Source organism: Convolutriloba macropyga, chromosome 2 (assembly GCF_964194025.1).
Source record: "Convolutriloba macropyga chromosome 2, txConMacr16.3, whole genome shotgun sequence".
Classification (NCBI taxonomy): domain Eukaryota; kingdom Metazoa; phylum Xenacoelomorpha; order Acoela; family Convolutidae; genus Convolutriloba; species Convolutriloba macropyga.
Genome location: NC_134469.1, coordinates 6,419,155 through 6,482,263, shown reverse-complemented (window position 1 = coordinate 6,482,263; position 63,109 = coordinate 6,419,155). Strand labels below are relative to the sequence as shown.

The 63,109-nt window shown below is 35.1% G+C and overlaps 1 protein-coding gene across 5 annotated transcripts; it reads right to left on the bottom strand.

Annotated features, from left to right (window-relative positions):
- Positions 1–2,396: 2,396 nt before the first annotated feature.
- LOC142335093 (uncharacterized) lies at positions 2,397–36,403 on the bottom strand. Of its 5 annotated transcripts, none has more exons than XM_075383438.1 (9): positions 36,190–36,403; positions 35,266–35,554; positions 32,249–32,445; positions 31,450–31,689; positions 28,882–29,257; positions 23,945–24,139; positions 11,411–11,559; positions 3,513–3,725; positions 2,399–2,537 (listed from the first exon to the last, which is right to left on the bottom strand). In XM_075383438.1, the coding sequence occupies exons 2-8, from the start codon at positions 35,294–35,296 to the stop codon at positions 3,627–3,629; spliced, it is 1,287 nt and encodes a 428-aa protein (XP_075239553.1). In that variant the 5' UTR covers positions 35,297–35,554; positions 36,190–36,403; the 3' UTR covers positions 2,399–2,537; positions 3,513–3,626. The 5 variants fall into 5 exon arrangements, with proteins under 5 accessions (XP_075239552.1, XP_075239553.1, XP_075239554.1 ...); XM_075383439.1 differs by having other exon boundaries at positions 36,211–36,403; XM_075383441.1 differs by having other exon boundaries at positions 36,222–36,403.
- Positions 36,404–63,109: the final 26,706 nt, after the last annotated feature.

Sequence of the window (63,109 nt, the reverse complement as noted above, 5' to 3'; positions counted from 1 at the left end):
ATTTTTAAAAAAAACTTGAAAAAAATTGCAAACTCTATCAAAAAGTTTCTAAAAGTCGAAAGGTTGAATTGTTGAAAACAAATCCATGGAAACTAAAAACTAAGCAATAATTTTTTATCAGAACTTGGAATTGGTTTTCTTGCAAATGAGAATGAACGAATATCAAAAACTGACAAAAACTTTAGGAAACATTAAAAAAATTGCAGATCTTATCAAAAAATGCTAAAATTCGAGACATTAAAAAGTGAAAAAGCATTCCCTTGTTACTAGAAACTATGCAGTGCCCTATTAACAAACCTAAAAGGAGATTGCACCGTCCCTGAAACTGGAAAAACTGAAAAAAAATGATGAAAATTTTCAAAAACCTGAAAAAAAATGCAAATTTGTTCAAAAAATTTGTTAAAATTTGTGATATTCAAAAGTTGAAAACTATTCCATGGCAAATAAAAATTTTTCAGTACTTATTATGAAACCCCTAATGAGGTTTTCTTGCCCCTGGGACTCAAATAACTTGAATGATGACAGTAAATACGTCAAAAAAAAAATTGAAAAATTTGCAACTTTTGTTAAAAAATTCTAAAATTCATGATGTCAAAAAGTTGAAAACCTTTCAATTACCTCTACAAACTGTGCAGTAATCTGTCATCAAATTGTTTATCAAACCCTAGAGGAGGTTTCGTGACACCTAGGGCTAAAAAACTCCAAAAATGTCAAAAATTTTCAAAAAACCTGAAAAAAATTGCAAAAATTAGTATCATTTTGTGTTTGTGTTTGTAGTACCACGACATATAGCTCATAAAATGGTCATAACAAGCAATTTTGTCTCGCAAAAGGCCTTCATCAGCTTTTAAAAACTTCAACCTAAGACTAATCAAACAAAAATCTCAAAAAGTCACAAAAAACATGAAAAATTGCACCATTTTGAGACGAAACACTCCTAAAAATGACCTTTTAACCTTAAATTAAGGCCATCCCAGCAGCTGCACCACTATAAGCACTTGAAGGACTACTAAAGTCCACTTTGTGCCTCTAATGAAACTTAATGCCCGCTGGGTTGTACTTGTTTATCCCGTTTTGAAAGATCAAAGTCATTGAAAAATGTGTGAACACATCTTAAAAAAAAAAAACACAGCGCACCAATACAATTCAAATTCTTTGAATTGTAAAAAAAATAGGAGCGCTATAATAGCCGGCTGAGAAGATGAGGGTGGCTATTAATTATAGTAAATCTAAGTTAAGCTGATCTAAATTAAGCTCAGACAAATTAAGTTGAGAGAAACAATCGAATTAGTAGTAGAGTATTCATAAAATGCAACTTGAGAGAAAAATTTTCTGAAGAACGCCTATAAAGAAATTCTGCATTATTAAAGAAAAAAACACTTGAATTCCATGAACAGATTTAATTACCATGCCAATGGGAGTTTAGAGTAAATGTAGAATTTAAAATCATTTAGATGTAGAAAAAACGTATCAATTATATCAATATAAATTGAATTTAAAGTCTCTCATACCATAGGTTATGAGAAATTCGAAATTGCTTAACGAAATCTGCTCTAATTTTGTTTTCACAGTTTGAAACCTAAGATCATTACTAATTTGATTAGATATGATGAAGTCATTCCAAGATTCTATAGCTCTGGCTCTTAAAGTAACGTGATTTGCATTTGACGTCGAAATGAGGAAATTTTTTTGTGTTTTTTTTGGACCTGCAGTATAGGAGTCACTAATTTTTTTTAAAAAGCTGGAGCTCTATTCGATAAAACTTTGTGCAAGTAAAGGCTTCTTTAATTCTCAAAAGGGTTTTGAAATGGAAGTATGGGCAAAAACTCTGTGAGGAATGACATTAATCAATAAAGTAAACAGATTGCAATAAAAACTGTTCAACAATTATTTAAATTAAGAAAAGAAAATCAACTAATTTCATGTAAATCCAAATAGAGAATAAGTTTTCTTGCTGCCCAAACTAGAAAGCATAAATGAAAAAACTAACATAATGATGAATTAATTTGTATAAGAAAAATTCAGAACCTGCAACTTTTGAAGAAATTGGAAGAAAATTTTTGATTTTCCCGTCATACATCTCCTTTCTATTGTCGTGACAATAATTTGTCGTCGGTGGTTTGTTCTTTTACGATTCGTGTTATTTTTCAGACATAAACTCATTTTTACGATTTTTCAGATAAAATTTTGAGAAAATTTTTAAGTTAGAAAATTTAAGTCCCGTGAAAAGTGCAAAATAGCCCATTGATTAAAAAGACACACGACTAAAATAATTTAAAATAATTGCTTTAAACTTCGTTTGAGAACAATTATAGAAAATTAGCCCTGCAGAATATTGTGTTAATTGAAGACAGCATGCTTATTTTTGGTGTCGTGTTTAACTTTTCTGTGCCCTTTTCTCTTTCGATGGTGGTTATGGTTGTTGTTGTTTCCATCATTTTCATCATCTTTTTGTTCCGTTGTGGTCTGTTGATTACTTGGGAAAGGGTTGATGTCTCCAACAGCAGTAGATTCATTAAGCCTTCTGTCATTCCTTTCTAACCATATAACTTATAACTTATTAGTTGTAACTTATTAACAGGTACCTTTCATGTTTATTAGTTTCTACACCTTATGTCCTCAGGGATTCCCAGAAAGACACAGATTATGTTATTAAGATTTGACACAATGGGAAAAGATTATTACGGTCAAGGTCTGCAAAAATTTCAGAAATTTCTACCATCAGAATATAATCTGTTTGAATAGTGATAGTTCTGTCTAATCTTTCAATAAGATATTTGTCATTACAAATGCACACAAACAGATCATAATTCCCGATGCCACTGGAAAAGATTTTTTTGTTCACTATTTGAGTGGGGTTGAGGGCCCACCCGCTTGGTGAAACTTGTTCCGGGGTATTAACAAAAACCAGTTTTCGTCTTAGAGATATATTTAATAAAGTATCTCTTCTTATTTAATGATGCTTGATAACTTTCTAATAAAAAATGGTCTCATGATTAATTTTCATACTTTGCTCAATTTTAAAGGATACTCCATTGCTAAATTGATCGACCAAACTCAGGGTCAAAAAATTTTGAGTGAGATCACCTATAACCGATTATTTAATGTTTTCTTTAGTTGTTATCACTAACACAAGTTGTTATCAAAATTTTCAAAAGAGTTCAGACCAAATCTGTTTAAATTTGGTGTAAAAACAAGCTGACATTTTTCAACAAATTAGTCTTTCGATCTATTCTGCCCCCCCCCCCCCCCCCCCCCCAGTGTTTTTTGTGACCCCCATTTACAAATTATATGTTGTTATATAGCACGTTACTATGTAAGAAAATAGCACGTGTGCCTGGGGGTCTTAAAAGATTTATGCTCACTAAGCTGGGGGGGGGGGAGGGGGGCAAACAGAATAGATCCTAGTCTTTTTTTTTGTCAAATTTACATAAAAGTGTTCACGTTTTTTTCATGATTGCGGAACAAAATTGTGTTCAATTGATTGCCTGTTATATAGTTAAGACCATAACCAAAGTTAATAGGCAGAGTATTGTCAGTTGTTTCGTTAATAATGCTTATATTAATGTCGTCTCCAATTTCTTCCCCCTCCCCCTCCTCCCCACCAGGGTTGGGCACTCTTGCTGCTATCTCATTGGTGTCCCTGATGACCTGCGACCTCCTTTTCCTTTGCTGTTTTCTACTGTCTTGTCGAAGTTGGCGCAGCTCTTCTTTTTCTTCACGCCCTGAGAGTAAAAACAAACATATTAAATAATGGATGGGCTTTCCCACTTTACCCCATCCACCCATCTTACCCGGGCAGATGTATTTTGGAAAAAAAAACATGTAAAATAAGCAGTAACTAGCGTTGAAAAGCTAGAAAATTTTCCACAATTTTCTTACGTAGTTTTTCGGTGAAAACGTTGAATTTTGTCCTTATCTTACATAATATGTGCGTTTCTTAGTGAAGATATGTCATCCTTTTAGCGTTTCAAAGCGTAGATTTAAAATAATTTTGGCGTTTCTCAGCAAAGATCTTACATAAGAATAGCGTTTCTGCGCGTTGCCGTTAGATAGTTTCAACGCTTAGACGTCTCATTGTGAGACTCGAAGCACTGACATCCTGCAAGCTTGTAACCCGTTCTACCAAAAAAGTACTACCATACCTTAGTTTTCTCAAGAAATGTATTCTTTACAACTCGGTCTCACGCTTTCTTTAACACGAACCAATTTTAATATTACGTATTTTACATGGCTGTGATTGCGTTGAATACTTCGCCATTTCTATGCGTTTTTAAGCATAGATTTGGCATAGTTTAAGCATTTTTAGGCGTAGATCTGATATAAAATTAACTTTGCACAGTTCAGTGATTAGGCCTCTGTGTATGAAATCTGAACCATTGACATCCTGATTGCTCTCTTCATCTACCATTATATGACCATGTTTTAGTTTTTTTAAGATATAAGATGTTTTTCAATGGGACTCTAAAATTGCGTATCTTAAATAGAAAATTTACTTCCTAATTTTGTTAGGATGCCACCATGGACCATGGTTTCACCAAACCCCTTCTTTTCTAGCTCTTATTTGTCTGTCCCTTAAGCAAATTTATGACCTACATGGAGCATTTTTTATCGCTACACTATGCAAAAAATAAGCAAGTTTAATATAACCACAAAATACAGCTTACTTACGCAAGATAAACGCTAAGTAACACATAATTTTATAATTAGGTTAGATCAAAGTAAAAAAAAACCCAGCAGGATAAACTTTGAAGAAGTTTGGATTAACTTACTGTTTAGCGCGGACCACTGTGCAATTTTTTGTCAATTTTATTTCAAAAAATTTCAAAATTTGCGTTCTTTCTTTAACGACTGCCTCCAGGGCTGACTATTGACCTCCGTAAGCTATACCCTATGCTTGAAACCAGATAAATTAAGCATTTCCAAGCGTAGATCTTTAATAAAAATAACGCTGCACTGTTTCATCAATTAGGCCTCTGTGCGTGAAACCTGAACCACTGACATCCTGATTGCTCTCTTCGGTTACCCATATATCACCATACATTAAATTTTTCAAGAAATAACAATGGGACTCTATATAAAAAATTTTGTTTTCTAATTTAGTTAGGATGCCGCCATGGATGATAGCTTCACAATTTTGGATTATCTTACTCTTTAGCGCGGACCACTGTGTAATTTTTCGTCAGTTTCATTTCGAAAATTTCAAAATTTGCATTCTTTCTTTCACGATTGACTTCAAGGCTGAATATTGGTCTCCATCAGCTAAGAACTATGCTTGAAACCAGAAAAGATAAAATAATGCACAATTTAGGGCTCAAAATTAAAAAAAGACATTTTAAATTGAAGGTAGTCCTTTTTTTCATAGTTTTCATGCAAATAAAGACCTCTTTGACCATCCATTAGCCGAAACAGCCTAGTTAAAACTTAAACTTTTGGCTGATACATAATTTATGCACAATGAAAAGATACTATAAAAATATACCGACTAACGTTGGAAAAACTGCTCTCGAATGACAAGCGTGGCAATTTAATTCAGGGGCTGTAGCCCCTAAATAAATGTTTCTTTATGGAAGCAAAAACAGCACACAAAAGTCCGGTTCCGTAGCCTCGACCGACGAATTATCCACTCGGCTAGCAGGGCCTTGTCATCGTCTCTCTAACAATAGTTTTTGAGTGAATAACAAAATATGTTTCGGAGTGAAAGCAACTGAAATCACTCAAAACTCAAGAAAAAGTGCGTAACTTGAGAAGTCAAAGATTATTCTAGAGCAAAAGCGCAAAAACGGTCGAGCAAAAATTTTTGCTTAAAAAAGACACAAGTTTACATTAATTTCTTCGATAGCAATTAAACATTTTTCTGGTTTGTACAACTACTGACCCAGTTAATGTTAATACTTCTTCGAAAACACTTCCCCATTTATTGAAAAAGAAAACATTAGATATGCTATTTTCTAAGGAAAACACTACATCAAATGTTGTTCCTGTTTGAAAAACAGTATTATCAGCAGATATTCACTCTTTGGTGAGGGTTTCTAGTTTAGTTTGTTTTGAACAACACTTTGCATTTGGACCCAATTAACATAGCTGATTTCGAATTTTTTTGTTCGCAAATTAGCATGAAATGAAACAAAATTTTTAAAACAGTTCAGTTTTTTTCTGGCTTATCTTGACCAAAATTTCTATGTGATGCAAGCTCTTTATTTATTGAGGAACAATTTATCAAAACTTCACGCCATTCACTCTATACTCTATCAAGAAACTTTTGGTCAAAGCAACAAAACATTGACCTGACAACGATGTGTAGACCTAAAATGATCCACAAAATCATTTCTCTTTCAGAAATTTTCACTATATGAAAATTGAATTTTTAAAAAATTTAGTAATTGTCTTGAAGGAGGATGACATCTTGCTTCTAACTTATAAACGGTTTTGTACTTTTTTGATAGGAACAAGTAAAATTAATGCTTAAAATTTTGTAAAAATGAAGCTCAAAAGCTCATTTTTGTAAAATTCGCATAAAAATTGAGACTCAGCATCTGCCTTCAACTTTTAGCTGTTGAATGTATGTAAGATCAGATTTAAAAGTTGAGAACTTAATTACTTTGCATAACATCAGTCTTTGACTTGAAAATTTTTACTCTAAAATCAGCACAAAATTTTCTTTTTTAGAAATCTTGGAAAAGAGAATGTAAAAAAAGCTCAAAAGATGATTTCAGTTCTTAAAATTCGCTAATGTTTGAGGTTGTGAATCATGTAACGCCAACTTTTAGAGTCAAGAACTTAATTTATGTGGTACCGACTTTAAATTGAACGCTAAATGTGAACGCTGTAATGTCAACGCTAGAATTTATCAGTACGTACGACCTACGCTTATTTAAACAAGTTCTTTTTTGCTTGAAAACGCCAAATCTTCAAGATCTGTGCCTTGAAACCGTTAATTTACGTAAGATCTATTTTAAATAATGCGAAACTTATATATGACTTACGCTTGGAAACGTCAAATTATGTAAGATCGGCACTAAAAATGGCGATATTCTCTTTTCAACGCATCTCGCATAGATCTTACATAAATTGAACGCTTTCACTGCCATTTTTATAATTTTGCGTTTTTAGAGCCGACACGTTGGCCATAGTATTAGTAACAAAACATGCAGCCCCCTAACCTGCCTATACTCCATCATGAAACCTTGGGCCAAAACAACCAAATTTTGACCTGACAACAACGTGTAGACACTAAAATGATCCACAAAATCATTTCTTTTTCAGAAATTTCCAGTATATGAACTTTGAATTTTTGAAAATTTTAATATTTTTCTGGAAGGAGGATGAAATCTTGCTTCTAAATTATAAACTGTTTTTTACTTTATTTATCGGAACAAGTAAAACTAATTCTTAAAATTTTGTAAAAGTTAAGCTCAAAAACTCATTTTTTAAAAAAAAAATCGCATAAAGAAATGAGACACAGCGTCTGCCTTCAACATTTAGCTGTTGAATTTATGTAAGATCAGATTAAAAAGTTGAGAACTTAATTACTTTGCATAACATCAGTCTTTGACTTGAAATTTTTTACTCTAAAATCAGCACAAAATTTTCCTTTTTAGAAATCTTGGAAATGAGAATGTAAAAAAAGGTCAAAAGATGATTTCAGTTCTTAAAATTCGCTAACGTTTAAGGATGTCAATCATGTAACACCGACTTTTAGAGTCAAAAACTTAATTTATGTAGGACGGACTTTAAATTGAACGCTAAAATATGTAATGTCAACGCTACAATTTATCAGTACGTAAGATCTACGCTTATTTAAACAAGATCTTTGCTTAAAAACGCCAAATGTTCAAGATCTGTGCCTATAAAGCGTTAATTTACGTAAGATCTATTTTTAATAATGCGAAACTTATATATGACCTACGCTTGGAAACGTCAAATTATGTAAGATCGGTGCTAAAAATGGCGCATCTCTTTTCAACGCATCTAGCGTAGATCTTACATAAATTGAACGCTTTCATTGCCAATCTTATAATTTTGCGTTTTTAGAGCCGACACGTGGGCCAGAGTAGTAGTAACAAAACATGCAGCCCCCTCAGCTGCCTATGTACCGTGAAAATACCACAAGGGAGGCTATAATTTTGTGGGGTGAAGATATGATGCAATAGATTCAACTCTACTGCTGATCAGCGCGAACTAGAATGGATTGGACCTCATCGGGTGGAGGCATCAGCGTCGATGCAGACTTACTTCTTTTAAAAAGAGAAATGCGAAGCGATCAAAACAGCTCAATAGCGCCCACAAACAATAAATACAGAAAAATGGGACATTATAATAAAAAAGCGCTTTCTTGCAACTTTGTCAGCGCTTTTCAGTGCTTCCTTTTTTCGTGTGCTTAGCGCTTGCTTATTAAACACATCTATTTCTTCAACGCTAATCAGAAAATCAGCGCTTTGTTTTTCGGGTTTTTTCAATAATGTGCAATTTTTCCGGTTATTTTTCAAAAATGTTCGGTCATCATGGTAAAAATTAATGTGCCCGAATCAACGTGCTTAAAAATTGATATCTCTATAATGTAAGTTTTTGTTTGAATTAGTTGCAGAAGCACCCAAAAAACAGCAAGAACTTTGACTCGCTGTGTTTTTTTACAAAATGTTCATAATTGATCAAAATTGTCAACTCTGTAGAGTTTTTACGGCCACTTTGCTTTTTGCGTCCGAGTTTTTTTTTCAAAAATATAATTTTCGAAAAGAATAATGCAAATATGGGCGTTACAACTGGCTTCTACGAACAGAAGCTTAAATTCTAATTTTTTGCGCACTCAAAGTTTATATAATATAATTGTAGCAGACAACAAAATAGTTTTCTAGAAAAAATGGTTAATGAGACCCTAAATTTGGGCAATCTTAAATTTTAAAGATCTTGTATGATCCTTGGCCACGATCTAGCTAAATTTTATAAACTTTGATTTGCAAGTAAGAAATACAAGTCTTTTAAGACCGTACTATTTAGGTGACGTCTGGTATAAAAAATGACTTTCGATTTTTTTAAAAAAAGATAAGACGCATCAAAAAGTACGGGGAAAAGATAAGACGCATTAAAAAGACGCATTAAATTCGAAACAATTATCTTATTTTTGTGAGATACTTTTTTCGAATAATTCTATAAATCAAGACGAATACTGAAGAAAAATGGTACAATTTATTTTAAGAGACGACTTTAGCTAGCATGTATTTTTTAATGCTTTTTTCGAGAACTAGTTAAAAAATTCAATAAAAGTTGCAATATTTCGTAGCTTCAAATCTCAGTAGAAAGCGATCATAATTTTGATAACCTAATTCTAACGGCTTATTTCAGTATAGAAAGCTATAACCTGCAAACAAAACCAATGATTGCACTCTGATTAATAAAAAAATTTTGATGAAAATTCTTGCCAAGTTAACGGAGCGTATTCCGTGCCTTCATTTTGTAAGTCATTACATGGAGCACGTAAATTGAACTAGACAAGATTAAATTCATTTTTTTTCTTTTCAGAGATATTTTTTTCAGCATGAAAACCAATCGTCATGAAACAATTCAACATAAAAATTGGTAGGTTATAGGCGTGAGACGATGCTTAGACAACAGGTTTAAACGCATTACACCCAAAGGGCAGTCTTGAATTGAGTAAGGCTGATTTTACGCTCGTAGAATCTGGTTAAGTTTAATATCACTAGCCCCGCTTTTGAAGGTAATCCAATTCCGCTAAGTATTTGTTAGTCTCATGTGTTATCATAACAAATCGGAATTTAGTTACTCGTTTGTTCAAATTTGATTGAGACAATTCAAGTCTGCCTTTAAAGTGTAATGAGGAACGGAGCACGAGGGCCAAAACTCATCATAGAATGTATTAAAAATTGATAAAATTTTACGTTTTTTTAAAATTTCCATATTCAAACTTATCGGTTCAGTCGTAAATTGTTTTATAATTTTTGAAAAAAATTGATGACGTTTATTTTAAAAAATAGAGCTGCGTAATAACTGGAACATGTCAATCTGGGAAACAAATGGCAGGGTACATAAATGATTGATTTTGAAAACGCATGAGCTCTTTTTCCGGTAGCATTGATAGAAGCAAAACAGGCCTCTGTGCTTGACTGCTGACCTGATGCGTCAAAAAATAAATCAAATAACTTAAAAAAATTGTGGCAGCTAAACGTGATAACTCAATATATTTAAGCTGACAAAAAAACTGGCATTGAGAAAAAGTAGGTTGATAGTGCAACCCTTATTTAGGTGTCAGGAACTTTTTGCACTGAACAAGCGCATTTGAATTGTAAATTTTAATGAAGTACGTAATGAAGGTATTGCACTTTATTTTTCTCAAGCTTTCTAAAGGTATATTTGTTGAATGTATATTTTGCTGGATGTATATTTTGAGCTGAATGGGATTTTTGTGCCCTTTCAAACTGGCTTTACTATACGAAGGCTAACAATATTTTGATACAAAAATTTAAGCAATCTTTTTTTTCCTTATCTTTACAGCTTATAACTTCCTTCCAACTTAGATATCAGTTTAAAGGCGTTTAACTCAGGCTAGCAAGTAGGTAATTATACCAAAATCCGTTTAGTTGAGTGGTTAAGGATTAGTACAAAATTGACCAAAAAAAGTTATTTCCTCGCAAAACTTCAGCAGAAAGTTATTTTCTCAACTGTATGAAGCACTCACTCAATTTGTAATTTTCGTTTTTGCACTTTAGATTAAATGAAAACGGAAGTCTACCCATTAATAAGGTCTTTAAACTCCTAAATGGATTTGAAATATTCGATCTTTTCAGTTTGTGCCCCCCCCCCCCCCCCCCCAGTACGTTATGCTCCCCACGCTTACAGAGCTCGTGGAATTACACAATTTGCAAGTGTTGGGGGGGATGCAAATAGCATGCACCCACTAAGTGGGGGGGGGGGTATGGGACATCCGAAATATTGTAAAATTTGCGGATTTGCCGCAAACTATTTGTATAATTATAATTAAAGTGGTGTGAGTGGAATTGGTAGCAGGAGAAAATAGCAGTCGTTAAATGATTTTTCTCTCGACGTATGAATCGATTGTTGCTCTTATGTTGTGAGAAATTTGACCAAAATGTTTTGGTTCCACCCATGCATGGGGGGTTAGTGATCATAAAACTTATAACCGCTATCCCGTAAATACCTTAACACCTTAAGGGGGGTATAATTTCGTTAGGCGCGGCCAGTAATGGGAAAAAAACCTCATTTTAGTTGATTCAAAATTAAGATCATTCGATTGCGATTGCGCCGAGCCAATGATGGGTACTGAATTATACTAAATTTGGGTAGAGTGCACTGTCTTTTCGTACCCAAATTGGGTCGGATTCTGTCTTTTTATGGGTCAAACTCTCAACTAGGGAGTCTACTGTTTGAGTGATACCTGTGTCTTTGCCATTAGGTGTGGTGCCTCCTGGAGGATAACGAGCATCAGTTTCTCCCTGTGTTTCATTGACTCGTACAGGTGTGCTTGTTGCCCCTTGGCACCCCCTATCAACTCCTTCATTCCCTGTCTTACTTCGTCTTCGTCTCCTGCAACCAACAAACAACCTCACACACTGCAATCACCAACAAGTAGCTGGTTAACATTGTGTGAAGAGGGGGAGGGGAACTCTGGCTCTGTAATAACTAGACTCACCCCTCAAAGACCAATATTTCAAAACAGATACTTTGATAATCTTAATAACTTTGGTAGTCAATCAAATTTGTCCGTGCGCGAAAGTGCTATTAGCGAGCCTATGTTTATTTATTTCTTTCAAAAAGTAAACTTAATTTATAACTTTTTGGTTAAATTTCACAATTCAAATCGCATAGAATTTGCAAATACTCTTTAACATCAAAACTCAAAGGTTCCGTGAGCTCTGAAATGTCAAAATAACTTTGAAACCACCAACATTTTCTCAAATGAAATGAATTTAAACTGTTGTAATACATGCTGTTTTAGAGTTTGTTTGAAATTTGATAAAGATTTAAATGATCCTCTTCCATTTTTTTCCGCGAGTCTTTGCTAGATTTCAGAAAATTTATTTGCTCAATTCGACAGTTTTTTCGAGATAAAACGTTTCCCTTCAGAACAATTTTACCTTTACATAGTGTTGATTTGAAAATCTTGTTTCTAATCTTAGCAATATTTATTTAAGCGACTAGAAGGCGAATTTGAAATATCTATATCTAAAAGAAGATCATGTGAGCTACCAGACTTTTTTCGCATGAAGCAAACATTTATTCTCCAATTTATTTGTCGGTTCAACCGTATAATTGAACTGCAACTGTTTTTCTGAACAAATGCCAGTTAAAGTAAGATGAGATTAAAGTTAGTGATCTAAATAGCATCAAACTAGCTTCGAGAGCTACTTGATGTTGCATTAGATATATTCAACTAATCATTGTAGCCTTTTTTGCAAAAGTGTTTGCAGCTGAGAATCAAATTTCAATTTAGAAAAAAATGATTTATTTATTTCCTCACAGTTAAAAGTGCCCTTTTACAAAACTTGTGCTGCCTTTGGAAAGTACGTTAGATAGTTAGATCTGTTGTTCTGCACTCATTGACAAATCATTTTGTTTAAATAAAAATACGTGTTATCTAAGACTTCTATTACGTTTATTTTCCAATTCCCTGACTTCATTTCTTCAATGAAAACTTGTATCATATAAGAGGAGCTGATTCATGTTAAAATTTCCGGGCCCAAACCATTATAGCTCTCCAGCACAGTTTTCATATAACTTATATATGGAATTAGTTTATAGTTACTTAACCACATTAAAATTCAATTGGGGAACACACTGTTGAAAAGATAGAAACTTGTTTACGGCATTCTGAGAGAGTCCGTAAAATTTTTCTTGAATAAATTGCATGTTAAATTTAAAGGCAAACGCAAAGGAAGCCGAAGTAAAAGCAAGACGACAGAAAAGCAAGCCGAAAGTTATGTAAGAGTTATGTAACCTATCAGAAATAATACATTGTTAGCCGTTATAAATTATACTGCGCGTAGTATTATAGTGCATAAATTATTCCAGTGCACCAGAGAAACAAAAATACGTCAAATTTTAGACATCTAGTGGGTACGGGCCTTGGCGGACCGCTGTCCCTGGCCATGCCTCCCATCCGCTGTGGGATGCCAGAAACCACATGGCCTTTTATCGCGGCGAAGGCCCACCGGCCCGCTAGGGGCAACTTAAAATACGGGTATGCCAAAATTTTTCGGCGTACTTGGCCTCAGTTTCAAAATTCGGCTTGCTTGCCTATCGGCTCGCTTCACCACCACCAAATTTAGTTTGAAGATTTAGCCAATGATTTACCCAATGAGTTTAGACATTTAGCCAATGAATACGGCTAGCATATTTTCATGATTATCATTGTAGTTTTTTTTCAGAATTTCAACCAAATGTAAAACAAGATTAAGTGATTATTCACTTTTTTAAACCCAAATTGTGTCTAATTGAGGATTTTTGCATCTAACAGAGGCCCCCCGCAGTCTTTTTGTGCCTACTAGAGACAATTTATGTATAGTTATATAGCAAGTTGCTATGTAAAAAATAATACGTGAGCCTGGGGGCGTAAATGTTTTATGCCCACTAAGCTAGGCAGCCGAAACCGGAAAAAATCCAAATGTTTTTGTAAAGTTTGACGTGACTGTAATAGTTTGATATAGCTATTTATTAATTTCAAGTCTCCTCCATTGGCGATTGGGCTTATTAAAAATTTGTTTTAAGTTTTCTGGAAACTTATGCTGAACGCTACAAGTGGCGTTAAGAATGAAATTGTGCATCTTTTCCGTTTGTGCCCCCCAGTACGTTATGCGCCCCCAGTTACAGAGCACTTGCCATTACATAGTAAATCATCATAGTGAAAATATGGCACGTGCGTCTGGGGGTTGCAATTAATATGCGACCACTAAGCTGGGGGGGCACAAACGGAAAAGATCCTGTAAATAAAAGCCTATTGGCTTTTTTTGCAGCTTTTATACATTGATATTAGCAAAAGCAGGCGCTTTACGATTGTTTTGAGAGTCAGTGGCAATATTGTGTTCTTTTCGTGTGTTACTGGTCAGAAACTGTACTCTTTTTTAGGATCTATTCCGTTTCGCCCCCCCCCAGTGTTTTTTATGACCCCCAGTTACAAATTTTATGTTATTATATAGCACGTTACTATGTAAGAAATAGCACGTGTGCTTGGGGGTCATAAAAATTTATGCTCACTAAATATGGGGCGAAACAGAATAGATCCCTTTTTTAATTCAACGTGAGACATAGCTTCCAAAGGAGGCTTTTCACTTAGATAAACTTCCAGTTTTAGACAGCTTTTTTAAAGAAATTGTGGATGATTTCAAGGATTCTAGTAAAAAAAAGTGGAATTTAAGGAACGGGTAAGTAATGTTCACTAAAGACCGGCCCAACTTTGATCACAATTGACCATGACCACAACAAAAACGTACAAAGCAAATTGAACAAGTCAAAAATTCATTTGAAAACCATGAGTTTTTGGGTCTTTTTTAGGGACATATATTGTAATAGAGGGTCAAGATTGACAATTGTTACAAAATAAATCATATTCGAGATGTTCGCTCACGGTGAATTCTGCGAAGTATTTATCTCTTGCTGATTTCAATTAGTGTGGTCTAGATTCTGACACTAGTAGAATCAATTGTGATCAGATTCAGGCCCACTCTTGCCGCCAGACTCTCACTTAATCAATGAAAAAAATGGATATATTCTGACCCCCCCCCCCCCCCATTTTTACGCCCCCCCCCCCGTTACAAATTATATGTTATTATTTAGCACGTTACTATGTAAAATGTAAAAAATATAGCACGTGCGCCTTGGGGGGCGTAAAAACTATAAGCCCACTAAGCTGAGGGGGGGGGGGGCAAAGCAGAATAGATCCGAAAAAATGATCATATTCTCGCTAGTTTATTTTAATTTTTATTCCACGCGTAATTTCGCGTGTAATTTTTTGTGACTTCCAACTGTTACACCTGGATCCCCCCCCCCCCTATTCTAAAAAATTCTACCCGGGGATTGGAATTGGTACTAGGTCCGTTTATAATGAAATAATAATAAAAAAGAAAACAAAACCGACTTTGGCATCTGATTGTGAGGTAAGTTTGTTTTTGTTGATTCTGTTTGTGTTCATTTGCTTGGTTACGAGGTACATCATTGTTCAGCATTGACCCCAGGGGCCATAAATTCATAACTGGCTGGCTAGAGTTCTACAGCACAAAGCCAGTCGAAGTTATTGTGACTTTTGTAAATTCGAATAGGCGTTGACTCCGTAAACCTAGCATGTTCTATCTCCGCCTTGTGCATCATTTTTAATTCTTCAGAAAAACTGTGCGTGACTCTAAGTAAGTACAGATATACTTAAATATTCGATTAGAGAACACTGGGACAAAATTAGTGGTCGCTAGGTGCCTAGATTGAGGATCAGACTAAAATCACCTCCGATCAGATCATCCCAGACAAAACTTGATGTCTGGTCAGACCATCCTAGACCGAAGTGTCCTGTGATCAGACAAGTTCAAGACCATTATCTAGACTTGAAATCTGCGACTGAATTTTTTCCAGACCATCTAATTCGAGCGCAACATGCACACGTGTGATCTCGAATACGGTCTTATCAAAGGTCACTTGGGTCTGGACACCTCGACCTTGGTGCACTTAAGAATCTCTGGTCTGTTCAGTCTGGCCATGGTTGAGTAAAGTATTTCGGTTAACACCCCCTCTGTCTTCAGCCTGCGTTGGTCTGGCTTAAGTTTTTCGTGGGTCCAGACCTCATCTTGGTTGAGCAACTTAGAAAGCTCTAATTGCTCATTTCTATAGCTTGAGCTATACATGGCCCTATTTTAGCAGCGTTATTTTACAGTGCAAATTATGACACATTAGCAACAACAAATGTCTATGTGTTTGTTGAAACTTTATAATGTCTTGTTGAGAAAATCTCGCTTAATACCAAACAGCTTCGAAAAGATTTGCTGTAAAAGGACTGAGACAGTATAAAGATGAATAAAATGATTGAAATAGCCAAAGGAGAAAAAAACATAACAGGACAAGTATCGAAAGGCAATCCGATTAACTAAATGAAAAATCTGGAAAACAATTACTTGACCAGCAAACTAATTGACAATTACCAGCCAAACAGAGAAAAAATTATAAATCTAATAAAAAAACAGAAAAGCATTCAAAATATTGATATTTCTGGAGTTAACAATTTGAAAAATAATATCTCGAAAACGCAAAAACTCATGTCTAGATAACTGAATCGGCAACCGAGATCTGGCTTGAAACATAAAGAAACGGAAAAGAATAATAACAGTTAAAAAAAACAAAACTGTCAGAACAAATTACAAACTTAGCACCTTTCCAAGAATTTAGCTAATTTTTTTTGAAGCTAAAGTCTTGAGAAGCAATATTTTTTTGGTAAGAACGTGCACGAAATAACATCCAAAATAAAAAAATAGTTTTCGTCCCTTGAGCACAATGAATACAAAAATGATAAAAATTTTCCAAGAAAAATTGGGAAAATTTGTAAAATCCAATTAAAAAATGTGGATCTTTTCCGTTTGTGCCCCCAGTTTAGTGGGCGCACATTTTTTGCACCCCACAGATGCAAGTGTCATCTTTTTACATAATGGTTTACTATGTAATGGCACGTGGTTTGTAACTGGGGGGGGGCATAACGTACATGGTGGGGGGCACAAACAAAAAAGACTTTTAAAAGCTTCTTCGAAAGCAACTCCTTATCACTGAAATCTAATAAACAAATAATTTTAAGGCTTACAAAAGCATAGCTGGAAATAAAAGTGACGAAAAGAGTCCAAAAAGCCAAAAACAATTGAAACATTAGAAAATTGAGCAAACAATGCCCAAAATTTGATGAATCCTTGATGTTAGCGTCTTAATGATTTTTGTATTACTAAAAGCGACCTGTTAGCCCATTTTCAAGCTTCGAATGGTTTCCTTAAAAGACCAAAAATGAGAGCTTTAAAGAAAAATTACACACAAAATTAATTTTTCGGGGTTAAAGTTGGTGTGAACAATAGATAAACAAAAAAAACTATTGTTAAAGAACATATCTTTTTAGTGTGGCCCCTCAATGAACTATAACCAATTTCGACGATAACATGAAAAAATTGCTTCAATCTTTACTCATAACGTGCGATTTTCACCTCGAATTAAGTTTTTCCAGCAACTTCATTACAATAAGTACTTGAAAAGTTGCTAAAATTAAGTAACGGACTTTAATGAAACCTAATGCATCTTGGTTTCACACTGCTTGTTTCATTTTGAAAACTTAAAGTCATCGATGAATGTTTCAAGATTTTGTAAAATAGTTGCGCTTTTAGTTAAATTTTGAAAGAATTTTTTATTATTTGTACCCGTTGGTTCTCTAGATAAGTAAGGACTCTAAAAAACCTAAGGCCATTGTACCCTAGGATCGTTTGTAGGCATCCTCTTGTTGGGGCACTAATTTTGCTGAGCCGCTAAGAATTATTTTCCAACATGCTTATTTCATCCACCAAGCTTTATAAACATATTCCACGTCACTATGTGCAAAACAATTGTCACGCGATCTCGTACAAGTGACCAAAAAACCGATAGAACTAAAAAATTTAATATTAAAAACATTGATTATTTTTGTCAACTGAAGTCCCGATAAAGCATTTCAGCTGACGAAGGGTTCCATATTAGCAGGGTATACCCGTTTTTGCCTCCAGCTGACTCATGATAGAGGAAACAAAAATTGGGCTCATGGACAACAATTAAACTCAATTGTATTTGCGCCTCCACTGTTTAGACCTTCACTCATAAAAAACGCAACTCTAGTAGGGGTTCTTTATTGACTTATAGCATGGTTTTCTAAATTGTGGAAAAATTGCATATAAATAGACCCAATTATGTCAACTTTTCGTTCGAGCGTGTCAACTTTTCGTTTTCATGGATCGAGCAAAAGCCTTTTCTTAATTGTGCCTTTTCAAATTTTACGCTTATACGTTTCTAAAATTGTTTTTCCACCCCGTTGAGGATTCAGACAAACAGTAATCAGGACCAGCTAGGTAAGCTTAAAAAACAACCCTTCAATCGGAATTACTGATTAGCGGGACAGTTGAAAACAGTCTTAAGCGAAGATTGGTCACTTGACAAATTGATCTAAGAGGCCTAATGCAAGATCATTTATATCTGGGACACCAAGCTGGGATGCAAAATTTTGTTATGAGCCTCTGTAAATTCTGAACAAAAGAAATTACTATTAAAAGTTCACTCTGATATCTTAAATTAGGCCTGCAAAAAATTATAGGTTATGTGACTCAGCTTCGAGAACTTTTGGCGTTTATTGAGAACCGGAAAACGGTTCAAGAATATCCATCAGATTATCAAAGTGACTTCTGCAGAAGACCTTGACAAAGATGAATGGCATGTGTTAATACATTTTTTCGCGTATGCTTGTGTGTGTTTGTGTGCTTCTGCGTGTGTGCTGATGTTTGTGTGTAAGTGTGTGTGTGTGTGTGTGTGTGTGTGTGTATGTGTGTGAGGGTAATTTTGTGGTTGTGAGTGTGTGTGTGTGTGTGACTTTGTTTGTGTGTGTGTTTGTTTGTGTGTGTGTGCGTGTGTGCGTTTATATGTGAGAAAATATTCAATCAAATACACAAGAATGAGAAATTTTATTTAAATGCTGAAAAAGATTAAGTGAGTGCAGCTCTTTTTTAGCGTTAATTTTGTTTTCATGAGTAAAAAGAGTTTGAATTTTATTGGGGTTTTGAAGATATGTTCATACGTTTTTTTTAGTTTTCAGGGTCAGCAAAAAACTCAAAGATGAACGGCCGTTTTCATCAAAGGTGTGAATTTGTGTCCAAATTGCTAACGTGAACGCAGAAAAGGGCGTCTGATAAAATTTCAAGTTCTCCCGTTTTTGCTTCTAAACATCCTTTTGTATGAATTTTACATGATTCACGTTTTGTGTTTTGTTGCCGTTGTTTGCTCTGGTTGGGAAAATTTCGGTTTTTATACATAGGAAGTCGTCGGTATTGTCATTTTTGTTCGACATTAAACCTAAAAAAGATTTGTTATCATCGTTTTTAAAAGTAAAAGATTCAGTATAGTCATTTTTCATTTTAAGTGAGATTAGATATCTTGTAGAGAAGCTCCTGGATTTTTTAAACTCCAGATCTGAAAAGCAAATTAGTCCAGCAGACGGAACAATGAAAACGATCGGCACTGCGCGTTTAGACACGCAACCAAACGTCAAAAACTTCGCTAGCAAACTACAAGAAAGTATGTCAAAACTCAGTGAATGCGAATTAATCGACAGAATTCTCATCAATGTTCAATAATCATGTTACATTAACCAGGACACTTATTCTCATTCATTTATTCTTGTGAATGAGCTAAAAAAAGAATTTTAAACAAGTTTGCCTATTCTTTCAGAATTTTGTTCTACGAAGAATGTTTTTAAATTCCTGCAAAAAACAGTATCATAACGTTTGACTACATTGTATAGAGAAAAAACTAATTTTTCAATGGAAGAAATCAACCATTTTGTACGACTAAAACCAAACATACCGATGATCTCTTATGTTTAGGTACCCAACAAACAGAATGCTCAAAAACCGCACATACCGAATCTCTCTTGCGTCCTGAAACAACCATACCGAATCTTTCTTACGTTTGAAACCGAAGATACCGAAGATTTCTTATATGTTTTTTGTTGTTTTTGTTCGTCTTCTCAACTAGGGTGGTCTTGAAGACAGAAACTAATAAATAAACTACTAAATTTCAATAAAATTTCATTGATTGTCATTAGTTTTTTTGCCCATTTGTGGCCTTTTTGCTTTTAGGGTTCTCGAAAAAAATGCCTTTTGTTGTTCAATCGTATTGCTCATTATGGGCGCTAAACCTTTATTGCTAGCGCCTTAACGAGAAGAAATTTTGAGAAGAAGGGAAACTTAAGTTACTTCTCGGACGATGTGTCTCATTTGCTTTTATTTCTTCACGGTTCATTAAGTTCTTGAATTCAACGTTATGAGCGCCAAAATTGACACCAAAATTGGATTAATTTAAAAAATTTCTGTTTTTTTTCATCTTGAGGTTTTGTTATTATACCTCCACTCATAAAAAACGCAACTCTAGTAGGGGTTCTTTATTGACTTCTAGCATGGTTTTCTAAATTGTGGAAAAATGGCATATAAATAGACCCAATTATGTCAACTTTTCGTTCGAGCGTGTCAACTTTTCGTTTTCATGGATCGAGCAAAAGCCTTTTCTTAATTGTGCCTTTTGAAATTTTACGCTTATACGTTTCTAAAATTGTTTTTCCACCCCGTTGAGGATTCAGACAAACAGTAATCAGGACCAGCTAGGTAGGCTTAAAAAACAACCCTTCAATCGGAATTACTGATTAGCGGGACAGTTGAAAACAGTCTTAAGCGAAGATTGGTCACTTGACAAATTGATCTAAGAGGCCTAATGCAAGATCATTTATATCTGGGACACCAAGCTGGGATGCAAAATTTTGTTATGAGCCTCTGTAAATTCTGAACAAAACAAATGACTATTAAAAGTTCACTCTGATATCTTAAATTAGGCCTGCAAAAAATTATAGGTTATGTGACTCAGCTTCGAGAACTTTTGGCGTTTATTGAGAACCGGAAAACGGTTCAAGAATATCCATCAGATTATCAAAGTGACTTCTGCAGAAGACCTTGACAAAGATGAATGGCATGTGTTAATACATTTTTTCGCGTATGCTTGTGTGTGTTTGTGTGCTTCTGCGTGTGTGCTGATGTTTGTGTGTAAGTGTGTGTGTGTGTATGTGTGTGAGGGTAATTTTGTGGTTGTGAGTGTGTGTGTGTGTGTGTGACTTTGTTTGTATGTGTGTTTGTTTGTGTGTGTATGTGTGTGTTTGTGCGTGCGTGTGTGTGTGTGTGTGTGTGTGTGCGTTTATATGTGAGAAAATATTCAATCAAATACACAAGAATGGGAAATTTTATTTAAATGCTGAAAAAGATTAAGTGAGTGCAGCTCTTTTTTAGCGTTAATTTTGTTTTCATGAGTAAAAAGAGTTTGAATTTTATTGGGGTTTTGAAGATATGTTCATACGTTTTTTTTAGTTTTCAGGGTCAGCAAAAAACTCAAAGATGAACGGCCGTTTTCATCAAAGGTGTGAATTTGTGTCCAAATTGCTAACGTGAACGCAGAAAAGGGCGTCTGATAAAATTTCAAGTTCTCCCGTTTTTGCTTCTAAACATCCTTTTGTATGAATTTTACATGATTCACGTTTTGTGTTTTGTTGCCGTTGTTTGCTCTGGTTGGGAAAATTTCGGTTTTTATACATAGGAAGTCGTCGGTATTGTCATTTTTGTTCGACATTAAACCTAAAAAAGATTTGTTATCATCGTTTTTAAAAGTAAAAGATTCAGTATAGTCATTTTTCATTTTAAGTGAGATTAGATATCTTGTAGAGAAGCTCCTGGATTTTTTAAACTCCAGATCTGAAAAGCAAATTAGTCCAGCAGACGGAACAATGAAAACGATCGGCACTGCGCGTTTAGACACGCAACCAAACGTCAAAAACTTTGCTAGCAAACTACAAGAAAGTATGTCAAAACTCAGTGAATGCGAATTAATCGACAGAATTCTCATCAATGTTCAATAATCATGTTACATTAACCAAGACACTTATTCTCATTCATTTATTCTTGTGAATGAGCTAAAAAAGAATTTTAAACAAGTTTGCCTATTCTTTCAGAATTTTGTTCTACGAAGAATGTTTTTAAATTCCTGCAAAAAACAGTATCATAACGTTTGACTACATTGTATAGAGAAAAAACTAATTTTTCAATGGAAGAAATCGACCATTTTGTACGTCTAAAACCGAACATACCGATGATCTCTTATGTTTAGGTACCGAACAAACAGAATGCTCAAAAACCGCACATACCGAATCTCTCTTGCGTCCTGAAACAACCATACCGAATCTTTCTTACGTTTGAAACCGAAGATACCGAAGATTTCTTATATGTTTTTTGTTGTTTTTGTTCGTCTTCTCAACTAGGGCTGTCTTCAAGACAGAAACTAATAAATAAACTACTAAATTTCAATAAAATTTCATTGATTGTCATTAGTTTTTTTGCCCATTTGTGGCCTTTTTGCTTTTAGGGTTCTCGAAAAAAATGCCTTTTGTTGTTCAATCGTATTGCTCATTATGGGCGCTAAACCTTTATTGCTAGCGCCTTAACGAGAAGAAATTTTGAGAAGAAGGGAAACTTAAGTTACTTCTCGGACGATGTGTCTCATTTGCTTTTATTCCTTCACGGTTCATTAAGTTCTTGAATTCAACGTTATGAGCGCCAAGATTGACACCAAAATTGGATTAATTTAAAAAATTTCTGTTTTTTTTTCATCTTGAGGTTTTGTTATTATACCTCCACTCATAAAAAACGCAACTCTAGTAGGGGTTCTTTATTGACTTCTAGCATGGTTTTCTAAATTGTGGAAAAATGGCATATAAATAGACCCAATTATGTCAACTTTTCGTTCGAGCGTGGTCTTTTCATGGATCGAGCAAAAGCTTTTTCTTAATTGTGCCTTTTCAAATTTTACGCTTATACGTTTCTAAAATTGTTTTTCCACCCCGTTGAGGATTCAGACAAACAGTAATCAGGACCAGCTAGGTAAGCTTAAAAAACAACCCTTCAATCGGAATTACTGATTAGCGGGACAGTTGAAAACAGTCTTAAGCGAAGATTGGTCACTTGACAAATTGATCTAAGAGGCCTAATGCAAGATCATTTATATCTGGGACACCAAGCTGGGATGCAAAATTTTGTTATGAGCCTCTGTAAATTCTGAACAAAAGAAATTACTATTAAAAGTTCACTCTGATATCTTAATTTAGGCCTGCAAAAAATTATAGGTTATGTGACTCAGCTTCGAGAACTTTTGGCGTTTATTGAGAACCGGAAAACGGTTCAAGAATATCCATCAGATTATCAAAGTGACTTCTGCAGAAGACCTTGACAAAGATGAATGGCATGTGTTAATACATTTTTTCGCGTATGCTTGTGTGTGTTTGTGTGCTTCTGCGTGTGTGCTGATGTTTGTGTGTAAGTGTGTGTGTGTGTGTGTATGTGTGTGAGGGTAATTTTGTGGTTGTGAGTGTGTGTGTGTGTGTGTGTGTGTGTGTGTGACTTTGTTTGTATGTGTGTTTGTTTGTATGTGTATGTGTGTGTTTGTGCGTGCGAGTGACCATTTTGTACGACTAAAACCAAACATACCGATGATCTCTTATGTTTAGGTACCCAACAAACAGAATGCTCAAAAACCGCACATACCGAATCTCTCTTGCGTCCTGAAACAACCATACCGAATCTTTCTTACGTTTGAAACCGAAGATACCGAAGATTTCTTATATGTTTTTTGTTGTTTTTGTTCGTCTTCTCAACTAGGGTGGTCTTGAAGACAGAAACTAATAAATAAACTACTAAATTTCAATAAAATTTCATTGATTGTCATTAGTTTTTTTGCCCATTTGTGGCCTTTTTGCTTTTAGGGTTCTCGAAAAAAATGCCTTTTGTTGTTCAATCGTATTGCTCATTATGGGCGCTAAACCTTTATTGCTAGCGCCTTAACGAGAAGAAATTTTGAGAAGAAGGGAAACTTAAGTTACTTCTCGGACGATGTGTCTCATTTGCTTTTATTTCTTCACGGTTCATTAAGTTCTTGAATTCAACGTTATGAGCGCCAAAATTGACACCAAAATTGGATTAATTTAAAAAATTTCTGTTTTTTTTTCATCTTGAGGTTTTGTTATTATAAGATTTATGGTTGGGTGTTTTTGTTTTTATATTTATGAAATTTATATTTAGGAAACAGTTCCAATTTTTGCATGTAAAAATGTCTAAAAATTTCAAAACTTTCAAACCTCTCTCGACAATTTTGTCATATTTGTCAAAGTCTATCTCTCCCGTGTACTCGAGTGATTCCCTGTGATCTGCCGGTCTGTATGACATCTGGCTGTTCTGGCTATAGGAGGCCTGGCTCCCCGGAGAGTGGGATCTGGGCAGGAACTCTGTGTACATACTGCTCTGCTGGCTCGGACGGCGACCAGGTGCCAGACCTCAAAATGAAATAGAATTGAAGTCAATTTCTGGTGTCGTTTTACAAAAAACTTTTAAAGAGGTCTTTAAATATCGCCGATTTGAGATTCGGAAAGAGGAAAATTCTAAATATTTATGTGAAAAGTGAGCTAAAATGTGCTGCAAGCTGGAAACTTGCTCGGTTTTTAGGTTTACAGCTTATTTCGTACACTTAGCGTGTTTGCGCGACATTTAGCGTATTATGCGCTAAAAATGTGCTAATACCTCTAACCAGGTTTGTAAAATAAACAAGGAGGTTCGTTAATTTGCGTTCGCACATGATGTTCCGACCCGAGCTCATCTACATTTTTGACTTAATTGTCAACCAAATGAAGAGATAACAAAAACAGATGTTTAGAGTTTAAAAAATGTTACAAAACCTATCTACTAACTGAATTACTTAATGTCATGCCTCATTATGGCGCTCACGGGATCTGCCATTGAGAAGATTACGAAAAAGAACAACAAACAACAAAGTAAGCAACAACAAAAAAATTCACGGCAGAAACCAAATATCTAAATTTAAAAGCTCCTAGTAACAACGTCAAAAGGCAATCAGATCAAAACCCTAACTACACCAATTTAGTTTTTCCTAATTATACAGCAGATGTACGTTTTCTCTAAATGAGACTAGCTAAAAATTTAACAAAGAGAGGAAAAAATGAGGTAAAAATCAAAAATCAATCAACATTTTTTAAACAAATTTATTTCAAAAGTCTAAAAAATCTTTAGCTTATAGCAAAATAATTCTTGATATATTTACTAAAAGGTCATTATGATGCCAATGGGATCTGACTTTGATCAGACTAAGCTATAGGAACGCAGAGAATCTCAAAAATTACGAACAATTCGCAAAAACACAAATTATTGAAGCCATCAAAATCATTAGCTATTATCTGAATATTATGTACTTTTGTTTCAGTTTTTATTTACACTAATTCAGCCAAAATTATTCAGAAAGAATAATTAAGTTCATCTGGGCCACATTTGAAAATAATTTTGATCTGTTATTACCTGAATGTGCTAAAAGAAGAGAAAAAGAAACACAAATACACCACTCACGAATTTTTTATGAAAGCGCGTCTTGTCAAAGAAACAAAACATCAGTTACATCATAATTTCAGCAGACATTCAAATTTTCAAAATTCAAGGAAATGGATGGGACCTCTCAACACTGAGATTAAGTTACAAGTTGACGAAAAGAACAACAAAAACAGAAAAGTTTGAAAAATCTTTGAAAATGTATAATGACACAAATTTTAAGACTATTCGCTATAAACTGACTGTTTCGGGTAACAAAATTACTTTAATTGGCAATAACAAATTTATGAGACCGGTCAGCATCTTACGGCTACCTATAGAATAAAAAAAGGCAAAAATATAAGCAAATTCAAAAAAATTAAGCGAGAAAGTGTCAAAGCCATTAGAGAATGAACTTTTCAGCAAAAACTTTTCTACTTTCAATTAATTTTTCAACAGCAGGGGGATTGATTTTATTTTTACAAAAAGACATGAAAAACAGCAAATTTAAACAAAATTTTTTGAAAACCACGTAGTTCTTTAGAAAACCACTTGTATGAAAGCCATTAAAATCAATAGCTTTCAATGGAAGTGAAAAAACCGCTAAACTTTTCCTCTGTGGGAAGGCAATTATTTTTTCCATAGTTTATCCATAACTCAACACAATAAGTCGTATGGCAATGAAAATTTCAATACGACCACGAAATTTTTGAGAACACCCATGATATCAACGTCATAAAGTTCAATAGCTTTCAAAGGAAACCATTAATTACGGTATTTCATGCTTAGATGTGACGCCAAAGATGGTTATCATTCAAAAGTTATCAATAACACCTTACAACATGTCATTGACTATGAAAACAACAAAAAACAGGTCATATTCAAAATTTGATTGAAAAAGTGCAAGAGGAAATTGTCGAAGCCATTTAAACAATAAATTTTTCTCTAAAAACTTTTCCTACCATCCAATGAACGTCTTCTCTAAGCTAAGGGGAACTATCATTATTAGGATAAATTTATAAGAATAGAAGAAAAAACCGCTAACTAGATATTTTATTTTTTGGAATAGAAAGAAAAGGGGTTTTGTCTTAACTATGAATGACTTACTATTCGGGAAAATAGGTCGAAGACTGATTAATATTAAAAAAAAACATTTCAAAAAATATTTACAAAGACTTAACAGCCATTAAATTCAATGGCTTTCAACAGAAGTCAATAAAGACGCTCAGATGTGCAACGATGTGAGCACAAAAATATTTTTCCTGCAGAGGTCATTAATAAGACATCACAATATGTCTTATGATTATGAAAAAAAAACAACAAGTACAGGTTAAATCAAAATTCTCGTAGAAAAGTGCGAGAACAAAGTGTCGAAGCCATTTAAACCATAGATTTTTTCTCTGAAAACTTTGGCTACGATCCATTGAAATTATTTTCTAAGCCAATGGGAGCCATTAATTTTAGGATAATGGAATAAGATTTCAAAAGGAACCAATAATACGAAATGTCCAAAAAATTTTTAAAATTGAAATCTTATGGCATTGAAGTCAAATAACCAATAGCTTGTAGATAAAACCGCCAACTAGATAACTTTTTGTTGCTGTAGAAACAAAAATGGTGGTTCTTTATTTACTGAAATTGACTTACAGGTCACCAAAAAAGCTTCAACATTGATTTAAGTTAAAAAAAAATTAAAATTTTTTAAAAGACTTAACAACCTTTAAATTCAAAAGCTTTCAATGGAAGTCAATAAAAACGCTCATTGATGCCTCGATGTGAGAACAATACTGCATAGGTAATCATTAAGACATGACATTATGTATTATGACTACGAAAAAAACAAATACAGGCAAAAATTAAAAAGTCTGTAGAAAAGTGCGAGAAGAAAGTGTTGAAGCCATTTAAACCATAAGTTTTTTTTTCTGAAAATTTTATCCAAGATCCATGGAACATCTTCGCTGGAACAATGGGAGCCATCAATATTAGGACAAACTGATAAGATTTCAAAAGGAACCAATAATACGAATTGGCCAAAGTTTCAAAAAAATCTGAAATCTTGTGACATTGAAGTCATATAACTAATAGTCAGAAAATGAAACCACTTACGGGAGTATTTTGGTTGCATTAGGAAGTAGGTTGTTCCTGTTTTTACTGAGACTGACTTACAGTTCACAAAAAAACGTTTATGATTTGTTAATATTAAAAAAATTTCGAAAAATTACTTTCAAAGTCTTAAAAGTCATTAGCTGTTCACTCAAAGCACTAGGTAGGTTCACCTAATGCTCATTTCAAAATCTATTGCGCTTTTAGTAAACGAAATTATGCCATAGGATTCCAAAAATTTAGTAACACCTCAAAAAGTAAAAAAAAATTTATTTAAAATTACGGAACCTGAGGTACGAGTAAAAAAAAACATGAGCGATTCCTTGGAAACGAATTATTTGTTCGATGGGCTTCATTTGATTTGAAATGAGGTTTGTCAATAATTGAACCTCGATATGAAAAATGAGTAGTCTCTAGGTGACTTTAAAAAACAAAAAAATGCAAAATTTTCTAAAACAAGAGCTCTCAAATCGAATTCGATTTTTTATAGTAAATTTCCCTATGAGACCAGAACTTGTCTTTTTATTAACTTTCATCTATTAGGAACGGAATATTGATTTATTTTGTGGCATAAAATGTTTTTACAAAAAAATGTTCAGTCAATTAGCTCTTAAGTAATGGATAAGTGACTCTGCTTGAAGTCACTGAGAACTTCTGGCGTTTATCGAGAACCGCCAAGTGGTTCGAGATATTAAGTCAGAATTTCGAAGTGAATTCTGCAGAGTCACTTAACCAAGCTTAAAACACGAACCGCGCACGTTTTAAAATGACGAAAGTCAACGAAATTGAACTTCTGGTTAAATAGCAGCTTCTGGCATTTTGACTTCTGGCACTGCAGACTTTCGGCTTTTTAAAATGTGCATGTGAGTGCTTTAAGACATATTGAAACAACGGCAATAAAAACAATTTTATAAGATAAAAATTAAGATGAAAAGCCAGACTCAAGAAAATAATAATCCAGTACTGGTTTACGATATCTCAAGCTTATGCCCCGACTATGCTTATATTAAACTGAAATATTAAATAATATATCGTTAAAGCACAAAATAAATTCATCTTCAAAGGCAATCAGATTCCTTTTTGATTTTGTTGGTGGCTTTCCGGATATGGTCTTTTATAATGATATATCTAATGCTATAAGCTAATTAATCTAAATAATCGAAAAATTTTCAATAATCTTATATCTAATGATGTGTCTTATAATTAATGATATGTCCTAATAATTTTATAATATTTATTTATAATGATTTTTTGAAACATAAATAAATGAACACCTCTTTTCAGACCTTCAGTATGGACATTATTAGAAATATAAAAACAAACTAAAGTAATTACAGTTTTCACAGCTTTCAGCATACTAGAACTCCCCAGGTTTAGACCACGACTGATGAAAAGACAATGCTTGACAAAAATGTGCTATGAAAAGTCTATACTCGACTCATTTGAGCTATTTGAAAAGACTTTAGCTGGACTTTAAGACATGCTGGTCTTTAGCTCTACTCAGATTTTTCACAAAAGAATTTAGCTCGGCCCAATGTTGCAAAAAAGACTTTACAACTTTTCTAAAGAGCTTTCTAACGATTAAGACTATACTGCTTACTATTGACGTCATCTCGACCACTGAATTCAAAATCACCACTCGACTCTATCATAGTTCCATCTTGTAACACAATCTTAATCTTCCCAATGCTCTCCTTCCAGAAACTGGTTGTCACTTTGAGACTGGTCGAGTTCAAGTGTTCCAGGGTCGCTGTAACATCCAGACCACAAATGTGGATACTTTTGATATCGTTCTTGGACTTGCCCAGACCTCTGCCCCTGATGTGGACTTTTGTTCTGGAGGCGGTAGGGCTCATAGTAGGCAAGAATGTGAGGATGGCTGGTTCATTGCTGTCTGAGTCGTTGATGACTGCAGCTGCTGCAGTGGAACTGTTGCCAGTGTTCAGAAGAGCCACGTCTTTCATGTTACTCATGGCCTACACACTCAAGGCATGGTTCCCAATTTACAGAGTAAATTTTGAGATCTTTTCTTTCTGTGTATTTCTGTTCATTAATCAGTGAAAAGCAAATTAAAAACGTGACTAACATTCTAAGTATCTGCAATTAACTGCAAAATGTCAAGAAATTGAGTCATTTTGGGTTACTTATGAGTTTTAATACAAGAAAATCAGGTAAGTACGATTTTAATAACTGATCCGGCCATCGATTTTTTAAGGTCTTCAATAAAATCAACTAAAAAATTGGCTGATCAACAGCACACGCATTTTTTTGATAAAGATGGCTGCGTTTAAGTATAGAGTTTTAATAACTTCAAATTAGCATTTTAAAAATAAGATTTTTGTCAACGATCACCGGAACTGCCACTTAATAATTGCAAAGACATTCAGATGTGTTTAACAGTATCTAAAAAAGACAATAAGTATCTAAAAAAGTATCTAAAAGTATCTCAAATATATATCTAAAAAAGCATTGCACGAAAATTTTTGAACTGAAAAAATTGATGTGGTTGCAGAGCAGTACAGATACAAAATTGATGGTGACCCCCCTGACAATTTATACTTTTTCTAACAAAATTTCGAATGCTAAAAAGATTAATTTTATCAAAACTCTGACAACTTTTCTTGATTATCTAGACATTTTTATCCTGATATAAAATTTATGACGGAATTCACCAATGTTAAAAATAAAACTTACAGCAATTCAACTGAAAATTAAATGGAGATAACTTTCAAAAAATTTCAATTCTTTTAAGTCCTTTAGATCGTTCTAGTTTTTTGTTTTTTTTTCTAAAGGATTTGTTGTTTGGTTCAATTTTCATTGGTCTGTGCTGAATCAAAATTGGAACCGGTTCTAAAACGTAATGGTTAGAGTAGAAATTCAGAGAAATCAGTTTTGTATTGTCTTGCTGAGCTTTTTAGTTTCTTTTGAAATACATTGTTTTCTATGTTTTTCAATAATGCATCTATTTAATTCATTTTGCATAAAAAATTCAAAAATCTTTTAAAAAATTAGTAGGGTTTGGTTTTTGTCAGATCTCCAGAGAACTGAAGAAAAAAAGATGACTCTTTTTTAATCACTTTTAAACTGGTTATTTTTGTTCAATTAGATTAATTTTGGTTGACCTGTTTATAGATTTAAAGTGAATAGAGCATTTGAGGGAATTCAGTGTAAACGATACTTTCAAAAATAAGCCCCATTTTTGCATCTTCTCTAGACTAATTTCTTTGGGTGGTCTTTTAAAACCAAATAGCTCATATTGGTCAATTCTGCTCTTTTGAATCGTATCAAACCTTTTAGGATTTCATTGGAATAAAATCTTTGATGTTTTTTTCCCATTTTTAGAACAAATCTTTGTAAGAATTTGCACTTTCTTGTTTTGGTGCGTTGTTTGATTTAATTTTATCAAAATTTTGTCTGACTATGGAAAAAGTTTATATAGGTTGATTTCAAAAATTTTGGACACAAACAATGACTTAGACAAAAGTAAGGATTGAAAAATATGACAGCTCCCCTAAAACTTTGTATAAAAATTTCGTTTTATGCTTTTTTTGCTCCACTCGTCTTTGCTCCACATGTTGTTTTTCAGTTATCCTAAACCCTAGAGCAATTTTAAGAGATGTTTTTATTTTTTGTTCAGACTTGAAGTCAGAAACACGACTATGATGATATATCTTCTCATTTTTTCTTTTTTTCCAAATCAGGTGTTTGAATTTATTTTTCTATCAAATTCCTAAAATATCTAAAGTTTGCTATTCATCAAGAACAAAATATCAAGAATTTGAAAACAAAAAATTCTTTTTTTTTTGTTTCTAAACAGAGGAAAAATTTGGTATCTTGAGACGCAAAAAAAAATTTTTTTACAAGAACTCTGTAATTCTTCCAATCTCGAAGGCTTTTCCAGACCATGTGATTCGAGCCCACCGTGCGCAGGTGTGCGTTCGAAGAGGGTCTGATCAAACCGCACTTCGGTCTGGGCATATTGACCCGATGAGTACAGACGTTTTTGGCGCAATTCAGTCCATAACTTTCTAAAAAATGAACTGAGCTCAATCTCAGTATGAAAGGTGCAATATACGCAGAAATTTTATCTGTGCGCGACGACCCTCATAGGTCCTGTTTCATAAAAAATAAATGGCTTCACGATAGTTTCTAAAGAACGGAAGCCTGCCTTGAAGTATCCATTGATAAACTTGTCCCGTTTTGGCCCGCTAGGGGGTAACTTGAACGGCTCCTGTTTGCTCACGTATGTCTCCAGTTGTATCATTCCCTCTTTTGCATCTCGGAAGGAAGGAGCGAGGGCCCTTTTTGGTTTCGAGTTCAGAGGAAGGGTGAATGTCTGCCCCCTCTCTTCTGGAATCTCCCACGCTGGGATGTTGATTCTTCCCAGTTTTGTTCGGTCACGAAACACCTGTGCTCAATCAGTTGGAGTTTTAGAACCCAAAATCATACCCCCGTTTTGATCAAATCCTTTCACCCCTACATCATTTATACCCGCCCGGTTCGAGGTTTGGCGGTGAATTTTTAACAAATGCGTTGAAATGGGGTGAATTACTTTTTTCACCGCATTTCTTGCAAAAAATTCACCCAAAAACCTCGACCCGGGCGTCATATGGTTTTAATCCTAAAACGTTTTCCCAAATCTTAGGCATCTCTAGCTTAGAAAATTACTGGTACCAACTATATAGAGAAATTAAGTCGGGGGTTAAAATGGCTGAGGAGTGATTTAATTGAAGTTAAATGATAGGGGATGAAACTAATAGGTGCGAAAGGGGGGGCACGGATTTGACCCTGAATTTTTCAAAAGTCCTGGGTGGTTTTCCTCAAAATATTTTTTGCCGAGCCCTGGGAAATTATGCCCCATCATGGTTTAACTACGGCAATGGGGGGGGGGGGGTTGCTATAGTGGGTGCGAAATACCCGCAAGACCCGTATTCCAACATTTGTCGGACATTGTAACTGAGATAGACCTTGATAGTGAGGTAGTCTTTCTCCGTCTTGACAGGGAACTCCTCGAAACAGTCCCATTTCGGGTTGCCAGACTTGCTCTGGACTTCTGGTGTCTGGAGGTAGCTCTTAGTTGTGGACTTGTTGATGCGGAACTTGCTTGTACCATCGTGGATGTAGAACACACAGAAGAACATGTTCTTCTGGGATCTATCAGTCTCTGCAGACGTGGAAAAGGTGCTTCCATTTCCCTCAGTCAATTATTATTATTTATTTTGCTGCAGCAATAATATTATTGTTAATTTGGGATCTATTCTGTTTCGGCCCCCAGTGTTTTTTACGCCCCCAGTTACAAATTTTATGTTGTTATATAGCACGTTACTATGTAAGAAAATAGCACGTGTGCCTGGGGGTCATAAAAGATTTATGCTCACTAAGCTGGGGGGGGGGACAGAATAGATTCTGGTTTTTCGCTAAGTTAGCCCTCTAGGCGACTTTAATTCTTCTTAAAGACCTTCTGCCCTAACTAATTAATAAAGAAAAAGGGACACAATCCTTTACTTAGAAAAAGTTAACTTACACCAGCTAACTTCTAGTACTTATGCCTACTGAGAAAATGCCTCAGTAGGGGGGGGGAGGGAGGGGAGGGGCGAAACAGAATAGATCCGTTAAATTAATGTAGGCAGACTCAAAGGACCAATAAGACATAAAAGTCCCAAGAGACGGGAGAGTCCCGAAAACAATACTAGAACTCATTTACTTTACAGCGTGCTACTATTGCGTCTCACCCTGTTTAGAAGTCAAAAACTGTTAAAATCTAAGACCCCCCAAAGAATGAAAGCAGTGAAAGCAGTATTGTGGTGGGTAATGGGATAGACCCCTAATATCAAGAGAATTGATCAAAACCCACGTTTTCATTTTTAGCTTCAACCCCACCCCCACCACATAACACCCACAGCATATGTTGTGGTCACCATATTCAAAATATAGCATGCATTATGAGCTGAAACAGTACCTTTCACAGTACCTTTCGTGTGGGATCTTTCACAACCCCTTCCATTATGCCTTGCGCTCATATAATATGTCATAACTTAGTCAGAAAGTACGCATCTTCATCTCTTGCAATTCTGAAGAACCTCCAATAAATCAAAATTCTGCGTCGTTTTTTAAATAGCATTTCAAAGTTTTGGGAGAAGTGACTGAATATTATCATCAAATCTTATGGAAGAAGGCCACCACTAAATTAAGCTGGCTATTTTGTTCGATCAAATAATCTTAGTGGGCATATAACTTTCACAGCCCCAGGCGAACGTTCTATTTTTTACAAAGTAACGTGCTATGTAAATATTCAAAAATTGTAATTGGGCGGCTAAACAGAATAAATCCATATCTTTTCATAAATCTGTTTTTTTAAATAAAAAATCTCGAGAAATTTGTTTGTTACTCTTTGCTTCTGTACATACTGAAGCAACAACCCTAGTCGAGCTTACACGCCCATCTTAAGAGATCTTGTAAGAATCTTGCAAGACTCTTACAAGATCTTACAAGATAGGCATTAAATGCAAGACTCCTACAAGATAGGCATGTAATTTTGTAAGAGTCTTACAAGATAGGCGATTTCTCTTGCAAGAATCTTACAAGATAGGCGTTTACAATGGAGCAGGACTATACAGCATTACACCAAGCGCAACAATCAATTTTAAACAGCAGCAAAAAATATGCCACAAAATTGGACTAAGAACCATTTACATTTTTTGGCATATTTTTTGCTGCTGTTTAAAATTGATTGTTGCGCTTGGTGTAATGCTGTATAGTCCTGCTCCATTGTAAACACCTATCTTGTAAGATTCTTGCAAGAGAAATCGCCTATCCTGTAAGACTCTTACAAGATTACGTGCCTATCTTGTAAGAGTCTTGCATTTAATGCCTATCTTGTAAGATCTTGTAAGAGTCTTGCAAGATTCTTACAAAATCTCACAAGATAGGCGTGTAAGCTCGACTAGGATTGTTGCTTCAGTATGTACAGAAGCAAAGAGTAACAAAAAAATTTCTCGAGATTTTTTATTAAAAAAACAGATTTATGAAAAGATATGGATTTATTCTGTTTAGAATATCCCAATTACAATTTTTGAATTTTTATATAGCACGTTACTTTGTAAAAAATAGAACGTGCGCCTGGGGCTGTGAAAGCTATATGGCCACTAAGATTATTTGATTGAACAAACTAGCGAGCTTAATATTAGTGGTGGCCTTCTTCCATAAGATGTGATGAAAATATGGATCTTTTCCGTTTGTGCCCCCCAGTACGTTATGCTCCCCCCAGTGACAGAGCACGTGTCATTACATAGTAAATCATTATGTAAAAATATTGCACGTGCGTCTGGGGGTTGCAAATAATATGCACCCACTAAGCTGGGGGGGCACAAACGGAAAAGATCCGAAAATATTCATTCAGTTCGCCCAAAATTTTGAAACACTATTTTAAAAACGACGCAGATTTTTCATTCATTAGAGGTTCTTCAGAACTGCAATAGGTGTGCGTACTTTCTGACTACGCTATGATATATTATATGACCACAAGGCAGAATGGATGGGGCTTTATCTGACCACTAAGCTGTGGGGGGGGGAGGGCTATAAGGGGAGAGACCCAATTTTTTGACCCATCAATTGAACATGCTCGACCGATAGGTTTCTGCTCAACGCATGAAAAAATTGTTTCTCGACTATAAGTAGCAATCTCGACTAGGATATTTTCTTTCTGTGCTCCCCCCCCCCCCCACCACCACCAGCATATTATTTGCACCCCCAGACGCACGTGCCATATTTTCACATAAAAATTACTATGTCATGACACGTGCTCTGTAACGGGGGGTGCATAACGTACTGGGGGGGGGGGGCACAAACGGAAAAGATCCAAAGCTTTTTCCACAACTTTGAGTAGCAATCTCGACTACGTAATTTTGTTAAGAAAGGCCTCTTCTACTAGACTTTTTGTGTCCTTTGATAAGTTGAGTCCTAACAACTGGGTACCCGTCAGCACCTTCAGCTCCTCTTATATCCTGCGCGACCATAGCAAATTACTGAATCACTAGCAAATGATTTTTCGAGGGAAGCAGATGCCTAAGTTCTGCCCGCTGATGAGTCGGACATAAACTTCAGTGGGTTTGTATTTGGGTGGGTTGAGTTCCAGGTTCGTGCTGGCACGGGAACCATTGTCGAAGGAATTCTTGGGGGCTTTCAACTTCTTGGGCATTTTAAGCCATCAAAACAGTTAACCTGTCGCGTAAAGATTGGGTAAATATGTTCAGATCATAATGATGAATGAATAGCTATAGTTGAAAACAGAAGTTATCCGTCGTGCAAGATCTCACAATATTTTGCTTTTGCATAACTGAAATATTCTTGGAAAAAACATTAAAAAATGCCGTGTCTTCACGAAATCATAGCGCCTTTATGGTATAGGTACTGTAGGGGGGTATATTTTATGAAGCTTACCGACTATACCCTCCCCGCACGTCACGAAACTTTAGCCCTAATCATCGTGTATTGGGGGGGGGGGGGGGGTGATGGCTATAATTTTATAATTTACATGACCAAATGACCAAGCTCTGGGGATATAATGGGAATCGCCCAAATTTTTTGGGAAAAAGCATAATTTCGGTATTTGGGGCCGGAGGTTCCACTCCAACAAAGTAAGGGTTTTGGGTCTATTCTGTTTCACCTCCCCTCCACCCCCCCAAAGCCTCCAGATTAGTGGGCATATAACTTTTGCGCCCCAGGCGCACGTGCTATTTTTACATAGTAACGTGCTATACATAACAACATAAAAATTGCGACAGAGGGGACATGAAAAATTGGGGTGGGGGGGGGGGGGTCAGATCGGGTGTTTTCAATGAAAGAGTCGAAAAAGGTTTATCATGTAAAACAACAAACGTTTTGAAAAAAGTTTTTGAGATCTTGCAACCAATTAGCATTTGTTTTCGACCGAGGTATCACCGCAATAACTGCATCAAAATTGATAACACTCACAATTTTATAATAAGCTCAATTAATAATAACTGTTTTGAAGTCAGTTATGTCATTTTGTGAATGAATACTCTGAATTTAGATTACACTATAAACTGTTGGCATTTTTAGTCACATTAGGTACATACGCACGTGCTTAGTTCCAACTATAATTTAAATGAGAAATGACCGCCAAATTATACTAATTTGGGAAAAATGACATAAATTTTTAAGTTTTTCACCATGGTAGCGCCCCAGTTTAGTGGAGATATCTTAATCTGGATTCAGCTATTACCGTAATTATACCCAGGTTTAGGCCGCCACTTATGAGGAGCCATGCTCGACGGGGATTTTTTTCCCAAAATAGCACCTCTCCCCACGAAATTACGAAATTATAGACCCCCATTATGGTATGTTTACCATGATTGGGGTGGCTATAGGTTATCTGACCACTACTAAGGTGGGGGCATAATGGAGAAAGCCCCTCGACTCAAATAGTCCATCAAAAGACTGTAACTCTGCTTCAGCGCACAGCTGGACTTGAGGGGTCTTTCCCATTATAGCCCCCCATCAAATTATAGCCCACCCCCATTATGGTATAATTACCATGTTTGGGGGGGGGGGCTATAGGTTATCTGACCACTAAGCGGGGGGGGGGGGGGCTATAATGGGAAAAACCCGACTTGAGCTCGTTGCTGTACACAAAAATTCGGTGCGGGACCTCAGTTAGACCCATAATTTTGCTGTTCGACTTTACCTCGACTCAACTTTGATGCTCTTTATAGCGGGGCCCAAGTTTGATGCTCGGAAGAGTGTGATATATTTATGTGTGCATATTTTAACGGGGGCTGGCATTTGAAAAAGACCAATTTATAATAACATTATTTGGTTCATTGGGTTTTTTAATTATTGTAGCGCCTTCCCCCAGTTTGCCAAAATTTTTAAAATCCTTCCTCGCGACAAAAATTGTTATATGCTAACTAAGCTTGGGGGGGGGGGGGGGGAAGAGGGGCGAAACCGAATAGATCCATAAACTTGATCGAGGTTTCCTCAATCTAAGAAATGCTCTTCTTTTGTTTCAACTTTGTTGCTGTCATCTACGTTTGCTGGCTGGAATAGAAGTTTTTATCGGATAAAAGAAATTGATTGCGATGAAGGACTGATATGAGAAGAAAAAAGTCGCGACAAAAAATAAGTTATTGCAAACTCAAAAACCTAAAATACGTATTTTTCTATGGTAGGTATTTGGCAGTTATTTCGGCATAATTTTCCAAACGTTTTCGGTAGTTATTTCGGAATAATTTCCCCAAATTTTTTGGCAGTTATTTCGGAAAATTTTTCCGAACTTTTTTGGTAGTTATTTCTGCAGATTTTTCCAAACTTTTCCGGTAGTTATTTCGGAAATAATTTTCCTAACTTGCCGAGAACTGATATCGAGCATTTTTTAAAGAATATCTGATATCAAGTATTTTCTGTATATGTACTGAAGAGGTAAAAAAACTTGATTTAGTCTCAGGCATAATCTATTTAACTTAATACTGATTTTCGACTAAGCAATACAGCGAACAATTTTTCGTTCTGTGATATATCGAGAAGTGGCGAACTTAGCAACTTAAAATAAAACTTCGATATATAAAGAAAACATTTTATCTGATGTTTGGTGAAGGGAAATTGAATAATGGCTTATAATTTTAACCAAATCGTCGATTCAAATTTGTTCATACCACAAGTTTATCAGTGTACATAAACCATAAATTTGTGTGATAGATTTGGCATTCACACCACCTGATATGATCAGAAACCAACTCTCCGACCCTCCCAGTAGATAGAAATCACATCAGGTAGGGAGAGCAATGTGTTAAGTGCAAAAACTGCACCAGTACTTGCCATATACAGCAAGGTGGAAAACTTGTTTACAACTAAGTTGTAAATTAACCCACATCCATTTATCTATATCTAGACGGATCTGTAAATTTTCATACTGATACGGACTATAAATACCTGTGAAATTTTGTACATTTAGGCCATTTTGATTTCAATTGGTAAAATAATAAAGTTCTTGTTACTCGTGCTCGAGACCACGACAATGGTGTCCAGACCACCAAACGACCCAAAAACCTTGGATCTGCAGAATTCTGAATCCTGTACTGCATGGATCATGTCTTTTGTGGAAAAATTTTGCGCAGAGAAGAAAGAAGATAATGTCAACACCGACGGTACGATCGTGGATCTACAGGTAAAAAACCTCTTTCTTAAAATATGTGGCCAGGACTCACTTCTTAAACTTAGGAGCCTTATGAGCCCTAAAAAATTGTTAGATACTCCTTTTAAAGAGATCACACAAGCTATTCAAAACTATACTTCCTCTAAAGAAAGAGTAGAAACGGCAGAAAGGGCTAAATTTCTGTCCAATGTCCAAGGCGTTGTAGAATCTGACTACTATTTTGTAGCGCGCCTCAGAGAAGAAGCACGTTATTGTGACTTCGAAAAACTTAAAAAAGTAACCAACCCTGAGGAAGTGTTGGTAAAATTTAGACTTTTCTCAGGCCTGAGAGACCCTGAGGCCAAATGAAGACTATAAGATGGCACTAAAACTAAGCCAACGATGTCTCTGTCTGAAATGACAGAAAGCTTACAGTTCAGAAGTCAAGTATTGGCTTTTGCCAGTTCCTCAACAGATAATAGACCATTTGTAATACAAAAAGAAGTGGGAAACAACTTCAAAAAGTCCTTCAGAAAACCTAGTGAAAAATTCACTTGCATTAAAGGCAATGATATTTTGTGTAATAGATGTGGAGGTAAGCCACACAGTAGCAAGCCATGTCTGGCCTCGAACAGGAAATGTAACACCTGTGAAAAGGTGGGGCACTTTTCAAAAATGTGCAGAAGTAAAACCAGGCCTTAGTCTGGTAAGTCTGACCACCACAACAATTTCTGCGAGGAAGAGGGTAAGTTGTCTGGTCAAATATCATAAGAAATGGAGATGGGATTGTACTTTACACGGGAAAACGTGTTTAACATGTCCTTGACATTGGACTACCTTACAGTAAAAGACCATAAATTAAAATTGCAAGTTGATACTGGTGCTGATAGCACCGTGATATCTTCTTTAGTTTGGACTGAGCTTGGTAAACCTCAGTTAAATGGGAAAGTCAGACGTCGTGAGGCCTATGACGGTCATCAACTGAAGCTTCTGGGATCACTAACATGTGATGTTGAGTGGAACGGAAGCACGTATAGACAACAACTAGCATTTGTGCAATCCGACAAAAAATTTGGGCTACTTTGGAGACACATACTACCCCAAGAAGGCAGTGAGTGATGAAAGACTACCTGCAGTCAAAGGATACAAAGCGCATGTGAAACTCATACAGGGATCACAGCCAATGTTCTGCCAAGCCAGAAAGATACCTCTACCTCTTTAAGAAAGGGTCAAAGAGAAGCTCCAGACAATGGTACCACAGGGCATCCTGGAGCCAGTACAACATGATGATGTCACAAATGCATCACCCGTAGTGTGGCAGCGGAAAAAATGGAGCTCTGAGACTACGCGTGGACCTGAAAGTTCACATCAATTGCAAAGTTGTGGACGAGGACTATCCAATCCCAGACAAGGATACCATTTTCCATAATCTACATGGGGCCTCTTAGTTTGGAAAAATTGACTTATCAGACGCTTGCTATCAAATTGGGCTCGACGGACATGCAAAAGAAATATGCTCAATCAACACATCGCAAGGATTGTTGAAGTTGAGCAGGCTTCCTCAGGGCCTAAAGAACTCTTCATCAATCTTCCAGAATTGCATTGAGTCAACTCTCAAAGGAATCAAGGGTTTGGTCATCTTCCAAGACGACGTCCTGGTATATGGAACAACAAAGGATCAATACAAGAAACGGCTACGAGTTGGCTACGTCATGAGATGGCTATGTGAAAATAAATTTCACCATCAATGAGAAGAAATCCAACTCAAAACCAGTTTCAAGCGTAAGTTTTCTTGGTTACTCTGTTTCCAAAGAAAGAATAGCACCCGATCCTAAACATGTTGAGAAAATCAAAAATGCAAAGCCGCCATCAAATATGAAGCAACTCGAGTCCTTTGTCAGCTTAGCAAATTTTTATGGTCGAATGATACCGGATTTTGCAACAAAAATGCTACCTCTAAATGAATTTCGGAAAGAAGAATTCAGATGGGAAAAAGAAGAACCAAATTCTTTTGAAAATATTAAAAACGAGTTATGTGCTAACCTGTACAGCCTTGCAGCTTGACGAAGGAAGCAACCTTGACAACAGATGCCTCAGAGAAAGCTATAGGCGGGTTACTCTCGCATGCAGGACATCCTGTGATCTACGTCTCAAGGAAGTTGTCACAAGCCGAAAAAAATTACTCCAATTTTGAGCGAGAGGCGCTTGCAATCGTCTTTCTGGTCAAAAGATTGAAACAATTCCTACTCGGAGGAAAGTTAACTCTACATAGTGACCACAAACCTCTCAAATATCTCTTCGCCACAGACGAAGAAATTTCGAAAAAAGCATCAGCAAGAATTACGAGATGGGCGATAGCGCTGATGGGACATGACTTCGAATTGAAATATACACCCGGAGAACAGATCCCCCACGCTGATTCTTTGAGCAGACTGGAATTTGACGGCGACGATATCAGTGATCGAGTCCGCTTTGCTCTTGACAATATCTACTTCGTCCAATCCGACCTGGTGACCCAGTCAGACATCAAAACTGAGCTGGGATTGAATCGACTCTTTCAAGTTGTCATCAAACTAATAAAAAGCGGCATCTGGAAACAGTGCTCAGAAGCAGAGAAAGGATTTGAACAACAGAAAGACGCCTTGACCAATCACATTGGAATCATCTTACGAGGAGTTCTGCCTTTCATTCCACCCGTACTAAGACCCATGATAATGGCCAAAGGTCATGAGATTCACGCAGGCAAAAATGCAACAAAAACAGCAGTTCGAATGATGGCTTGGTAGCCCGGCATCAGTCAAGATGTTTTTCGATATGTTAGTAAGTGTAGGGAATGCCAAGAAAACAGGCCTAGCCTTGGGAAAACAGTATGTACTTTGCCGGAAGCTGAAGTTTGGGAAAGACTCCACATAGACTGGGGCTACGTTAAGGATCAAGGTAATATCTTAGTGATAGTAGACGCGGGATCAGGTTAGATAGAAGCCTTCCCTGCGGAAAATAGAACCTCACAAACAGTGAAGGTGCACTTGAGTAAAGTCTTTTCAAGATTTGGGATACCAAGAATATTACTATCAGACAATAGTCTTGAGTTTGTGAGCAGTGACCTAAAGCAATGGTGTGAATCATTGGGGAATAAAAAGATGGAATCTCCCATCTACCATCCAAGAGCAAATGGGATTGCTGATCGAGAGGTCCAAACAGTGAAACGGGCTATTCAAGCCTGGAGTCCAAATCTGAATGTGTCATTTGGCGCTTTCCTACAGCGGGCTTTGATGACACAGTGGAACACTTCCATGACGCGGGGCAAAACTCCTGTAGAACTGCTACTGGGACGCAAAGTAAGACTTTCGGCAGTCACTGATTTTGATCTGTGTGATCGAGTCCTCTTCAAACCGACGAACAGTTCACCAACGGTTCCAGCTACTTTCATTATCCGTAAACGAATGAACACTTCGTTCATTCAGCTGGACAAACAAGACAGTGCTTGTTAGTGACAGCTGGAACCTGACTACATCAACACTGAGTACACTGACTCACAACCTGAGAGCAGTAGGGACGACATAGACGTGGCATCACCCAACTCTACTGAAGAAACCTCAGTAGTTGAAGGGGAACAACCTTCAGTGGCCACGAGAACTTCAAGCAGAAATCAAAAACAACCAGAAAGATTTGGAGAAGCTATTCCCACAAACTTGCTTAAAAAAGGAGGCAGGATGTGATATATCGAGAAGTGGTGAACTTAGCAACTTAAGTTAAAACTTCGATATATAAAGAAAATTTTCTTACATGATGTTTGGTGAAGTGAAATTGAATAATGGCTTCCAATTTGAACCGAATCGTCGATTCAAACTTGTTCATGCCACAAGTTCATCAGTGTACATAAACCATAAAATTGTGTGATAGATTCGACCTTCCCACCGCCAGATATGATCAGAAACCAACTCTCCACCCTCCCAGTAGATAGAAATGACATGTTCTCAGGTAGGGAGAACAATGTGTTAAGTGCAAAAAACTGCACTAGTACTTGCCATATTCGGCAAGGGGAAAAACTTGTTCATAACTAAGGTGTAAATTAACCCATATCAATTTATCTATATGTAGACGGATCTGTAAAATTTCATACTGATACGGACTATAAATACCTGTGAAATTTTGTACATTTAGGCCATTTTGAATTCAATTGTTAAAAAAATAAAATTCTTGTAACTCGGGCTCGAGACCACGACACGTTCCGTGGGACAATTTTTCAGTAGTTCTATCTATGGGATACAATTTTTTTACACTCTCAATAATTGATAGTTATGAGCTTGATCTTATTGTCATTTTAATCAATTGCAGTTGTTGTTTTCGTAGAAACACAATTTAGTAGAAATACGAATACAAATGAAAGTTATTGACTTATCAAACATCCGTGTTTTGTTTAAACTTCCATCAAAAACGCTATTGCAATAAATTTTACTCTGTCTGTTTTAAATTGCACTTCTTGATTTTCTAAAATTTTTCTCCAAAATTTGTTACAATTTTGTTTTATGTTGTGAAACTAACTAAAAACAATAGGCTTTTTGGTGATTTGCAAAAGTTGAGAAGTTCTGTCAAGTTTTTTATCAGATCATCAAAGGTCAGTTTTTATTTTTGGAAACTAAAAATTAATTTCTTGCAGTTATCATTCAGATGGTGATTTGAGATGCAGATTCCAATTGGTCCCATCCAACCTGTTTACGGCGGAGTTAAAAATTTCTAGGTTTGGTTTTCGTATCTTACAGAACTCAGACTGTTTCTTTCCATGAGTGTAGTTGTTTGGAACCTTCATTACAATTGGTTCATGTTCGCTGTCGTGACTTCAACTTCGAGTTTGCCTTTTTATTTTTTTCTATCAGATTTGCTCATATTTATACCATTTACTAGATTACTTGCGTATATTTTTAAAATTTTTCATTTAGTTAAGAATAGTTATTTTGCAATAAAGTTTAGTTAATTAACGCATTTCTGTGTTTTAAAATGTCATCAGTAACTATTTAGCAGCCTCTGTCGAGTAATTGGTACGTCACACAGTTCGGCAACAGGCAAGCGAAGGAATTAGTTTTTCAAAATGTCCTGAATAAATCAATTATTTCCAGTGATTAGTAAGGTTTACACTCGAAACTCTCCTTCCGAAAAGCTAAACTGAAGCTCATGCAACTTTCTGGATTAAAAATTTCTGGAACAACAATAATTCTTACAAGGAAACTGTCCAATATTTCTAGCTTCAACTGCGAATTCCTCTCCGCAACAGACGCTGACAGCTCGTCATTCAGAAAACAGCCAAGGAGTTAGTTTAAAATTGGTCTTTTTGTGTAATTTTTTAGGTCAAATAGATAATCAACTTCTCTTATATAGAAAGTCGCCCTGTGCGCTGGAGAATGGTTAAGAACAGAATTCTCTTTATAAGGATGTCTTTGTCTATTCTTCCCACAACCCTAGATTTACAAATTCGCGGAGCAAATTAGCCGTCTAAGCACTTAGCAGGTGAAATGCGATGCGACAACACAATAACTGTGAGGCAAAGCGTTACAATTGAATAGCTTGGAGAGTGATCGAGGAACTGTTCGAACTGAAGTCGCCCCGGACCTTGCAGAATCGTTATCTTGCGAGATTTGCATTAACTCGTACTAAGTGGTCCAATGTTAGTATGATTTAGTACGAATCTTCCAAGATAACTAATCTGTTGTACTAGATAGTTATCTTGTAAGATCATGCAAAAACTTGCAAAATTTAGTACGCAACTTAAAAGATTATTTTCCGATTGTACTAGATCATAAAAGATTCTTGCAAGATCTTGCAAGATAGCCGTCGGTAATAGAATAGGGAAAGCTTTTGGAACAGCCCTTCACCCCATGAGTTGAAATCTCATCTGAACTTTTAAAAATTTTTATGCTTAGGTAATTCGCATAATCCTAGTGAACTTGTTCCCCATCAAATTCATTACCTTGTTTTTAACCAACTTATTGCTTATAACACAAAAAAATTGAAAAAAAAAATTTGGTGAGACAAAAACGGTATAGCGAAGTGCTGATAGTACATAAACACGCGCAAAATGCCCATCAGGTCTAATGTAGTTTTAAGCAGTAATGTTTGGGACCAAATTAAAAATAAAAAAATCCCGTTGATAGCTGAAAACGAAAAAGTTTTTCATTTTTTTTCTAGCAGGCCAAAAAGTTTTTCCAAGAAGCGAATTAGGGAATGGGAAACTGTACTTAATTAGAACGTTCTTGTAAGAGCTTGCCAGTTTCGTACTAATGGGACCCAATATTTGCCTAATCGTGTAAGTTTTAGTAAAAAGCGTATTAGGGAAAGTGAAATTCTACTAAGTTAGTACGAGGAATTTTTATCTTGTAAGAATTTGCAAGTTTCATTATAATGACAGCAAATAATTCCTTAATGTTGCTCGTTTTAGTAAGAAAGGTATCAGGGAATGTGAAATCGTGCCAAGTTAGTATTAGGAATGGTTATTTTGTAGGAACTTGCAGGTTTCGTAATAAAGAAAGTCAGATCTTACAATTTCTTTTATTTTTTAGCAAGAGGCATGCTAAGAAAATTTATCTTGCAAGTTCTTGCAAGAGGCATAATTATCATGTAAGTTCTATTTAAAAAACTTGGAAGATCTTACAATATTTGTACAAAGAATACAGAAATTTGCAAGCTGACTTAGCAAAAATGAGCACAAATCTTGCAAGATAACTATTCCTGGAGGAATGGGGCGAGTTGTAAAACACACGAGAATGATTAGATTAAAAGAAATCAAATCGGATTAACACAAAATGTATGAACAGAATATAAATTTTTTGATGCGATACATTCGACAGATATCTGCTTCCGCACCATTTGGTGTTTTGAAACTAACACTGACAGCTTCTCTTTCAGTTATTCTTTCCCCTCTTATTTTTTTTTCAAATTTGTTTTTATCTGTTGTCGTGATTTCTGGAATCTGGTAAAGTAAGTTTATAAAAGACCCCACTGATATATTTGGATCAGAACAAAAATTGGGAATTAAATTAAATTGATTATTATTCAAATTGAATCTCATTACAGCAGCTGCAAGAAAAAAACTTGACAAACATGCTTGTTGATTTTTGCGGAGGTCTTTTCTTTGCAAAATTTGAAGAAAAGTAATTCCAAAATTTTTGCAAAATTTTTCAATTAATTTTGCAAAATCTGCATTAAATGCTGCTGAATTTATAAATTAACTAGATTGAATTGCAAAATCCTTTAAAATTGTTAGTGGAGCCGACTGTTTCATCAGGGAACTATTTGATCACTACATCAAAGATATCAAGCTGTTAAAGTAATTCTAAACTTCTTGATGCAACGATCGCTTTCGATGAATTTTTTAGTTCATAAAGTAGAGGTAACTTTATGATCATCTCTTTTTTTCTCATGTTTAATCTGGATCATTAATTCAGAGGTTTATATTACCGCAAAATTATAATAGATACGCGTCCTAACTTGTCGGCTATGTTCATTTTTGTTATGACTGGGAAAGACAGATATCGCGTGCTGGTCTTGACATTTCGCGTGAGACACCCAATTTGCGGTTTGTTCTCATTTTTGAATATCACGCAATTTGGATCGCTGATCGATAAAAGGGATTATATAATTTCCACAGCTTCAAACCAAAAGAACAATTTAGTTATTTTTATACAACTTTTTAAATAAAATGTTTATATAACTGCCTAATGCATCAAAATTATATCAAACGGTGTCTTATTTCTTAGTTTGTTTATTTCTTTTCCAATCAATTGAACTTTTGATCAATCTTTGAAACTGACTGAAGGCGTGAATGACCACCGTTCTGCAATTTTCTGTTGCAGCCCTCCATATTTATTTCTTGTTCGGGAAAACTATGCCTGCTGGACTTTTGTGGAGAGATAAAAAACTTTTAATATTTCAGGGCGCTTACATTTTCAATTGAAAAGTTCTTAACGTTCTACGCTACATGAATGCTTTTGAAATTGTTATCAATACTTTACTGAAAAACTATGTTTTAATTGAAGAATTGTTGACGTCACCTGTTTTGTTTAATGAAACAACTGTATGGACATTTTCATTTAGTTTTAAGAGAAAAATATCCTTAGACATATAAATACATACACACATACATACATACATACATACATACATACATACATACATACATACATACATACATACATACATACATACATACATACATACATACATACATACATACATACATACATACATACATACATACATACATACATACATACATACATACATACATACATACATACATACATACATACATACATACATACATACATACATACATACATACATACATACATACATACATACATACATACATACATACATACATACATACATACATACATACATACATTCATACATACATACATACATACATACATACATACATACATACATATATACACACACACATATATATATATATATATATAAATACAAATATAAAATATATATTTTCAGCTATGCTATTCATTTTTTGAAATTTAATTTTAGTTAGCGCACAATCAGTGGCCTGGAATTTAAGTAGTGGTTGACAATTTAATGTCAATTTTCCTTTTTTTCGCGAGAATGAAAGACATCTGTTTTTAAAGTTCACATCAATTCGATTTGCAATTTTCAGCAGCAAGAAGTTTTTTATATGTTTACTTACTTAACAAAGATGCTCGGTAATGTGCGATGGCACTTCATGTTCCGATCAGGCTAACCCGCAATTTTTTCTGAGTTTTCCACCAATTGAAAGAGAGACAGATTACGTTTAAAGAAGTACTTCATACTTTGTTATTTAAACTTTGATAGATTCTTCCTGAAGAACAAACGTCTATACAAAAAAATGGGCAATACCATTGATATCATAATTCTTTATTTTACTAGAAAGAATAATCGAGGGAAAGAAATAACAGAAATGAACTAAACTCAAATGCAAATACTCAACTGGAGATATTTTTATATTAAGTGAACAATTATTCTTCGAAAAACCAAAAATTGAGATCCATGAAGCAAAATCTATGCCTCTGTTATACTAAATCTGAAACTGTAATGTCTGTCAAATCACAAGTGGCCATCATTTAATTTTGAGTAACTTTAGGTTCTCAATCTAGACGAATTGAGTGCTGAAGTAACTCAAAATGAATTTTGCACTCACTTAAAAACCTTATATGTAGATAGTGCAAAATCAAACCAAATTCAAATAGATGTTAATTATGCTGTATAATACTGAACTGAGTCACAATTAATCTAAATTTGATGCCTATTTACTTATCAAACAACCGTTCTATGAAATTGGTTAGCAGTTGTTAAATAGGCAATTATGCAAAAAAAACAGAAATTCTTCGAAAAAACTCAAATCGAATAATGGAATACAACCACTTAATCCAAAAAAAACCACTCAGCACAAGCACACAGGTATGGGTACATAGCAATTAGGAAAGCTTGTTAATGAAATTAGCTTACGAGTTGACTAGACGATATTGGGGGAAAATTTTGCAAAGTCTTTTCTTATTTTTTAGGCAAAATTTGAAGTATAATAGCAAATCATTGGTTGTCCTCAGAACAGTTCAGTCATCAAAAAAACTCACCGCTGAAGCAGAAGCATATGCATCGCATTTAGCGTACTTCGCCACAAAGTCACAGGAAAAAAAGCAAATATAGAAATTAGGACTCAAAAAATTTTTTAAAAACGGCTGTAAAATCGCGATAAATCCAGATCCAAACCCCAATCTATTTTAAACAAATCGGAAGCTGTTTTTATTATATATATATATATATATATATATATATATATATATATATAAATATATATATATATATATAATATATATATATATTTATAAAATATTACTGAGCTCCATGACTGTAGTCTGATATCTTCCCCATTCAGCCACATTGCCTTCGATTTGTTTTCTTTTACAATAGTTTTCCCAACAAACTTTTTTTCAGAATGATAGCTATTTAAATCCCTCAAAAATGAAGATCTAAAGAGTGAAAAAGTTACCCAAGAAGTCAAAGGATGTCCTAGAACAGAAAGAAAAAAAGAGATTAGCAAAGATTTTGCACACAAGAAAACCAACAATATTGGAATTAAACTGTTCAGTTAAACAAAAGTTTCAGTCGAGAGCAATTTATAACAACAAAAAAATAACTGCGGTCGAAACCAAAAAAATTCTTTAAAATATATAAAAACTTTGTCAGAAACAAAATAAAAATAGTGCCAGATGAAACCTAATTTAACAAACCAGTTTGTAATTTACAACAAAGCAGATTGGACCTGTCTTTAGTGCGACTAAGCAACAAGTCGAAAGAAGGACAAAAATTGAGCGGCAAAGCCAGCTTTCTGTAGTCAAATTAAGTCATAAGACTACGAAATAACAACAATTACAGGTAAGACTCAAAATATCACAAAAAACTATAAAAACACAAGTTTTGAAGCCATTAAAAGAATAAGTTATTGACGGAAAACGTTGTATAGAACCACTTGGGCCCCATTTGATCATCAATAAGGCCGTTCTATAAAGGGATAACTTCAACAGACAACAGAAAGTACATCATATTCCTACCAGCTTTAAAAGTTCACAAATTTTTGATAAATACTCAATGTAAAAGTCATTAAAGCATTGATTAAAACACAAAATGTAACAATCACATTTTACTTCACAAGAAAGAGGATGTCAACAATACTGGTTGGAAACTGGATGCGGAATGAATAAGACAAAGTTACAATTTGGCAAAAAAAAGAAAAAGTGAAAAACTAATAATTACCTCGATATAAGTTTTGAAAACAAATGAAATCGAAAACGTTGAAAACTTAAGCTATCAAATTAAAAAATAAAGAAGTTCCTTTATATTTTCAGAGGAAGTTATTGGGACCTGTCATCTTTCAGAATATATTATACGACTACAAAAAGAGAATCAATTACAGGCGATAATCGAAAACTCATATAATAAGTTCAAGAAAAGTTTCGCAGCTGTTGACAACCTAAGCAATTCACCAAATATTTTGTACCGTATCGACATGATATTTTCTCAAAATCAACAGAATCTGTCGCTAATGTGACATCTGACAAGATGTACTAAAAAAAGAAATACAGGCAAATAATCGTAAAATCAAATGAAATTTGTGAAAATTCAAAATATTAAAGGCGTAAATCTATTTGTTTAAGCCATAAATGTCGCGGGACTAAATTTCGATTTTAACGTTTACTTTACGGCCAAAGGATGGGCGCTGCCATTGATAAGACACATTAAGAGAAATAGGAGTGAAACAAGATGGCAGAGAAAGAATCATTATTTCCTCTCGATTATTTATGCTCAGCCATAAGGTCCCTTAGTTGTCATAAAATCTCCATAAAGATCAATTTTTTTGTTAGAAAAATGATGAGACGGGTCACTAAGGAGACTAAACTACACATTGACACAAATAAAGTCATAAAATTGGCAAAGAACAAAAATTCTATGATAATCTTTAACAGACTTGTATTTAAATGCATAGGATAAATTTTGTATGAAGTGAAAACATTTGATAGTTTCACTGCTAATTCTTTTGATAGCCAACTAGAAATTTGATCAGTGAGATTAAGTGAACAGACTAATAAATGAACAAGAGATGCTGCAAAACTGAAGAGTGTTTTAAAAGTTTGCAACAACACATTCTCTTTGCGAAAAAAACCATGAACTCAATTCTGAAAATAAATAAAAACTGTTCATTGGGCCTCATTCAAACATGATTTTTTTTGCTTTAATTGAACTTCTAAATGAAAACATATTTGTCAGAGGAAAAGAGATTTCTAAAAGAACAGCTTCCCGATACACACTAAATAATTTTCCGTTGTTAAATTGACGATGAGACCATAACCGGCCTTGCTACTGCCGCGCGGTTGTTTTAAAAATATAATTGTTCTGAATTTTTTGCCCACTAGATTTTTTCGAAAAGAATTACCTTTGCAAAATAATCTTGATATATCAAAAATGAACTATGCTTTCTCGATGAACATCGATTTAAATTAGACAAATGCCGGCAAATTCTTACTTTCAGAATATTTTCGTAGTAATCAAAAACGCAAACTGCCCTAGTCCAAATGAACAATGATTGTGACAGCATTTTTAATTTCTGTAATACCTGTAAAAATTGGGAAAAAAACTGAGTTCTCGGAATTTAGGCCCAAATATTATTAAAGGAATCTGTTCAAAAAGTTCTCCAACTTTCATATACATTTAGGCATAAAATTGTAAACATTTTTTAAATTAGTATTGTAATGTTTTAGTAAATTTAATAAAAATTTGATTAAAAAACGAAAAAAGTCAACAAAACATTAGCAATGAGGTAAATGTTCACAAAAATTTGAACCTCGATGACTTCTCGGAAGAAACGAAAAAAAACGAAAATCTTTTAATTTAAAATTTTATGCTTGACAAGTTAAAAAAAACACTGAATCCGATCCACATCAACGATTACAATTGATATTAGTCCGGCAGTGTAATTCTTTAAATGGATTTATTATTTACTTATTATAACAGAAAGTTTGAGTTAAATTCAAATTATGTCGCATATCTCAAAAAAAATTAAATAAGTTTATAAAGTCAACCCAACCTGTAAACAGTAGTTCTGATTCATTTTCCAAATTTAAAGTCACGCCATGTTGAACAAGTAACCTTCCACAAAAAAGGGTTCCTTTTGTAAGCTGAGGAAAAGAAAGTTCTGAGTTTCTTGGGGAAACTTTTTTGTCTTGTTTGATTTTAATTCCGCTGGATAATTCATTCCAATCTAGTATCGCTAATCTAACAAACGAGTTTTGCCTTTTGATAGAGAAAAATTTTTGCTCCCAGAACAATTTTTCTGTCCTTTATCTGACTCATGAAGATTCCAGGTGATTAAAGGACGTCCCGATGTTGGTGAAAACGCAGGTCGTAACTGTTTTTTTATTTTCGAAAAGTATTGTAATTTTTTTGTTTTTAAAAAGAGTTTTACGGGTAGTATATTCCGACTGCATTTCATATCTTGAACAGATTCAAATTTCAGTCTAAAAAAAGTTGCTCGTAATGACCAGTTAAGCTGTTTCTCAAGAGACATTAATAAATTTTGCTCAATTGCGTGAATGATAACCGCTGAGTAGTGCAAGTGACTTAATACTAGGGCATTTAGGACAAGTATCAATAGTTTTTGTGGAATCGATTTTCTAATAGCATAAATTGTTTTTATTCCGCGAGCCATTTTTCGTAAGATATGTTTCACTTCCTCCTGAAGCGTTAAATTGCTATCTATGTGAACCCCTAAATATTTTACTTCAGGTTTCTCGTCTATTGGAATTGAATCTAAAATTATCTGTTCACTGAAATCTTTTCTTTTGCTCTTACCAAATATCATAAATTCAGTTTTAGAGGTATTAACTGTGAGGTCATGTTCATGAAAAAATCGAGTAAGTTTGTTTGCATTTTGCTCTTACTTGATTTTGCTTTTGTCAATGGAGGTATCAAAAATTAAAAAATAACGGTATCGTCAGCATATTGTATGAGTTCAGTTTCATTGTCAACCCTCGTTGCCATGTCATTAATGTACAGATTAAATAGGAGCGGACCAAGTACTGTTTTTTGTGCTACACCTTTACGAAGCATTAGTTCATCTGATAAGCAATCATGTAGTACAACGGATTGGCGGCGGTTTGTAACGAAACTTCTTAAGAGAAATTTTTGAACTCTCATCAAAACCTAGGTTGCCTAACTTGATATCCAAAATATCATAATTGATAGAATCAAAAGCTGGGTAGGTCAAGAAATGCTGCTGTGACAAAATTGTTAATGTCAGTGTTGTTTCTGATGAATTCTGTGCAGAATAATAGGAAATCGATGGTAGAAAACTTTTCCTAAAACCATACTGATTTTTACTTAGTAAATTGTTGTCGTGAAGGTACTGACAAATTTGATCCCTCAAGATGATTTCAATGATCTTAGAAAGGCATGGGGTAATGGAAATTAGGCGATAGTTATTAGGTTCCTCAGGGTCATCTTTCTTGTATAGTGGTACAACATGTGCTCGTTTAAGCTCATTGGGGAAGCAAGATAATTTGATGCAGTAGTTCACAAGGAAATTTAAATGAGGAACAATGACAGAGCTTGAGTCTTTAATAGCCCATGCAGGAATGTTTGATGGTCCAATCGATTTATTTCCCACCAGTGCCCTAATTGCGTCATGACAGTCTTTCCCCGTTACATAGTGAAAGCTAAAAGTTTTTTGTTCATGATTGCCTGTCCCAGAAGTCTGTAGTGGATGCTGAGGGCCTTGGAATTTCCCAAGTGTAGAGAAACGATAGTTCAACAGGTTAGCATTTTTTTTGTTTGATTTACATAATCACCACATACATTTCTCAAACTGTAGATTCCGGGTTTTGTTTTTTCAGAGTTTCTTACTTCATTTATCAGCATCCACTTTTTTCTGTCACTTTCTGCTGCTTCAATAAGATTTCTATGAAATCTGTTGAAATTGTTGTCATTAGAAATACTAAACTGGTTTCTTATATCAAAGGAATTTTCATAGTCTTTATCATTCAAAAACCTATCTCGATCGACCATCAGTTGTCTTGATTATCTAGTTAACCATTTGTCTGTTAATGTAAAAAAACTTTTGTCATTTCGGATAAAACCTTTTTTAAGTAGAGCGCTTTTCGAAAGTGCTGTCGTAAAATTTTCAGTGAAAACTTGTAGCATTGAATCCAAGTTGTTCTGAACATACATTTTTTGTCAGTTTTGTTGTTCTAGGCAGTGTTTAAAATCAAGTGCATTATGGTTCTTTTTATCGAAAAATTTTTTCTGGACTGGTACCTTTTTAGTTTCAACATGAAGCCCTAATAGACTTAGAGTAGCAAAGCGGTCACTTTTTACTATAGAAGTATTATCCAGAAGTATTACCCAGAAGTATTATCTTTTCGTTTTTCGTAATTGCATTATCAATGTTAATTGCAAGTTGGTTCAAAAAATCAGTGCTGTTTTGTTTATTGGGGTTATAAGTAACATTCACTAGTAAGGATGGACAAGTTGGTATTTTCAATGAGACCCATACACTCTCAGAATCCCTCGTAAAAAGAGTCTAATCATTACGAATTTTTGGAGAAAAATCCTTTGGATTTAAGCATCATAACTCCACCACCTTTTTTCGTTTTCGTTCCGGCAGCCGAAATACGGTCAGATCTGAAACAACAGTATCTTTCTTTTTCAGGATTGAAAACGTTTATATCATCAAAAACACAAAGCCATGTTTCTGTGAAACAAAAAAAATGCAGTTAGGACCAAGATCGTTCACTAGCGTGCGTAGTTGTTCTTTCTTGCTAAGAATGCTTTGTACATTTAGATGATAAATTTTTATTTCCGACTCTCTTCTTAGAGTCATTTTGATAGACTCATTGTATGTTAAAACAGGTCCTGGGTTTGTTTCTATATCACCAGCCCTTAGGAGTAGCGTTAGGCAAAACAGAAAAATAAATATAGTAATAATTTTACATCCTACAAAAAAAACCCTGTTTGTGGAAGGTACATAAAAGCTTTTCCAAAGCCTTCGTCGAAAGTTTTTGTTTTGCTATGTAATGTAATTGCCACTGTTGACGCTGGAATTCTTGAGGCCAACATTAGCAAAACTAAATAAAAACATTTTGATTGTTGGGTTGACGAAAAGAAGATGTTCAATGTCATTTATTTTAAACAATTGCAACAACAGTTCTCTAAATCATCAGTATTACAAATTATTGTTTTATTGGAATAGGGATCTTTGATAGGATTGGGCATAAAAATTAGAAGCACCTTTATAGTTTAGTGTGGAGTATCTTTGATTCACAGGCTGATAACTATTGTTATAATTCGATAAATTATTTCTGTTTGTTTGGGGGTAGTTGTATGGTTTATTTCGATAATTAGAACTGTAGGCGTTTTGAGGACTTTTATTAATTAGGCTTTTGTTTTGATAGAATCCTTTGGGACAGATGCTACCATTAGATGTCAAAAGAGGACGAGAAAGCAGCCAGTTTTTGAGAAGAGGCACACCATGCTGGTGGTTTAAATGCACATTATCAAAATATAAGAAATTATATCCAATGGAATCACTACCGTTATTATTATCCTTGTTTACTGCACTATTTACACTTTTAATATTAGCATTAAGATAACTTGAAAGATGCTTTATCCGAATAGTAAGATGTAATAAGATTATTGATTTCATCAATTTTTTCATTTTTATCCCGATACTGCTCAACGTTTTTCAATGGCGGTATTTCGCAAACAACGCAAACATCTGGATTGAATTTTTCAATGCATAGGTCAATTAGTTTTTTGTGTTCAAGAAAATTTTCGTTGCCAGATTTACTATTATGTTTCAGCACGTTGTTTGTTCTGTCTTGAATTACTAATGTTCGGATTTTTTTGGGTCGTATTTGCTCAAAGCTTTAATTTTCTCGTTGGTAGTGGACCCACGATAAGCATGAATTGCGCAGTCGATTGGAATGGATTTGTCGATCTCAAGCTTGCCTGTTATACTACTGCCAATAACAAGGTTTTCGCATTCCGGTGACAGTTCTTTTTTTGGGAAATCGCGAACCAATTCGTTCGCCTCCGTCATGGTGCCTACTGTTTTATATTCTTTTGCAATCGGAACCTCACCCTGAACCGTCTCACCCCCTACCAGTTGGGGATTAGCCATATACAAACCAGACTCCATCATCTTGGTAAATTTTGTAATTTTACCCTCTATAGATTTCTTTTTTTTTTCCAATTTTTTGTAAGTTCTAACATAGAGCTGGTAAATGTCTTGTTTGTTCAGAGAGGAATACTGTTTATCATCGATCATTTTTGTTTATTAAACAATAATGTTGCTTTACTGTGTGGTTTGAGAGCTGTTATGTGTTTAGAAATGCATGAATAATGCTCAGAATCGAGTGTTTTTAACAACATTCTTTAAGGTCAAAGAGGAGAAGATCAGACTCTTTAAGGTCAGTGAGAATATTGTTCGAAAGTAAGAGAGAAACAATATCCTCACTGATTTCATTTAGCGTTTTACACTCGAACAATATGACCACAGTTTTAGGTTGTGTACTTCCGGCAAACTTAAGTTGGGCTAACAAAACATATTTGATCCCATTTTTGAAGAAAAAAATCAGATCGAACAATTCAGCAACCCTCCTCTATCTTTAAAGATAAAATCAATCCCATTACCGTTAACAAATTTAACATATTTCAGCAAAATAGACAAAAATTTGTTCAAAAATACAGAATATGTGTATAAAAACAGCGGATTGTTGTCTCCTATTCACAAATTTTTATACCTCGCTACCTCGCTATAAAAAGTGAAAATCTTTTTAGTTCTCTATTCTACGCTGGACGGGCTTTCTAAGGACACGACTCAGACTTCTGTTCGATGAATATATCGATCGGCGAAAATTGACTGAACAAAAAAACCATTTGAGTATATAGTTCATCTGCCCACAATTGGAGTCGGAACAATAAAATCAAATGTCAACCATGCCAAAAGTCAAATGTCGAGCTTTTTAAAGTTGACAGCAAATATTTTCAAGCTGACGGCAGTTGATAGAAAAAATTTAAACGTATTTATGCGCAAAAAATAATAGCCGATGGCATAAATTTTATGGCTCAATCTCGCTTTGGTCAAAGAGAATCCTCGTTTCAATTATTAGCTCGAGAAAGTAATTCATATCGTAAATTAGAAGTTATCCTTCAATCAAATCGCCTTTTGTCCTGTGGTTGCTACAAAGTTGGCCATTTTGTAACACAAAGGGTTTGTCCGCTGAAAAAGTTCAAAACGACCATAGAAATAAATTTGACTGAAGAGTTGCATCTGATTTTCCTAAATAACATCAATGAAAACTACCATTTCCTGTTTTTGGGCAAAAATTTTACTTGGGGCCTTCGTTGAATGAACCGTGGATCATTGTGATAATGTTTCATATTCATTGCTTTTATTTTGAAAAAAAAAGATTATTTACCTTTCCATTAATTACAGGAAAATTGAACCAGAATTAAGAAGCGGGGAAAATAAAATTAAGCTTATTTATTTTTTCCTCGAATTAGTCAACGACCAGTGATAATGGTGTTACAACAATGGTTAGAGCAAGATACGGAACTGTACAGCGCATTAAGATAGAGAGCATTTTATAGTTATGGCTTCCTTTTCAACCCCCTTGATCAGATCTTTTATTGCCCAAATTTGAATTCTTTACAACCATTCTTTCAACAATTCTTTATTTGAGTTCATCTGCGCAGATTACCTGTTAAAAACAAACACTTTGTTTATCAGCATTTTTCAAATAAAACTGCTCATTATAATTAGTAAATCTTTCAATCAGGCCGTTATATTTGCATTTTGTGGAAATATTTATGATTGATACGCGATATTTCAATTTTTAATGTTTTTTCCTCTTCTTCGAATCGGAAAATGGAAAACAACATCTTCCCTATTTTAATCTATATTTCAAATTTACTATTAATTATAACCTATTTTGCTAATTTTGTAGAATGATGCATGGTTTCACAATTATTTACAAACTGCCATTTGAATACCTTCCCGGAGTCGGGATCATTTAAAGTTCAGCGTTGAATCAGGAAAAAAACATGCTTTATTTTTATGATGACAGTATCAAGATCATGGCAATTTATACCATGAAAAGGGAATGTTGCGGATGCAACTTCAAGATGGCTAAATACGGAAGTTAAGATGATTTGCCGCAAAAAACTTGACTTTATGTCCCACATTGCTAACTGTCAGTTACCAAAAAACATGGAAACAAAACATCTGAATTTGACTTTTTCAATGCTTGAAATATGTTTTCACTACATATTAATGGTAACTAACCGACATTCAACCTTCTGACGTACAATTACAGACGCTAACGACTACTTGGTTGTGACAAGAGCAGACAACGATCTCCTGCATGGATTTTCTACTGGAATCAGATGTCACCAAGAACAATTTTTTTGGAAGTTGGGTTTCAGACGTCACCCCTACAAGAGGTTCTAGTTTTTTTACTGGTTTCAGACGTCACCAGCAGAAGTCCGCCCGAGGTCTCAGACACCACCTCTGATGTCCTGTTCCCCGGTTAGATCGAGCCAAAAATCTCTAATTTTTTCGACAAAAAGCCACCAAAAAATTGAAATTTGTCCCCCAAAAACCTGTTTTCTGCTACTATAACACCTCGATTGATAAACTTAGACTAGTTTTATTTTTCTAATAGCAAGTAAAAGCAATTTAAATACCTTGAAAGAAAAATTTGGTGAGAAAAAGGCCAAAAGTCAGAAAAACGGTCGCAAAATCAGAAAAATCAAAAAATCCATTTTGATTTTCTGATTGCATGTTCTAGTGAAATACCAAAAAAGCCTTCGAACTATTTTTTTTTGAGCTAGTTTTCAAATAGCAAGAAGGGCATTCTAGTCGATATGTCATACTGGAGTCTTAGAAACAAGAAATGTTAGAAAATTTTTTCTGAAATCAGAAAAATCAAAAAACCCATTTTGATTTTCTGGCCCCATATCTTATTGATTCACAAAATAGACCTTTAAACTATCTTTGTGAGTTAGTTTTGCAGTAGTCAGAAAGCTATTTTGGTCGAAATATTATACTGAGTCATCAAAAACGAGAATTGTCAGAAATTTTTTTCTGAAATCAGAAAAATCAAAAAACCCATTTTGATTTTCTGACCCCATGTCTCATTGATTCACAAAATAAACTCTTAAACTATCTCTGTGAGTTAGTTTTGCAGTAGCCAGAAAGCTATTTTGGTCGATATAGTATACTGAGCCATCAAAAACGAGAATTGTCAGAAAATTTTTTCTGAAATCAGAAAAATCAAAAAACACATTTTGACTTTCTGACCCCATATCTTTTTGATTCACAAAATAAACCTTTAAACTATCTTTGTGAGTTAATTTTGCAGTAGCCAGAAAGCTATTTTGGTCGATTTAGTGTACTGAGTCATCAAACACGAATAATAGCAGAAAATTTTTTCTGAAATAAAAAAAAAAATGAAAAATCAAAAAAACCCATTTCAATTTTCTGACCCCCATACCCTATTAATTCACAAAAAACGCTCTTAAACTATCTTTTTGAGTTAGTTTTGCAGTAGCCAGAAAGTTGTTTTAGTCGATATAGTACACTGGGATCTCAAAAACAAGAAAGATCAGGAATTTTTTAAAAATTTTTCTGAAGCCAGAAAAAAAAACTCCTTTTGATTTCCTGACCTTATATCCTGTCTATTTGCAGTTTGAACTCGTATGCTAGTCCTGTGAGTTAATTTTACACTGGAGAGAAAGCTATTTAGGTCAATACATCGAATTGTGATCTCAATAACGCGAACTGCCAAGAAAACTTTTTTGAAATCAGAAAAAAAATTTTTTCTGACTACACATCGCCTTGAAAGCAAACCAAATTGTCAAGCTAGCCCTCTGACTTACCGTGCAATTGCCGAAAGTTGATATTTAGTAGATATATGAGTCAGCCTCAGAAAAAAAAGAGAAGTTAAAAAGGCCTTTCGAAAAAAGAAGAGAAAAACGGTTTCGATTTTCGGACTGCACAAAAAAAACCTAAATTGTGAATCAAACAGTCTAACTCATTTTTTGAGTCAGATTTTGAAATTGTCTCAAAATTTTTTTTTCGAGTATATTATATCCGCAGTCTGGAATCAATAAGTGTTACAGAAAAAAGTTCGAAACAGGTTTCTTTAAAAATAGAAAACACTTATAACAAAATCCCAAGAACACCTCCGATAAAGGAAGCAAAACACATAAAACAACTTCCCAACTAGAACAAAGCTTTGATTTTTTGAAAGATTTGCAAAACGATATATATAAAATATAGCCTTCAGCAGAAAAAAAAGCAAAAAGTTTTCCCCTGTTAACTTTAAGAACCGTCGCGGTCACAAACGTCACCGAGAAGAAGTCCCTATTCCCCTGCTGGTCTCAGTAGTCACCAACCAGAAGAACAAATTTTGCACGGTTCCAGTAGTTACCGAGAAGAAATCGATAATTTTTACTGGTTTCAGAAGTCACCATTGTGAAATGAGAAGCCTTTTCTTTTTGGTATCAGTAGTCACCCCATTTAGAAGATTTCAATTATTTCTAGAAGAGCAAAACATCTCTCAAGAACCTCAAGCAGTTCTACACAGTAAAGTCTTTAGGGGTTTTCCTAAATCAACACAGAGACAACTCAACAACCAACGTTTTTTCTTGTAACCCTCGTTGCCTAGTCGCTCCGCAAAAAAAAAAGAAAAAAAAATTATATATTTTTTTCAGCAACCTCCTTTTGGGCCTCTCGTAAAAGTAAAACAGTAGAACTAATTGTTTTTGCTTACATTCAGGGAGAAAGCACAAACTAACCATTACAGTCATTGTCTGAAGAAAAAAAACTACTTGAAAACAAAAAAGAAAATCTATTCGTAGCAGTTATTTGGTCCTGCAAAAAAAAAGACGATAAACGTTCGAACGAGTTTTTTTTAGCAAATAAAATCTACTATAATTAGCACCACCACAACCTTAGGATTCTTGTTTTTGAAAATATTTGCGTCGCTGAACTTTTATAGGAAATTTTTGGCTGATTAGCCAAATTAGATTTTGACATCAAAAGTTCGTCGCTCCGGTTTTTAGCCGTTTTCATTTTAACCTGAAAGACAAGCATAACAACAACAACAACAGAGATCAAAGATGTCGCAAAGGAACAACGACGAGTGTCAGTTTGCAGTGAACATGTTTAAATCAACGGAAAGTTCTTTGAAAAGCCAGCTTGATTTGTTGCAGAAGGCAATAGACGATAGAAAGAGCTTCCGATCATTAAATCTACTGATAAGCCGAGCCAAAACGCTGCAAACAGAATTGGACAAAAAGACAGAAGCAGTGTTGAGGGCGAAGCCTCACCAGAGTACAGCAACTTCGATTCTCGACAGACAGAAAGCCTTAACATCCAGACTGCAGCAATCCGAACTGGAAGTTGACACATTGGACGATGATGGTCTATTAAGCCAGTCCTCAACAAGATTTCGTGATGACGTCACAATTCTTTCTCGCCCAAGCAGCCGACGACTGGATTCAGAACGATCAACACCAACACGCAATGTTATCATTGAAGAAACATTTGTCGAGCAAGCAGCCAGTTCACAACCGAGCGACACAACAGTCTTCATTAACCCACCGCCCATTCCTCCAAGACCAGTCAAGCCATCACTATTCCTGAACAACCAGCAAATCCAGGATCCTCTCATTAGCCATTTGATAAATCAACAACAAAATTTCCATCAACAGAACAGAAACCAGTTTGTTGACTCCAACTCAACACATCATGCTAGTCATTATCATCCAACGGCATCAAACACCCTAGAACAACCCAATGCTAATCATCAACAAGAAACCTTAACTTTGCCGCCTCTCAACATGTCAAACTTGGATCATCAGTTGAACCAAGAACCCAATTTCCTAACGGCAAAGGATTTAGATTTCAGCGGTTCTCAATCCAATCAAAAGCAGTTTGTTAACCGTTTCAGTTTATCTTTGACCCCTGAAAGTCAGAGAGGCTTCCGAAACGTCAAAGTACCTTGTCTAACCCTTCAAGATGAAGGTGGAAACCCATTCCTTGGCAGAGCAATTATTGACAAGCCTCTTAATCATGGACCTGAATACGTGACAATAGATCAAAGCCCTCACTCATCTAAACAAAGCTACGTTCAGCCTATGCATTATTGTTTCACAAACAATCTACAACCAACAACAGCTGCAAACGTAGTTTCGGATGTCCAGAGCTATTGTTTTTCAAAAGAACAAGATGTTCAACTCAAACCTCAAAAGCCTGAAAACAGTTTTGTGCAACATGTCAGTTCTTTCTACATCGGTCCCAATGATCCTGTAAAAAACACAACCTTGACAAACAGCTTCCCAATTCAGGGTTTAGCAGTTCAAAGGCCTCCTGTTTACCCATATACTACCCCAGCGCAAGCAAACATCCAGTCAGTGCAGAGCGATATACAACTTCTTACAACGCATCCCACAACCTCTCAAGAAGCGAACAAACCAGTCCATAGCTTCAATCCGGCTCCTCAAACCAGTATGGTGGATATTGGTCAGAACAACACAAACGCTTATTTATCATATCCTTTACCCATTAAGAACATGGCAGCTGAACCCGCTGTAAATCAGAGTCATTCAAACGACGAAATTTCGCAGTTGTGACCTCCCCCTCTACCTAATCTTTATCCAACTAACATCTTGCCAACTTCAAGCGTAAGGCAGCATCAGGCTCCAGTGTTTGCTACAGCTGGACAATTTATCCCCTCAATGACCAATAGTGAACTTCAGCCAACATCTGTCGACCTAAAATGCTCGATCAAATTACCGCCATTAAAATTGCAAAATTTTAATGGTAACCCCATGCACTATCACAAGTGGATAAATAATTTTTTCTCAATGGTTCACAATAACATTTCAATTACTGACACACACAGAATAACCTACCTACAGAATTCAGTGTCGGGTAAGGCAAAGGATCTGATACATGCTTACTCTTGTGATCCAACCTATTATAATACAACCCTCAACGAGATAATGAGCCGCTTTGGCGACCCTTCAGTTGTTGTCAACGCTTTTATCAACCAATTAGAGAGCTGGAAATGTAACAGTTCTTAAAACAAGCAATCCTTCATAGCATTTTCTTCATTTCTAAAGAGACTTGACCAGGCTTTTCAGAACCTAGGTTTTCAAGCCGACCTTCAATCGTCTACTTTATTGAGGAAAGCGAAGGAAAAAATTCCCCACAACTTGCTTCTTAAATGGGCTGAATACACCCTGACAGAGAATGTTACAACAACTACCCTTGTTGAGTTTCAAAAATGGCTTGATGTTCAAGCAAGGGTTTATGACAAAGTAAACCAGGAAAATAGAACCAGTACCTTCACTCACAACAAAAACGGTAATTATCCTGCTGTGACAGCACAACAATTGGTTCAAGAACAGTTTAAGCAAACAACTGCAAGACAGTCTCAAAGGAACGATTTAGATCAAGGAAAGGTTAATCACAACGGCTCGAAAAATGAGCAACAGTTTGCAAACAAGCACACAAATTGTGTTCAATGTCACAAACCGCATTTTGTTGCAACTTTTTCAGACTACCATAAATTGTCTCCTGAAGGTCGATTTCAAACTATCCAGAAAAATAGCTTGTGTACAAATTGTTTAAGTAATCGACATCGCAGAGACACTTGTCCCTCCTCGAAGCGTTGTCAAGTGTGTAATGGTTTTCACCATACAACACTACATAATCCAGCTAAACAATTCAGCAGAACACATGCCGCTTTTACTACCAGCAACGTCCAACAGCAAACTAAAACCTCAGGTCAACAAACTTGGTCATCGAAAGACGACAACAACTCACAAACGCAAAAAAGTATTGAAGCAACTCAGAATAAAATAACACAATTCAAACCCAAAAGCAATCTCAGGTATGGAAAAAATTTCGGAAATAATAATAATCAATAGTCATCGAAACGTGCGAATTTGAATGGACCTTCTACCAGCCAAAATTTCAATGTCAACCAAATATCCAGTACACCGAAATATTGGTTTGAGCAGTTACAGCTGCTGCCAGTATCCTTTATCAAAGAAGATAAAG

Bases quoted from the DNA above. Each gene is read 5' to 3' on its own strand.
- LOC142335093 (XM_075383437.1), bottom strand. From the start codon at position 33,313: ATGACATATTATATGAGCGCAAGGCATAATGGAAGGGGTTGTGAAAGA. The intron at 32,446-33,252 runs GTACTGTGAAAG...CCACGTCTGCAG, and splicing joins TGAAAGATCCCACACGAAAG to AGACTGATAGATCCCAGAAG. The intron at 29,258-31,449 runs GCAGGCTTCCGT...TTGAGTGTGTAG, and splicing joins TTATCAATGGATACTTCAAG to GCCATGAGTAACATGAAAGA.